The 72,089-nt window shown below is 32.6% G+C and overlaps 5 protein-coding genes and 1 pseudogene across 5 annotated transcripts; all 6 read left to right on the top strand.

Annotated features, from left to right (window-relative positions):
* The first annotated feature begins 5,500 nt into the window (after positions 1 to 5,500).
* LOC145631311 (zinc finger BED domain-containing protein RICESLEEPER 2-like) lies at positions 5,501 to 7,084 on the top strand. The gene has a single exon (XM_081683390.1). It carries the CDS (start codon positions 5,501 to 5,503, stop codon positions 7,082 to 7,084), a length of 1,584 nt encoding a protein of 527 aa, XP_081539516.1.
* A 10,372-nt stretch (positions 7,085 to 17,456) lies between these two features.
* Positions 17,457 to 21,774, top strand: LOC145631512 (oxalate--CoA ligase-like). Its single transcript, XM_081683612.1, has 4 exons — positions 17,457 to 17,744; positions 18,345 to 19,395; positions 20,439 to 20,542; positions 21,265 to 21,774. The coding sequence occupies exons 1-4, from the start codon at positions 17,544 to 17,546 to the stop codon at positions 21,481 to 21,483; spliced, it is 1,575 nt and encodes a 524-aa protein (XP_081539738.1). The 5' UTR covers positions 17,457 to 17,543; the 3' UTR covers positions 21,484 to 21,774.
* Positions 21,775 to 23,440: 1,666 nt separating this feature from the next.
* LOC145630058 (uncharacterized) lies at positions 23,441 to 26,795 on the top strand. Its single transcript, XM_081682293.1, has 5 exons — positions 23,441 to 23,901; positions 24,212 to 24,353; positions 25,600 to 25,691; positions 25,788 to 25,878; positions 26,570 to 26,795. The coding sequence occupies exons 1-5, from the start codon at positions 23,590 to 23,592 to the stop codon at positions 26,770 to 26,772; spliced, it is 840 nt and encodes a 279-aa protein (XP_081538419.1). The 5' UTR covers positions 23,441 to 23,589; the 3' UTR covers positions 26,773 to 26,795.
* Positions 26,796 to 32,522: 5,727 nt separating this feature from the next.
* On the top strand, positions 32,523 to 34,787 carry LOC145630059 (actin-depolymerizing factor 7). The gene is made up of 3 exons (XM_081682294.1): positions 32,523 to 32,716; positions 33,906 to 34,165; positions 34,472 to 34,787. The coding sequence occupies exons 1-3, from the start codon at positions 32,714 to 32,716 to the stop codon at positions 34,620 to 34,622; spliced, it is 414 nt and encodes a 137-aa protein (XP_081538420.1). The 5' UTR covers positions 32,523 to 32,713; the 3' UTR covers positions 34,623 to 34,787.
* A 5,818-nt stretch (positions 34,788 to 40,605) lies between these two features.
* LOC145630057 (O-methyltransferase 13-like) lies at positions 40,606 to 42,583 on the top strand. Its single transcript, XM_081682292.1, has 4 exons — positions 40,606 to 41,073; positions 41,283 to 41,596; positions 41,735 to 41,799; positions 42,278 to 42,583. Exons 1-4 carry the CDS (start codon positions 40,652 to 40,654, stop codon positions 42,581 to 42,583), a joined length of 1,107 nt encoding a protein of 368 aa, XP_081538418.1. The 5' UTR covers positions 40,606 to 40,651.
* A 13,033-nt stretch (positions 42,584 to 55,616) lies between these two features.
* On the top strand, positions 55,617 to 58,718 carry LOC145631310 (O-methyltransferase 13-like; annotated as a pseudogene).
* Positions 58,719 to 72,089: the final 13,371 nt, after the last annotated feature.

The raw sequence follows: 72,089 nt of genomic DNA, 5'->3' as shown, positions 1-72,089 counted from the left end.
TCTTAGCTTTTTATCCCTTAATATTCTTATTATCGTATTATTCGTATAAGTAATTAAAATGTGTGTAGCTATGTTTCTTCTCATATCCAAATGTAACTTTGTACATTTTATGGTTCTAGATATAGCTTGGATTGTACACGGTGCAGTACATAAAATGTATTCTATACAAAGTACAGACTATAAAGTACTTATTATAAAAACATGCATGTGTGTAACATTGTATGATCATCTTCATCTTGAAAATTTTATATTGATCTTTTAAAATTTTGTGTATGCATGAACATCATAAATATCTGTATAGAATTGTATACAAAGTACTATGTGTATCTTTTTAACAAAAAGAAAAATAACCTCGTTCATATGTTTCCATCATATCGATATCCTCAATTAGTTTTCTTCGTTCTGAACCTTATGAACCCAATAATAAATAGTAAATCGTATGTACTGTATATGTAGTATCAAACTCTAACACAAATAAAATTCAAAATCATTGTGTAAAAGAAAAAGAACTTTTTCCCATCATTGTAATTTCTAATTTTTTACCCTTTTTTTTTTTTTTTTTTGAGAAACACGCTAGGAGCACCATTTTTTACCCTTTGTTCTATCAAATTCTTAGGATTATTGTACACTTAAAAGAAAAATTAAAATAGATAACTTGTGATGTAGAGAAATATTTCCTAAAACCACTATTTATACGTACGTATGTAGAATACTACCTTCGGTCCAAATTACTCGCAACTTTGGAATATTTTATATCTCACAAATAATACCCCAAAGTTACGAGTAATTTGGACCGAAGGTATAGTAGTATATAGATATGTAGCCAAGTTTGATAATAGTCTTGATAAATTCAACAATTTAGAGTAGGACAATTTAAACTTCGTCATTGTGAAAATATCAAGGGTACTGACAAATGAGTTACATTCAAAAGACTAGAAATCTTAGCATCCTAGCATGCAAAAAGACGGATTAAGTTACCCAAACGTGATAATTGGTTCATTATTTGACATATTTTATTTAATTGTATCAACTTATTTTTCCACAAACAAGCCAAGCCAAGCCATTGTCAATGGATGCTCCAAGTGAGGCTTCCTTGAATTGTACTTAGCTTTCTTCCTCAATACCTTGAGGTTTCCTGATCAATCGTCAGTATTAGTCGTAAGTAGTTACGTAGTGTGTGTAAACTTATTTGGTAAATAATTGTTCGTTAATATTTTAGCTATTTTATACAATATTAAGATGTTTTGACTGTGCGTAATTTGATCTACTTAAGGATAAATTTAATGTTCATTCTAAATACCTCCACCAATCAAACACTCACCTTTGTAACGCACTTTATCTTTTGTCTTAAAACTAATGTTAAGCTTAATTATCACCATCAAAATTTTTGTCCACTTTGTCCACTTCAATTTTTTTTTTTAATAAAACATTCAAATAAAGGAATTTATTTAATCTTGCAAAATTGCTATTTTAAAGTATTCTATATTCAATGTTGTGTTTAATTAGGTGATTTTTTTTTTTTTGACAAATGTTGTGTTTAGGCGATTAATTATTCAACTTTTGTACAACTCTCTCCAAGCCATCTCTATACAATAGTAAAAAAAATGTGCATTGTCTGAAATTACTAATGGTTGAAAGTGAGAGTGAAGAATAGCTCAAGTGGTTAGAGCTTTCCCCAGCTCCCAATTCCAAGATATTATGGAATCGATTCTCACCCTCACCCTCACCCTTGTGGCTCTATTAAAAAAAAAGTTTGAAAGCAACTCCAATAATTACTAATTTATCGTGGGTTAAATAATAGGGTGATGAATGTTATTGGGGGGAGAAAATCATCTGTCCCATAATTTGTATCCCACTGGTGTTCCACTAAATATGATTGGTTCTTAAAATATTTATTTGCCTTTTAAAATTTGAGAAGTGGGACCTTGTAATTATTACAACCAATAATATTAAGTGGAACACAAATGGAACATGAAAAATGAGACAGAGGATTTAAATGCGTTATTGGGTCGTTCTTTGCTTTGACAAATTGCCATAATATATTTTTAAAAAATTATTTGAAGGGAACGAATAGTTGAATCAACGAATTGTGGAGTTACGCTTTTCATAGTGTGGTAAATATTTTCAATTTTTGGTGAAGTACTCAAGTATAGCCAGACTTTAGAATTTGACTTCATCTCCGTTATTGACGGAGGAGATTAATTTCCAAACAAACGGGAATTTATCATGGATTTGATATTTTCATAACTTTTCCATGGAAAAACAATGGTATCTTTATAAATTAATATTACTTCCTTTAATTTGTTCCTCAAAAAATTTCTAATACCCCCATCTCTATTTTATAAAGGTGATTTTTGATTGGCGTAAGAAAATTATGGGAAATGAAAAATGAAAATAATATTACAATAGACTAATGTGTAATAAAGTGAATAAATTTTTTTTATATACCAAAATAAGAATATGTAATATGGTCATATGGAGCATTTTCAAAGAACCAAAGTGGATATTTTGTAAGTCCGTATTGTTTACGTTACGTACTCCGAATTTTATTTTCTGGAACATCTTCTTTTGTTTTTGTTTTTTTTTTTTTTCGTGAACTCGTGAAGACCACTAATATTTTGTCCCAAATTCAGAAAAAAAAAAAAAAATTATGATGTCAATTAAAGGTGGTTAACTAACTAATCGAGAAATTAAAGCCAATTGCGCTGAAAAGTACACACCACATAACAACAAACTTAAGTTAAGTATGATGGCTTTCCAAAATTAAAGGAAAGTACAAAAGTTGGCAAATTTCCTTTTTATGGTAACAGTATTGACTATTAAGAATTCAAGATTGGTTGTTTAGACCAATAATAAACGAGTATGTTCGTAAATACTCCGTAATTACTGTATAAATTTTCTGATTAATAAACTTAGAAATCTCTAGTACATTATATCAAGAAGGTGAGTTTTCATCATTATTGTAGTTACAAATTAAACTACTGTATTAAATCTAAATGCCTTAGAGCAACAAACTCTGAATAATCTCTCTCTATCTCTTCTCTACCCATTAAAATCTGAGAACTTTGTCAACGAAGCTTAGCAATACTGCAATAGTGATCTGAAATCTGAATCTTAAATCAATAAATTATGCTATTCATAAGCTTTTACATGCAATGCGAATTTCTCTGCTTTCATTTAGCTTCCGTTTGCTTAAGTAATATTCATTAGTTTTTCCATTTTTAGTTTCTTATATACAGTGGCGGAGCCACAATAGAACAAGCCTATTTTATTTTATTTATTTTTTTAAATTTTTAAGATAATTCAATAAAAAGCTATAAATAAATATTCTTACAATAAGTTTTATTATGATGAATATGGTTTGGTGGTAGAGTCTTAGTCAAGTTGAAACCTGTTCTTAGGTTCGATTCCTAACACTACTATTTTTACAGCTATTTCATACTATATTTGTTGATAGTGATTAATGATTATTAATGGGTTACTTCTTTTAAGTGTTCTTAAACTCTAATTTTTTAAAAACATTTTAAATTAATAGATTACTATTAATTAATTGTTTGTTTCTAAGTTTTAAATTTTATTTATACATACAATATACATTAGTCAAAATATGATATTTTTGAGAAAGTTGCATTTATATTTTTTGAATGTAACTTAAACTCGGACCCTTCATATCTTAGCTACCACCAATTTTTTTAAATGCTAATTATTTGACTTTATAGGACTTTATGATAAGGCAATTAATTCATATTCATCAATTATGGGATTACATAACTTGGAATTGGGTTAACAAACATCAATTTATTCATTTTTGTTGCCTTGTTGGATAATTATCTTAATATACCTTAAAAAAAATGTACTCTTTTTCCATATAGAAATAATTGGTGTATGTGATTTCAAATAAATATTGAACAATTTAAGTGACCAATTTTTTTCTTGAGATTTTTGCCAAAACATTAACCTCCAAAATTTGTCCTCCCAGATTATAAATCCTAGCTCCGCCAGTGGCCCAAAGTGTAGTCCTATAACTATTTTCTGTCTTTTTACTATTTGTTTATACATAATTAACATAAAAAAAAGAAAAAAAAAATAAAAATCTCTATTTTTTTTTGGAAGGGTAAAAATCTCTACTTCAACATAGGTGTAATATTATTAGAGACACGTGGCAATTGCTAAGCACCTAAAGATGTTTTCCCGCCAGAATGAATGGACAGGATTAAAAACTAACCCAATCACGACCCCTTGTCTTCCTTTGCTACATTTAAAGACTGTCCATCTTTCCACATTCGTTATTTGTACACCCAAAGCCGTCAAAAACCCTAAGAAATTCGATTGACCCAAGAGATTTTTCTCTTCCCTCTTTGAAAATTCAGGTTAACTTCATACTTCTTAGTTTATACGAAGTACTAATTATTTGCATCAATTTATTATATGATTATGTTTTGATCATTGAAATACTGCTAAAGCTTTTATTTTGTTACATTTCGGTTTATTACAACGTATTTTAAATTTTCTTTTGTCATTTTTAGTTGAATTCTGACAAATGTCCTAAATTTCTTTCTTGATTGCTTGTTTATGGGCTTAATATAGATTACATTTACACGTATTGTTCGATTAGAAGTTAAAATCTTTTTTATGATTTGTACTCCGTACTTCCGTAGTAGTTGTCACTTAGAAACCCTTCTAGAGAAGTGTTAGATCATTTAAATGTTGATTTTTAAGACTAAATTATTGATTACTTTAGTTGATACTCTGTTAACTAGGGTTTAGTAAAAAAAAAAAACAAAAAAAAAACGAAGTAATAAATTATAAGGTGCATTGGTATTTTCTGCTTGTTGAGGATTTAGGGCATTTTGTTTTTTAGGATGGATTTTTGTATATAAGGGCTCTTAACCTCTTAGGTTGTGTATCCTTTACCTGTTTTTTACTAGTCTGATAATTGCACTTGTCAAGTTAACAAAACTCGTTTTAGTCGTGAATTGAAATTTGGTAATCCTTAATTTTTCCCAAACCGGATTTTTTTTTCCCATGATTTTTAACTTATTAGCCTATATTTGAACGTATGTTTACTTTGCGTAATTTTGGTGAATGAAATAAATACTTGTGCATTTTACGTTTTTCAGTACATCCTTTTGCATTTTGTATGGTAGCATGGTATTAGTATAATTCATCACATCGTTACACATTTTGTGTGCTAGCATGGTATTTTAATTTTCATTAGTTTTGTGACTTTGTGTTAAACAATGTCCTAGAAATGCTCTAAGCTACATGATTTGTTCCCTTTGTTAAATTTAGGTTAATGATTTCTATCGTGTTATGGAATATTTAGCTGTCTTAGTCTAGCTTCGACAATTTTGTTCATTATACAAGGGTGGTTGTAGTCAATTGAATACATGATGGACTAAAAATGTTATATTCAGTTGATCATGGATTTGTAACATTGTTTAATAAAGAATAACTTAATGAATTGTGTTAATTTCTTTGTTTCATTTCCTTAGGAAATATGGAAAGACAGAAGGTTAACCAATCTGTTGAACAACGAGAAAAAAATGCTCAACAGTCCCTTGCAAAGCTGGTATGCTGTCATAAAGTAGCACCTCACTCATTCTGTGATGGATCGCTTACACAATTTGTTCAATCCCTCAATCCATTGTTTGAAGGTTTCAAGTTTGAGACTCTTGAGCGCAACTGCTTGAAATTATATGAGGATGATAAACTGAAGGTGAAAGATGTTTTCTCGAAACTTGGTGGACAGATTAGTCTCTCAGTGGATGTACATGTTCATGAGAAACGATGTGATCATTATCTTTGCTTAAGTGCTCATTTCATTGATGATGATTGGAAACTACGGAATTGGGTGATTAGGTACTGTCCTGTTTATGATGGGACGAGTATGGGCTGCCCATCTGAAGTCATTTTAAAGTCTCTTAAAGAGTATGATATTGAAAGCAAAATACTTACTGTAACTGATGGAGGTACTTATGGCTCTGACATGGCTGATATCGTGAAGGAAAGTGTTGAAAAATCGATGAAAGTACCAATGAATGACCAATTGTTTCATGTGAAGTGTAGCTGTGATGTAGTAAGTCGGATGGCTCAGGTTGGATTTGAGGAGATTGATACAATCATCGAAAAGGTTCAATTGTTGAGTTGGTCTAAATCAGAGCCTGTATGGTATCTCACAACTTCTAAGCTTTTAGACGCCTTGGAGTTGGAGGCAATGGGAGAGTTTTCTTCAGTAGAAGAAAATGGTTTCTATGAAGTGCCATCAAAGGAGGAATGGGAAAAAGTGAGAAGCGTGTGCAACATTGCAGAGAGAATTTATGGAATTGTTGAAGGATTGTTTTTAGAATATAAGAGGCCAACACCTAATCTGTTTCTACCACATTTTCAGGAGATTCGGGCTTATCTTACTAATGAGTCAGAAAGTTCAGATGCATTTGTGAGACTTGTGGCGCAGAAAATGCTTGAGATCTTTAATAAGTATTGGGATGATATGTGTTTAGTGCTTTCAATTACTGCTTTTCTGGATCCACGTTACAAAATGAAGTTCATAGAGTTTTGTCCAGCTGACTCGAGGACTGCTACTTATTTAGAGAACATTCGCGCAGTGTATGATGGCTATATGGTGGAATGTGGTCAAAAGGAGTATCCATTAAGTGATTGTTCTGATTCTGAAGATGAGGAAGAGGAATTTGAGGAAGGGTCTGAAACACAGGCCAAGAAAAAACGTCGTGACATTCTGGAAAATCTGAGTTTGCTGAAGGAGTACTGTCAGTCAATGCAATCTGTGCATTGTAAGGCCCAAAAGAGTGATTTTGATTTGTATCTAGAGGAGCCTATCTTGCCATGGGTGGGGAATTTCAGCGTGCTGCACTGGTGGAAAGATAACGGCTGTAAGTATCCTCAGCTATCAAGGATGGCTCGTGACTTCCTGGCTATTCCTATGTCTGTTGCTACTTCTTATGACGCGTACTATACTGAGCAAAGGGGAGTTGAAAGGACATTGTTGTCTTTGAAACCTAAACTGTTGAATGCCTTAAAGTGCACTAGGAGCTGGAAACTCGATGCTAAAAAAGAAAATTAAGAAGGTACTAGTCCTAAATGAACTTCTGCTTCTGTTTTTGTGGTCTGAAATGATAATGTTTTGTTCTTTATTTTACTTTCATTTCTGTCTCAATTAATTATCCTCTCGAATTATTCGTGTTGTTTGCTTGTTGCAGCTGCTGCTAGTACAACCACCACGAATAAATTGTCATGGTCAAACTATGGGAGTATGCATTGGAGTTCTGATTTTGGAAGTATAAGTATAATCTTTTGCTTATTATAAGTGATTAAACTTGATTTAGCTCGTGTTTTGGAGGTGTTCTTTTAACAATATGGCTTGCCATGAATCACTATGATCAACTTCTGGTTTACAACTCTAGTTTTATACATTTGATCACTCCATAGTTCATGGTTATGTTTGCCCGTTTATGCTCAAGTTTACTGTTGGAATTTTGCTCAAATTGCTCGCACTTTTTTAGAGCAGAAATCAGGATGACTTGTTAAAAGGCTTTGGTTATGATAAGCTGCTAATTACAAAACATACATAGTAGTATATTACATACCTGAAGAAGTGAAAGTGAAGAGGAGAAATTATCATATTGAGATTATAGTGGGCTTATTAGTTTAATAAATATGGGCCTGTTTAAATAAAAAAATTCAGCTGTCCAAGTATCCAATTTAGTAGCTATGACTATTATTATATATCGTATAAGTGTATAGCCCATGTCTGATCGCCTTATATGTTACATGTTGAATATTTTCTTGGGCTGACTCTTGATCATAATTTAATAACACCTACATTTAACTATTCAAGATATGTAGTCATGACATTTATTTTAATTAAATTGAAAAGTTTAAGCTTAAATATACTACGTAACTTAATGTGAATGTCAACTAATTTAGTTGGTTTGTGTTTTTCAAGTATAATTTTATTTTTTAATTCTTTTTTGTTTTTGGGCGAAAAATTTGATACACATGATTGTAGATTTAATTTGCTCTAATTTCCTTCGGGTTCTCTTTCTCTAGTCTCTAGCCTATTATGAATTTACCTTTACCAATTTTCATTTTGTTAGATTTTTAGTAAGAGATAAGAGTAATTTAAGAAAATTTAAAATATTTCATAGCTAAATATGTATCTACCAAGTAATCAATTCTTCATGAAACAGTCAAAAATATAAAAATGAAAAATTTAGATGGACGTAGTTAAGCTTTTGTGATTTTGTGAATATTATACTTAGCTTTTATAAAATCTAGTACATACTAAATTGATTACTCCTAATTTCCGGACATCTAGCTAGGTGAAAGTAAACCTATGTTGGAGACTGCAATAAGCAATGATAAGAAATCAAAAGACAAATTGAATACGTTAGATGTTAATTGCTGTAGTCTAAAATGTGAAGAAATAATCAGTAAATTGATGAAAATAGTCAATTGATTAGCCTCTGTTTATGACATGTTTAGTTGATTTGTTGTTACGTCTTTACACCAAATATTTTTCGCAAGAATTAGCAAATTTATTGGAATAGTAGTATTATTACTTCGTAGAATCGTAGTTCCGAAAACTAGGTGTCATTGTACTTTGGTCTAAGGCTCTAAGCAACCAAATAAGGCCGTGTTGTAAGGAAAAATCTAATGTCAATATTTAGGTAATCACATTTTTGTATTTAGGCATTTTGTATTGAATTCTTACAAGATGTGATGTTTAGTTTCATACTTCGTACATTGGTTAGCTACAATTAGAAATTGATAGGCTCAAAGAGTATGTCTTATTAAGCTTAATTCGACAAGGCTTGTCATTTTCGTAAACTAAGGAAAGATATACGTAAGATTGTTTCATGTTTTTTTATGTAAGAAGGTATTAATGTGAAAGCAGTATTACAGTATTTATTATTGTCAAATAACAATATAACTTTCATAATTAAGTTTAAATTTCAAAGTACATCCATTATCATCTTATAACATGAAACCGTCTCAACGGTCTCGTATATCAAATTCAAGGATGGATATATTTAACGTGTCCAACTCTAAGCATGAATTAATGAGGGTTGGGGTAGTGGAGAGTTGAGGCAGTAAAGACTAAAGAGCGGCCAAAATTGACTATGAACTCGTGCGCTTGTAAGGAAACAACTTCCCTTCACAAAATGGTGCCACTTAGAAAGGAACCATGCAAGTTGCCTTACAACTTTACTTTTGTGGACAAGATCATCACATGTTTCACTCATTCTACAAAAGATAACACAAAGTACTTATGCAATATTACTCCTAAGTTCTAAGATTTATTTTATTTTGTTCATTTGATCAATATAATACTCTCTTCATCTTTTATACGGATTCACAATCTTTTTTACAGTAAGTATTACAATGCAAATTAGTTTGTTGATCTAATTCTACTAGCCGATTAAGGTTTGTACATACATATATACGGAGTACTAATTATAAATGTATAGTTGACCTAGCTAGTCGTGTATGCATATACTAAATTAATTTCACCCATATAATACAACAATATACAGTATCCTTTTGGGCTTTTAACCAAACATACTTGGTCAAGGTGGCGGCGAACTCTATGAATGACTTTGAGGTCACAAATTCGAAACCCATGATCTACATGTACTTGGGAGTTGGGGATTAACTTACCCTCCTCCTTCTTCTAGTCTTCTCTCAAGCATTCACATGCGTAGCTTTTATAGTAGTGGAATTGACCGGTTAATGGAGTAATATGTATTTAAATTAGTTTATTATTATGGGGAAAGTGGGATAAGATAGTCAATTCAAAAAGTCAATATACATATACTCCCATAAACATTTTACAAGTTAAGTGAAAATCTAATGGTTTACAATAATATTAATTTTAAAAGAAGAAAAAAGATTTATTGGTCATTTGGTCTCCAATATTTAAGCTAATGAAAAAGCGTGATGTTGATGAATTTCAGCCATTGTACCGGAGTACTAGTTGCTTTCCTCTTTCATTATCATTTATTTCTGTTTAAAATTCAAGGGGTGGGTAGCCGGCAATTTGACTGAGAAACATTTGATCATATTTTCACCGTTACTTTCTGGCAATTGTGCGATACGCTACTATTTTTCTCCCAATTCCGCGTTAAACATTCCTTCATTTTCTCCGTTATTACATTTTCTAATTTTCTTTCATAAATACATGTTGCAATTGTGACAACGACCACATTGGAGTGCATTTTTGGTCTACTTTTCTCTGTTAAATTATTGTATTTTTTACAAAGAATTAAAAGCAATGCAACTTTTTTTAATTTTTATTCCCTATTAATTTGTAGCTTGTACTGAAGTTATCACAAAAATGAAAATCATCACTTATGCAATTCGACTTAATTGTCATAACACCATCAATTATAAATTTAAAACTGTTATATTTCACGGGTTCATAGATTGGTAACTCCATTACTCCATTCTTATAGTATGATAGAGATAAGGTCAAGTCTTGTATGGCATATTGGCATTATTGCACATTTAATTTGCACCATATTAGATGTGACAACGTTTCACTAATTAGATGGATAAGGTACGGTTAACCTATGATGGATCATTGTTAAAAGTTGGACCTTTTAAAAGAAATATACTCCGCATAAGCATATACATATAAAATATAGATGAAGTAACTAAAGTTACCGATTATAGGGATGATAATTTAGTTTAAATCGATGCCAATCAAATCCAACTCGATTCAAAGAAAAAAATAAATCATAGTACATGCATGAGTATGAATATATAAGAACAGCCTCCATTGCTTTCATTAACTTTTTTTTTTTTGGAAGAACATTCCTTTCATTAATTAAGTGAAGGGAAATGCGTGAAAATTTTAAATTTTCTGATTTTTTTTTGGACACTTTTTTTTTACGTAGTAATATATTACTTTCGATTTTTTTTAGTTCGTTGCAACTTTGGGGTATTATTTGAGAGATATAAACAATTTTAAAGTTGCAACTAAAAAATATCAAAGGTAGTATAATCATCGTATACTAAGCTAAGTCTTTATCCGTTGCATTATATGATCCATGAAGAAGAAAAATGCGATGAGGCAATAACTTAGCTAATTAGTAGGTTTTTTTTTTTGTTGGAAACCAATTTAATTAAATTATTATCGTGATTAAGGGCTTGTTCACATTTACTTAATTTCAGTTCAGTTCATGATCAGCTATTCAGTTCCAATCATTTCAGTTCAATTCAGTTCAGCTCCAATCAGTTCAGTTCAGTTCTTAATTTCCCTCTCTCATAAAATATCTAGTTCAGTTCAGCTCCAATCAGTTCAGTTTAGTCCAGTTCAGCTCAGTTCAGTAAATGTGAACAGGCCCTAAGTGTTTAATTATAATTATCGTTTTTAGTTTACACATTTATTTAGCTCTCTAAAACAGTTTAACCTAAGATAACAATTTCCCTTGCCTTCCTCAAACAACAAAGAGAGAGGGAGGGGGAGGGGGAGGAACGACTTGAGTTTAAGTAAGATATTTTCATGGTTAAACACTAAAACCAAACAAACAAATGGAAACAAAGGTAAGAGTTACATGAATTTTTTTCTCCTTCTTGTTTGTTTCTTTTCATTCCTTTTTTTTTTTTTTTTACCAAATGTCTTCTAAGAAGTAGTAATAAGTACAATCTTATAGACATCTACGTACCTAAATGCAATTAAACCCTAGGTGAATACCACTAAGCTCCTTAATATTTATAATCCATTAAACTAGTTGATCATTAATAAAACTTTGTTATATCTACTATTTACATATTTTTTTTGAAACCGTGTCTACTATTTACATCACATACATGCAATGCATGTCATGAATCGATTGCCCTACAAGATTATTGGTAAATAAAAACTCTTAAATACGTATACCTAAACGAAATTAAGCCCTAGATGAATAATTGAATACTACATATTTTTAACTTGTTAAATAAACTAATTGATGATCAGATGCAAAACTTGGTTATACCTGCTAATTTCATCACGTACATGCATGTCATGAATAGAGGCTCTAAAAGTTTAGTGAACGAAACTCAATCTCAAATTTACACTCTTCATCCCTAAATATTTGAGACGTTAGACTTTTTTCACTACTCATGTACTACCTCTGTTTCTTATTATGTGCAACAAAAGGATATTATTTGTGAGACATAAAACATTTCTTTGTTGGAAATAATAAGAAATGGATGTAGTATTAGTTTTTATCATAATTTTTTTACTAATAAAATATGTTTTTAGATACGTATTAATATAAAGTTTTATAATATAAATTTTAAAATAATTTTCATTAATATTTACTTACGGAGTATATAAAAATAAAGTCAAACTAGTGCTTTGACATATGTGTAATGTTATTTGTATTCGATTTTCTGAGATGGATGGAGTAAAACACTGTCTATATAATTGATGAAACTACTTGATAGAAAGGAGTAAAAATGAGAATAGTAAAGTAAAGATATTTTCCAACCAACACTTTATGAAGCTAATCAATATCTAAATAATTAATAATATTGTGATCGACATATCATAGATTTTGGGCCATAAAGCCATTTGCCCTTTTCATTTCAACCATACTCCAAGTGAATAATTATCATTTCGATCTAATCTTAGACATAGAGACCTTAGATTAAATCTAAGCCACGTTTCCATGATTCTCCCAAACACGTACACATCTATCGCATTAAATTAAAATCAGAAAATACCAAAATAAAAAAATTAATATTGGAAATAAGACTATGGTGGAAGATGTTATGTGGTAATGTAATTTTCAAGGCCAACGACACTCGTGAGTTCTCCTACACACACCCAATCTCTTCAAATCAATGGCCTCCACGTGGCATACCTCCCCCAATTCTCCCCTCCCCCTTGCAAAACCTATTAAAATTGTTACTTTGGCTTCATCCCCATTATTTTTGTTTTTGTTTTATGTATAATACGCGCTCAATATAATTATTATAATGTAATTTAGCAAATAATAGACTCAAATAATGAGAAAAAAAATGAAATATGAGTTTATATGCTTTATCCTTTGCCCCTTTTTATTTTTTTCATTATATTTGATTAAAAGTTATATATGAAAACAAATAAAAACGGAGTGAGTGACTGATAAGTGTGATAGGTGAGAATTTGTTTATTTCTATACCAATATGGTGAATAAAGGCCCAACATAAATCATATGCTAATATGAAATTGCTACCTTTTTGATATTGTAGCTTTACTTTTGTTTTTTTTAAAAAAAAAATATTATTGAATTGAGTAATCCTTATCCATATTTAATATTTCAAATTTCCAACGTGCTAATATGCAAGATTACTATGAATATGTTCTTGGCAAATTGGAGAGGTTTTAAACTTTTAATACCCCTCATATGGAACAACTCCTCTTATTTATTTATTTGTTTATTTTTTTTTGATGGGATTATATGGAACAACTTTTTAACTCTTTTATGTAATGAAATTGTCTTTTAAAAATAAAGGATATCACAATTTATTTATTTTTTAACAATAAAAGGTAAACAAGAAGTTATTATTCTCTCAAAACTACTCCGTAATAGATTACAATAATATTATCCCATTAAAAATTGTAAATTCTCCTTTCTCTCTCCTCCTTTCTTTCTCCAAAACCCTAGCATCCATTGTTGAATTTTGAAAGGGCTTCCATCAATTGTAATCGGTGGAAAGCTCCAATCATTGTTTCTTTATTGTTTTTTTAGGTTTATAATAATACTTCCTCCTTTTGGGAGGAACTTTTCTCCCTCGAAAGAAAGGGTTTCCGACCTCCTTCGAAAGACAAGGGTTTTTCGACCTCCTTCGAAAGACAAGGTTCATCTCCTCTTTTCGAGGGAGAAATTTCTTAGTTTTGAATCCATGGTAGCAGATCTAATGGATTGTCGTGAAATTATTTCGTTGGTGAAAAAGTTATCAAGTTTTCGAATACAAACAGATGAATTATCCTCACGGCTACAAAGGATCGTTAGATTGTCTCTCCAACAAGGCTGTAATTTTCAGCGATATAAGCGGGAGATGCTCCGCAGTGCAAGATCTACTCGACGATCGTAGTTTTTATGAAGGAAAATTCTATTTGATTCAATATCTTATGTATTTGTTAAGTCGAATCTTTATTGTAAATGTCGTATGACTTTTAATTAATGAAATAATTTTGCTATTAAAAAAAAAAAAAAAACTACTCCATAATATTTATGATTATTATTTATAAAAGTTTTTTTTTAGGGATTATTATTCTATTCATCCGATTCTTTTAAAAATGTTTAAAATATATGCCTTCTAATCAATATTATTATTAAAGGAAAGTTGGATGAGTGGGAGGGCTCCAATATATAAATACTCTTCTCTTATACTGTCATGTCATACCCACTAAAAAGGAAACCAATAAGGTAATTACATCTTCAATCGCCATCCAATCAAACAAAAATGGGATGGTGAAATCTCACTTGTTAATATGGAGTAGTAAATCACAGTGCCACTTCATACACACTATATCGGATGATTAAATCTCATTAATATGAATATAAATGGAAGAATTAATCTCTTTCTATCTTGATTAATACATATTTAATTTAAGTTATTAAGTTTATCATTATCTTATTTAATTTCTAATATAAGGGTTAATCCCGCATGTCTAAATCATACGCACTTCATCTTATTCCTCAAAATCAAAATTCACTATACATGTATAGTCAAATTACTACTCCATAACAAGATAGAGGAAAAGAGAAAAATCTACTGACACAATAACTAATATGTTTAGCAATTTACTTCACAAGGTAATTACTACATCTTTAATCACAATCCAATCAAGGTACAAAATTGAAAGGGATTATTATCATATTATGTATTGGTATAAATCATAGTCCCACCTCATACACACTAGAAAGGTAACCAAGATAATTATATTTTCAAATTACATAAAGCATAGTTGGATGAATGTGAGTGCTTCAAGCCTAAACACTCTTCTCTCATATTGCCCTGTCACACCCACAAAAAGAAAACCAAGGTAATTACATTTTTAATCACCATCTAACTAAAAAGGGGTAATGGGATCTTATTTACTGATAATAAATCATAGGACCTCGTCATACACACTAGAATGGTAACCAAGATAATTATATATTTGATCGTTATCCAATCAAATTAAACTAAAAAGGGATATCGAGTCCCATTTTTTGACATAAATGGAAAAATTAATCTCCCTTTATCTAGACTAATACACATTTAAGTTATCATTATCTTTTCTCAAAAAAAAAAATAGTTATCATTATCTTAGTTTTATAGAGGCTAATCACCACCTCTAAGTTAATGCCACACCATCCTTCTCCGTCAAAATTCAGTATACATGTATATATATAGTCAGATTTTAAAATGAAGAAAAGTACTTGTATATAATCTATTGACACAACAAATAACATGTTTAATTTACTTCATGCAAGAATGAAAACATCTAGCATTATAAATGTCTAAGAAAAAACATACTATGGAGTACTACATATTGAATATAGCAAATAAGAAAAACTTGAGTATCATCGTTATCAAAGAGAATAAAATTATGTTGTAAAAAAGGTAATAATAAAATTAAAATATTATAATTTAAGACAAAATCACCGAGTTAAACTTAAGAAAATAGATTCTAATTCATTTTATATTTAAAGATATGTATATTTGTGTTTTTTTTTTTGAATAATTTTGACCAAAAGTTCATAATAATAATAATAATAATAATAATAATAATAATAATAATAATAATAATAATAATAATAATAATAATAATAATAATAATAATAATAATAATAATAACAAATAAAAAAAAATAAAAAAAACTAGAATAGCTAAATCTTCTCATTCGCATCAAACTTGTAATTGTATGTGAATCTCAAATCTCTTTCAAGTTTCAACTAAAACACCTTATTAAGACTTTGAGTTTAAGCAACTTATTTCCCTTAATTTTGTCGGGGATTTATTAGTCGTGGGCCCAATTAGTGAAGACTAAATAAAAACTTGTAAACCATATTCCTATATTTCATTTACTTGCGTGCTTCCTCAAATCCAAACTTTTTGCCTTACCAGGGCCCAAAAAAGGAAAGAAGAATCAACCTTTACGTTATTCGTGACCTCACATAAAGCCATTTTTTTAATTTTTATTTTCTTGCTCTTAAATGTGGCTATAACAACATTTCGATTTTGTTACTCTATCCGTCCCTTAACTACATGCTTATTTCTAACCTTAATTACTCACATATTAAGAAGAAATAGACATATATAATTAAGTGACGAAGGGAGTATTAATTAGAGTAATAAATTTTTTTTATTATTAATTTTTTGTGTCTATGAAGTAAATGTTAAAAATAAAATAATTGAAATGAGGTAATAGGTGAGTAAATATAAGAAAAAGTAATACATTATGTGGAGGAGTAGTAAGATAGTAAGAGGAGTTTTCTAGGATTAAAGTAGAAGTAACTCTCTTTCAAAAAAAAAAAAAAAAAAAAGTAGAAGTAACTCAAACTTTTTAAAACCATTTAAAATAAAATTCGAGTCAATTTTTTTTTTAAAACATATGAGTACTTAAAATAAAAATAACTCCATCCTTTCTCTAATATATCTGTTTATGATTATCAATAAACATAGATTATAGACTTTTTTTGAATAACACATAGATTATAGACTTATAATATAATACTTCTATTTTTTATGATTTGCAATAATTTATTTATTTACTTATTTTATGTTTCCCAAATGAGTAATACACTTTATGGCAATTAATAAAACAAAGGTAATAATATTACAAAAAAATAATAATAAATAATGCATTGAAGTGATTCTAGTAAATACTCATATAAATAACATAAATTTAAATAATACATTTACTATTGTCATTTCATAGTATGTGCAACATTTTATTCAAAGTAGATGATACATATTATGTGCAACAAATGTTTTATTTCCTTTTCAAGCTATTAAGAGTTTGTAATCCCTGATCCAACCCGAACCCGACCCGAAGTTACTAAGAGAAACCTGAACTCGACCCAAACCAAACTCGAACGACCTGAATTCGTCCCAATTTGATCCAATTTTCATATCTAGTAGTAATATTAAGTCTTGCACCATTTTTGATAGTTTCTAAGCATTACTTGAAATCTACCTGAATTCTGACTCGTGAACGACAGAGGAGTAGTAGTAAAAAATAAATTTTAAAAAATAAAACTATAGCTTATTAAAAAAAAAATAAAAAAAATACGGAGTATAGTAACTCTTGTTTCTAAAAAAAAAATAGAGTATGAGACAGAATAGTAGTAGTATTTTAGAACGAAGCAAATCGAGGCCTCGAGGAAGTAAGCAATTTGTCTTAACTCTTTTTGTGAAGCTGTGACCCCCACACGCACCATCGACCGCCTATATATTCGCTGCATTCTAACCAACTTTTCTCGTATCTTTCCAATACCATCATCACCCCACCCCAATTCACCATTTTTTTTTCCCTCTGTTATCAAATTCCTAATATGGAAAATCTAACTCTCACCGGACTTCTTAAGGATGTCGCCGGAAAATTTCCTAACCGGAGAGCAATTTCCGTTTCCGGCAAGTTTGATATCACCCATTCTCGCTTACACCAATTGGTCGAACATGCCGCCTCCCGCCTCCTTGCCGCCGGCGTTGTTCCCGGCGACGTTGTCGCCCTCACCTTTCCTAACACCATTGAGGTAACATTTTTATTGACTTATTATTCCTTAATTTTTTTATTGGTTGTCAAAAAAATCAAGGTTCTAGTTTCCTTAATCCTCTGTAAATTCAATGGTTTTGCCTTTTATCTAATTTTGTTAAAATCAAAAGATTTTTATCTTTATTTTTATTAATAAACATACAATATTTGTATTTTAAATTCTTTCGTATTACGGTATTACCAATCCACTTTATGTAACATTAACATGAATTTGTTTAAGTTTTGCTTTTATAATTTCGTAATATTCGCAGTTTAAACGAATTGATTTTCATGAGTAACATTCATTCTGTTCTTTAATATTTGTCCTTAATTAATGCACATTTCCGAAGAATTATACTCCGTATTAATCATATATTAGTACGAAGAACTCCGTATTTTGAAACAACATATTGAGAAAAATAATAAGATTTCACACGCTTATGTTTAATTTTCACCATTTAATACTAAGGAATAAAGCTAGTAGGGAATAAAGTGATTATAAAGCAAATTTTTAAGAAATTAGAGTAACAATTTTCCGTGAAAAATGACATTTAAAAAAAAAAATCTTAACTAATTTATAATTATGTCAATGAATGGACAGTTTGTGATTATGTTCTTGGCGGTGATTCGAGTTCGAGCCACGGCAGCACCATTAAATGCAGCCTACACAACTGACGAGTTCGAGTTCTATCTTTCGGACTCAGAGTCAAAACTCCTCCTTACTTCCCCTGAAGGCAACACCGCAGCCGAAACCGCTGCTGCGAAGCTCAGTATTCCTCATGCTACTGCATCTCTGACCTCATCTGACTCCGAAATTTCTCTGTCATCCACTCACCCTGAATCGAACCCCGATTACTCGGTGTCCTCACTCGTGAACGACCCTTCTGATGTCTCGCTCTTCCTCCACACCTCTGGGACTACCAGCCGTCCCAAGGGGGTGCCACTGAGTCAGCTTAACCTGTTCTCAACTGTTCGGAACATTAAAGCTATCTATAAGATTACTGAGTCTGATTCGACTGTGATTGTTTTGCCGTTGTTTCATGTTCATGGATTGATGGCTGGACTGCTGACCTCACTCGGTTCTGGCGCTGTAGTGACTCTCCCTTCCTCGGGTAGATTCTCTGCGTCGACGTTTTGGGGTGACATGAAGAAATACAACGCTACTTGGTATACCGCTGTTCCAACGATTCACCAGATCATCCTTGATCGCCACACGAGTAAGCCCGAGACGGACTACCCGAAGCTCCGGTTTATTCGGAGCTGCAGCGCTTCGTTGGCCCCGACAATTCTTAACCGGCTTGAGGAGTCGTTCGGTGCGCCTGTTTTGGAAGCATATGCAATGACTGAGGCAACCCATTTAATGTGTTCTAACCCGTTGCCTGAGGATGGGCCTCATAAGGCGAGCTCGGTTGGGCGACCCGTGGGTCAAGAGATGGCGATTTTGGATGAAAACGGTCAGGTTCAAGGGCCTAGGTCTAAAGGAGAGGTTTGTATTCGGGGCCCGAATGTTACAAAAGGGTATAAGAATAACCCGGAAGCGAATAAGGCGGCTTTTCAATTCGGGTGGTTTCATACCGGTGATGTTGGGTTTTTTGATGAAGATGGATATTTGCATTTGGTGGGTCGGATCAAGGAGCTCATTAACCGTGGAGGTATATATCATTTATCTCTTATTTTAGCTTCTACTTGTTTAAAAGCATTAATCTATTAACTGTGTTTTTTAATTATCAAGGGTGAATTTTATAATTATTATTGAAATTTTGTTTTATGGTTTGTTATAAGAACACACTTTTGAGGGAATAGATGACAAAGTTTCTTATCAAATTAGTTCAAAGTGTACCAAAATAAGAATTGTCTAGGGTGTTTGTTTGTGTCAAAATTACTAAGCATGTGTTAAATTACTATGTTTGTCAAGCGTGTTACGCGAGGATACTTAATTGGCGCAATTGTCAAGTCGTTCCAAAGTTAAGTAATGTATAAACCTTGTCAACTAAATAATTATAGGAATATTGATATAAATATATTTTTTTAATGTGCTATGTACATAAGTGGTTACGGCTATAATTAGACTATGACTCCATCGCTTTACATGTCTTAGACCCTTGGCTCGTAAGAAAATCCAAGTGTTTATATTAATGGAATGTGACCAAGCAGGAAAGTTGTTAGGATATGGGTTTCCTAATCCACTACCTACCTGTGACGATTTTATTTAGACGTGTGTCTGATAGCTCTAGTCTCTACATCTGTGTCATTCGCCTTTGTTTCTAAATAAAAGATCACATTTTGAAGGGAGTCGTACATGGATTTAAATAAATCTAGTTAGAGTACTCCATAGCTTGCAACATGGTCTAAAAAGCTTATCAAAAGAGGTCTATTTAGTATGGATGTTGGGAGTGTAAAATCGAATCATCTTATACTTGCCTATTTAAAATAACCGCACTTGGGTAGGTGAAACCGTGATAGAACGTAGCTTTTTATGGTTGGTAAACTAAGTTTTCTTTAAACTAATTTTCTTGGTCAGCCAAGAGATAGTCACTGTCTTTTTGTTATTCAATGGATCTGCTTTTTCTTCACCTTCGTTAGTTTGTAAATATGCACCACTTGGTATTCCACATGTGTGATTGTACACATTCAAGTTGAGTTAAAAGTTAAAATGTCTAATATGTGGAGTTGTTTTCTACCCAATTTTTTTCAGGGGAAAAGATATCACCAATTGAGGTGGATGCAGTGCTGTTGTCCAATCCTAACCTTGCGCAAGCTGTTGCTTTCGGGGTCCCCGATGACAAGTATGGAGAGGAGGTATGAACTAATTTCCATCTTTTCTTGAGTTTTAGATTATAAGCAAGATTAGTTGTTAGTCTCTGTCCTTTCATAATTAATCACGAAATGTTCATTCAAAGAAATGTCTTGCATATCATGCCATACATATGACTTGTGGATGTGGTAAGCTTATTTACTTGGATGTTATGGATATTACTTTTGTACACTTAAAGACGGATACACGTGTAGTTGAGTCATTACATGCCTCATGATGTGGTTGAGAGGTGAAAGGCATGAGGTGCTGTGTTTGATGCTTCTAGGATCATGTGTGGTTCAGTTGGATTTCCAGAATCGAAATTGGTTGATCATTGCCTTCTACTACCATTCATGTACCTGATAATGACGTATGCTTTGAGGGATTTGATACTTTTGTTAGTATGCTCTGTTAATGATGTTTTAAGTGGATAAATAATCACGGTATGCTTTTTTCATGGATAATCAACCACTTGACTAAAAAGGCGCTGCAAAAAGCTATGGAGGAAAGAAATTTAGCTGTCTAATTACTTGTATATTTAGCATTATACTAGTGAAAATCCATGGTTTTATATGAATATCCTTTCTTTGTTATTCGTCGTTGAAGATCATTGAGAATCTGGAGTTTGTTTGCTTGATTTTACCTGATTATGTTTGTGTTGTGCTGGTTCTTGCTGTTTACTTGTGAGGATTGGATGGATGTTGATTTATTTCTGCTACATGGACAGATAAATTGCGCGGTTATTCCAAGAGACGGAGTGGAGATTGATGAGGAAGAGGTTGCAAAATTCTGCAAGAAAAACCTGGCATCATTCAAGGTTCCTAAGAAGGTTTTCATCACTGACTTTTTACCGAAAACTGCAACTGGGAAAATCCAGAGAAGAATTGTGGCTGAGCACTTCCTAGCTCAGATTTCGACTGCTAAAGTTCCCAAATTTGGGGCTTAGTGAACGAATATGCGATGCCTTGTTTTCTAAGTGCCCTGAATTTGACGATGTTCAATGCTGTGGACCGTTTTGAGTTTTAGCTAATCAGTGCTGTCCATTGGAATGAACATTGTAATGTTATCCCTTATCCTTGTATAGGTTATGGCTTATGGATATGGGGTACTAACTATCAAGTGATATATATATGTATCAGAGATAAAACTAAGTCATATTAGGATCGAAGTCGAACCATCATAAGATAATATGTGAAGGCTTGGTTGATTAATAGACTTATTTTGTATTTATATTTCATTTGTTTATGCCAGAAGCAGATCTTTTGTTCTTTAACAAAAAATGTCTTATACTTTGTATAATTTTTGTAATAAATCTATGATTAAAACTTCTATGTTCAAAAATAATTGTCACATCGCGCTGTTTTAGCTTACTAGTTATAACAATTGGGTTGATTTTAAAAGATCGAGGGAATTCAACATGTCCCTGTCAATCACAGGACTCACAGCTACATAAAAACATAGAATAAGAGAATGGACTAGTGAATCGTGTGTAGTATAGAGAGATGAAAAATGAAGGGGACCTTTATAATAGGATTTGGATGGGAGCACAGAAAAAGATATGCAAACATATTAAACTGAGTTTTGGCCACACAATTTTGTGTGCTTTGCAATGCAAACAATCGTTAGCCGTGTAGTTAATTGGGTATTTGGGTGTGGTTCATTGGTTTGAGTTTCATTTTCAGGGGTGATTTGGAATTAGGGACACATATTTTACTTTTCATGGCAAATTGGCAGCTCATAGTTATTGTCCCACAAGAAGTAATGTACAAGAATTTCTGATTTTTTTTTTTTTTAATTTCTATTTTCCGCATAACTTGTTTTTTATGTATTTTGTTCAAATTTGGCATGCATTGTACGGAGGATTGGTGAAGTTGCTGTTTTCTGTGGTGTATAAACTACAAAAACACATTTTAAATATCAACATTGGAAATATATTTTAAAAATTAAAATAATCCTAAAGAATAATAGTGATGAGATTGGGAGCTCCATTTAAAATAGTATTAACATCAGAAACATATTTATTTGAGGCCTTGAGGATAAAAGAATTAAAGAAAAGCCAATGACAATGTCTACATTAGAGGAATGACGTATTATTATCAACTAGTGGAGTAGTGGTGCAACCTAGGCTTTGTTTTTGATTTTATTTTTTTTAATCATTTTAACTGTGAGTATTAGAATACAATGATAACAATAACTTAATTTGGATTTTGTTTGGTTTTTATCCTACTTTATTCTCTACTTACATGTGGATTACAAAACATGATTTATTTCTAGCAAGGATAGTAATCCATATAAAATGATGATGTAGGGTGATGCTGGTGGAAGAAGAGATACACATGACACATAAACAATTTTAAGAACGCTTTTTAATTTTTTACTTTCGATTCCTACAAAAAAGTTTGTTGGGAACTTGGGACGAAACTCCAAATCTCAATGTCAAATCTTCAATTTTTTTCACACAATTTACTGATTTCAATTCAATTAGGGTTTCGTCAAAAAAATAAATTTCAATTAGGACTATTAAATATGGACCAATTTCAATCAGGCCGGTAGGTTGAGAGTTCAATCCACACTGCATCCACATAATGTAGCAATTCAATCCGGGTTTTACACTTATTAAAATCGGTTCAAACTTGATGAACCGAGAGATTGTTATATACCTCCGGGTGTACGGTACACCCATAGTATTTTATTCTCATTTTGATGATTATTTTTTATTTAATTATCAAATAAAGAGTAAAAATTAATTTTGGTTTAATTGGGTGCACGGTACACCCGGGTATATAAAAAACATTCTACGATGAACCAGGTTGACGGGTACGCCAAAGTAATTGGGCTTGGATCTCTTTTCAACCCCCATTATCTCACACCAAATCTCCAATATCATGAACATATTTTCTTATTAGCAGCCCACCCAAAGTGCCTCCTTTAGCAAATCTCCCACTTTCTCTCTCCTCCCATTTTCCAACCCCTGCAAAAACCCCTAAAACTTCACTTTCTTCTCCAATCAACAGCAGCAGCAATCAATTCTGAGTTGAATGATAAGTTAAAAATGGTGAGTAAAAGACAGAAAGAAGCTCGAAAGAAGTTTAAACAAGAAAACCCAGGTTTATTCCCAACACCTGAACCTACTCCCCCTAAAGACCCCAACAAAAAGAAGAAGAAGAACAAGAACAAAAAACCCAAATTTAAGCGCGATAAATCTGACCTCAAAACCCTAGATGATAAACCCCGTAAATCCTCTTTTACTAGAAAACCCTTGAGAGTTCCTGGGTTAAAGCCTGGTGATTGTTGTTTTATTTGCAAGGATTTGCATCATATTGCTAAAAATTGCCCTGAAAAAGCTCAATGGGAACGGAATAAGGTATTTTTCTATCATTTTCTGGGGATTTGTAATTATAATTTTGATGAAATTTGATTTTCTTAGCGACATGGAATGGAATATGCTATTGGGTATTTTGGTAGGTTATAAATTTTTGCATTTGATTGAAATTTGGTTGCAATTAAGATTTTGTATTGGCATAAGGGTAATAGGTGATTTTTAAGTATCATTATGAAGTCATCATTAATACTCGAGGAAAGAATGCAAGTTTAACCTGTTAGAATGTGAAGATTGTTTATTAAATTTCTGTTTTTGATATTGGTTTTTGGTGTATGTTTATACTGTTTTGTAGATATGTTTGTGTTGTCGACAACGCGGTCATAGTCTGAAGAATTGCCCCAACAAGAGTGAAGAAGTTGTTGAACAAAAGTTATGTTACAATTGTGGTGAAACTGGGCATTCCTTGTCAATGTGCCCCCGGCCACTGCAAGATGGTATGCTCATTTGTGCCATTTGATTCTCCCTGTTATGTTTGTCTTAAATTGATTGTTTTATTGGTATGAAATGTTGTTAAAATAACTTTGATTTATGCTAGTTGGATTGAAATCATTTATTGATATGGAAAATTGTTTGAAATTTGATTATAATATAATATATTGGTACCCTGGTAGACTGTGTTTTGGCGAACGGAGAATGTCTCTTAAGCTGTTTGACACTTAAAACTCTTTTCTTTTAATCTATATTCAATATCATAGATGAGACTTGGTCTTTTGTAGTTATATGATCTGAGAGAGCTAGTCATTCCCTGCTAGAAATGCAAAATTAGAGTCAATATTCTGTCTTTTTCTTTCTTACATTTGGAACATCTATTCACATCGTCCTGTGTTTGTAAGTAGACCCATTATCGAAACCATATTCTGCATGGTTGATATTGGGGGTTGATGTGCACCCTATTCAGCAAAGCTCAGCTCCCTATCTAATATAATTAATGATCAGGTATAGTGTGAATTTATCGAGCAGATCAACCTGGTCTAGTGGTCTAGAATGATATCAGGTGTCACTCTTTTCTAAAACGATTTTTACAAACTGCCAATAAATGCTGGGCCCAAGAACCTTCATATTGCTTCAATCCATTGCTTTCCCTGGTTTTTGTTCTTTGTTTCCTCATTCCAAAGTACCAGAGTTTTACTTGCATGATTCTTTCTATGCCTTTACATCATTTCCTTCTTTTGATTCTATCTGGTTTGTGGTTTCTTTCCACACGCCAACTCATTACTAGTTACCAACAAATCACCTAGGCAGAAAATGCTTCATCATGATTGCTGGCTCCTCTCACATAACTCGGTATTTTCTTACTTTTCATGTACACCCTCCACTGCAAATGGTTTGCGTAGATTGGCAAAATGTAGTATTAATGAATATAGATGTACTTTTACCCATATCTTTAATGGTTTATAAATTAAACAAAATATACAGAGTCTTTTAATGGTTTGTAAAATCTTAAGTACTCGTGTTGAATCTTACACCTGATATCAGGTGGAACTTGAGATTTTGGAATTTGGTCAAAAGCTTTCTCTTATTTATGTTATTTAAACGTATTTGCTTGTAATAGTCCACATCACCTTCCATGAACTGAAGGTCATCTAGACTTATTATATAGTGATGTTATTACATACATGTCTTCGGTTTATCTTCAGATTAACTCTGTTAATTTTATTCCCTTTCTTGGGTTATATGTAGGTGGAACAAAGTTTGCCTTATGCTTTATTTGCAATGAACGTGGACATTTGAGTAAGAACTGTCCTAAAAATACACACGGGATATATGTGAAGGTAAAACTAGCTTTTGTACATTATTGCAAACCAACATATTTTGCATTATATATTCCTGGATTTTTCTTACAAGTGTAATGTTTAATTGATGGGCAGGGTGGGTGCTGTAAAATATGTGGTGGTGTAACTCATTTAGCTAGAGATTGCCCAGACAAAGGAAGTGCTCAAGCTGCTGGAAATAAAAGAGGTAATGATCATATTTTTCTACATATAAATTGCTTATGCAGGAGACTCAAGTTATGAACATCCAATTGAACACATATCCTGGATCTCGTAATTGAAAGGGATGATTTGACCTAATAAAGTTTGAGAATATATTTGTATATGTGTGTTTTTCTCTTTTTATACTCCGTAGGTCACTTTTGATTTGGCATCATTTCAAAAGAATTTAGCTTAGATACCATACTCTAATATTTAAAAAATTTCATCACCACCATACAATTCCAAATTTACAAAGAAGGATTTATTTTTTGCATATAGAAGTATTTTGTATTTCTTACAAGGGTATCAATGTATTGTTTGTATAATGAAGGGGTAGTAAATGAAACACAGCTTGTGAAATTCATAGAGGTAATATGAGAATTGAGAAATTCCAAAGTTTGACTTACCAAATCATAAAGGACTATCAATGTAGAATGAATTAAAACAGAAATGTAGCCATTTTCTGATGGAGAGTGTTGTGCTTCTTGATCATCTGTATTACCATGATGGTGATTCTAAATGCATGTCCATTTCAGCTAGTTGAATATTATGAGATATCAGTGTTAGTCATGATTTCATGATGCTATGGAATTAAAAAAAAAAAAAAATTCATTTGTGCTGCTGTTTGCAACATCCCACAGCATCTGATGTTTGCTTATGTTATGTTTCATCATCAGTATCTATACTAGAGCAGTCACAATCACGAGTTACAAAGCTCTATGGTGGGGATGATCTTGAGGATGACTTCATGTTGGAAGAAGACAAAAAAGTCAAGAATGACTTCAAGAACACTGAAGGTGATCTTGCATCTGAGGAAAATCATAATCATGCAAAGGTAAAGAAGAAACAAGAGCCAAAAGTGGTGAATTTTGTAGGTTGACATTGTTGATCAGAAGTTGAGGTAATTTATTATTTTGTAAGCAAAAGGCAGAAACTAGTAAAATTTGATATAAAAGTTTTCTTGTTTTTGTATCATGCTAGATATCCCTTTCTCTTACTCTTTCTTGGAAAATTTTGTTTCGGTGTTGAGCATTTTTGCATATTTGGCCTGTAAGGCTGTATGAGTTTTTTTATTTCTAAGGTTGTTTCTTCACGGTCTGTTCTTGTCTCTCTCTCTTTTTTTTTTCCTCTTCAATTAGGATTACAATTAATGTGGTATCCATAACTTGGTCTAGTGGCTAGAGTTTAACTTGGAAATCTTGATGTCCCAAGTTAGAGTTTTTTCCCTAATGTGTATCGGGACTCAGGAGCCTTGATTATGTTCGTAGTAGTGTGGAAAAGACTGATATTCATAACTAGAGTTGTCAAAAGTTGACCCGACTCGAAATACCGACTCAAACCCGATTATTAACCGACCCATCTGAACCCGAAAAAATGGTGACCCAAACCTGACTTGAAACCAACCCTAGACCCGAGTTGACCCGCGTATGTGAGACCCTAACCCGAACATGAATAGACCTGGAGATGACCCAACCCGAATGTAAACCGTAAATTATTGACCTGAACCGAACCCGACTTGAAACGAAATTGAACCAAACCCGTTTTAACCTGACTTGTTATTAACCTGACCTGAATTTAACCCGACCTGTTCCTAACCCGACCCGAATTTAACTCAACCTGTTACAAACCCGACCCGAAATCAACTCGACATGTTATTGACCTGACCCAAATTCAACCCGATTTGTTATTGACCCGACCTGAATTTTACCAGACCTATTACTAACCTGACCCAAAAATTCAACCCGATCTGTCACTAACCCGACTCGAAATCAACACGACTTGTTATTGACCCGACCTAAATTCAACCCAAATTGTTCCTGACCCGATTTCAAATCACCTTAAATGCAATTTAGATCACCTTATTATTTGTTGATCAAAGCATTTTGTCTAAGGAGACCAAGTCGGTCCAAGCCAACAATAAAAAGGAGCATCATTTTCAAATTTAAGAGTTATATGACCTTGAAATATATCCCCTAAATCTCAATGCTTTTCGACACCTGGCCCCGAAACATTTGAAATTTCTCAAAAAGCGTGGATATTAGCCTTTAATTTTGGAATTTTTTTCGCCCGGAAATAAAAATTGCCGAAATGTTTACCATGGTCCCTTATAGGCTAATACCCTCCGGGATTTCATATGGGTGGGTAGAACCAATTTACCTTTAAACGACCAATTTACCAATTTACAACTTGCATCGATATCATTAATTCAAGCCTACCACAGACATTTATTACAACAAATAATGATCATATATGGTTCCAAACAACATTATATGACCCCGAGATGTATTCCCAAGAATTTCAAGACTTTTCGACATTGGACCCCGAAACCTCCAAAATTTCTCAAAAAGCGTGGATTTTTACCCTTCAATTTTGGAATTTTTTTGACATTTATTTGGCCAGGAAATAAAAATTGTCGAAATATTTACCATGGTCTCTAATACCCCGCGGGAGTCCAATTGGGTGGGTGGAACCATCCAATTTGCCTTTAAACGACCAATATACTGGTTTACAACTTTATCGATTATATTAACTCAAGCATACCACAAACATTTATGACAACATATAATTATCATATATGGTTCCAAATGACATTATATGATCCCGAGATGTATCCCCTAAAATCTAAAGGCTTTCCGACACCGAGCCTCGAAACCTTCAAAATTTCTAAAAAAGCGTGGATAATAGCCTTCAATTTTGGAATTTTTTTTTTCGCCCGAAAATAAAAATTTCCGAAATGTTTACCATGGTCCCTAATACCCTCCAGGAGTCCAATTAGGTGGTTGGAAGCATCCAATTTTCCTTTAAACAACCAATTTACCGGTTTAAAACTTGTATCGATTTCATTAACTCTAGCCTACCACGAACAATTATGACAACAAATAATGATCATATATGGGTTCAAACGACATTATATGACCACAAGATATATATTCCCTAGAATTTCTAGACTTTTAGGCTCCGGCCCTAAAGACTCCAAAATTTCTTAAAAAGCGTGTATATTAGCCTTCAATTTTTGAATTTTTTGACTTTTTTTTTTTCCGCACGGAAATAAAAATTGTCGAAATGTTTACCATGTACCCTAATAACCTCCGGGAGTCCAATTGGGTAGGTGGAACCAACCAATTTGCCTTTAAACGACAAATTTACCGATTTACAACTTGCACCGATTTCATTAATTCAAGCCTACCACGAACGTTTTTGACAACATATAAGGATTATATATGGTTTCAAATGACATTATATGACCCCGAGATGTGTCCCCTAAAATCTCGAGTCTTTTCGTCAACGGGCCCCGAGACCTCTACATTTTCTCAAAAGGCGTGGATATTTGACTTTAATTTTGGAATTTTTTGATTTTTTTTTCGCACGGAAATAAAAATTAACGAAACGTTTACCATGGTCCCTAATACCTTACGAGAGTCCAATTGAGTGGGTGGAACCATCTAATTTGCCTTTAAACGACCAATTTACCGGTTTACAACTTGCACCGATTTCATTAACTCAAGCCTACCACCAACATTTATGACAACAAATAATGATCATATATTGTTCCAAACGGAATTATATGACCCCAAGATATATCCCCAAGAATTTCAAGACTTTTCGACACCGGGCTTCGAAACCTCCATAATTTCTCAAAAAGTGTGGATATTAGCCTTCAATTTTGGAATTTTTTTGACTTTTTTTCTCCTGGAAATAAAAATTGCCGAATTTTTTAGAATGGTCCCTAATAACCTCCGGGAATCCAATTGGGTGGATGGAACCATCCCACTTGCCTTTAAACGACCAATTTACCAGTATACAACTTGCACCGATTTCATTAAATGTTGTCTACCACGAACATTTAGGACAACATATAATGATTATATATGATTCTGAACGGCATTATATGACCCCGAGATGTATCCCTTAAATTTTTGAGATTGTTCGACACCGGGCCTCGAAATCTCTAAAATTTCTCAAAAAGCGTGGATATTAGCCTTCAATTTTGGAATTTTTCGACTTTTTTTCGCCCGGGAAAAAAAATTTCCGAAATGTTTACCATGGTCACTAATACCCTCCGGGAGTCCAATTGGGTGGGCAGAACCATTCAATTTGTCTTTAAACGACCAATTTACTGATTTAAGACTTGCTCCGATATCATTAACTCAAGCCTACCACGAACATTTATGACTACATATAATGATCATGTATGGTTCCAAACGTCATTATATGACCCCGAGATGTATTCCCTAAAATATTAAGGCTTTTCGACACCGGGCACCGAAACCTTTAAAATTTCTCAAAAAGCGTGGATATTAGCCTTCAATTTTGGAATTTTTTTGACTTTGTTTTGCCCGAAAATAAAATTTGTTAAAATGTTTACCATGGTCCTTAATACCCTACGGGGGTCCAAATGGGTATGTGGAACCATCTAATTTGCTGTTAAACGACCAAATTATTGGTTTACAATTTGCACCGATCTACCGGTTTACAACGACTAATTTATAACTTGCACTGAATTCGACTTGAACCGAAATTGACCCTAACCCGACTTTACCCGTCAAAACCCGAATTTAACCCGACTTGTTACTAACCTGACCTGAATTCAGCCCAACCCGTTCCTAACCCGACCTGAATTTAACCCAACCTGTTACAAACCCGACCTGAAATCAACCTGACTTGTTATTGACTTGACCCAAATTCAACCTGACTTGTTATTGACCCGAACCAAATTTTACTAGACCTATTACTTACCTGACCCAAAAATTCAACCCGATCTGTTACTAACCCGACTCGAAATTAACACGACTTGTTATTGACCCGACCTAAATTCTACCCAAATTGTTCCTAACCTGATTTCAAATCACCTTAAATGCAATTTAGAGCACCTTATTATTGTTGATCAAAGCATTTTGTCTAGGAGACCAAGTCGGTCTAGGGCAGCAAAAGAAAGGAGCATGATTCTCAAATTTAAGAGTTAAATATAGTATATATTTGTTCTATGGTTAAAGGAGATAATTTTCTTCCCAAATTATAAACTATAGTTCCCTAGTATATTGCCCTATATATTATAGTCAAAGGAAATAATTAGCTTGATAAAAATGATAATTATCTATTTGTAGTTAGTTGAACCTGAATATGACCTGACTTGGAAATGACCCGACCTAATTGTAACCTGCAAATTATTGGCTTGAACATAACCCGACTTGACTTCGAGAATGACCCGACTTGAAAATGACCTAATCTGATTATAACCGGTAAATTATTGACTTGAACCCGAGAATGACCCGACTTGAAAATGACCTGACCTGATTATAATCTGCAAATTATTGACTTGAACCGAACCCGACTCAAACCCGAGAATGACCCAACCTGATTCTAACCCGCAAATTATTAACTTAAACCGAACCCGACTCGAACCTGAGAATTACCCTAACCCGTTTTAACCTGTGAAAACCCGAATTAAACCCGACTTATTGTTCACCCAACGTGTTATTAACCCAACCTGCATGATAAGAAGTATGACCCGACGTGACCCGACTCCAGCATGACCCAACCAAAACCCGACCCGCATAGGGCATGGAATTAATCTGAATTGACCCGACCCAAACCCGACCCTCTATTCATAACAAAGCATTAGACCACAATTGAGTTATCCACATTTGGAAGAAATTTTGTCTATTGAAAACGTGGTTGAAACTTTTAATTTTCGAATTAGAATCGTACGTATATGTATCATACTATCATGTATGTCAACTTAATTAACAAATCAAGTATGTTCTTCTGGATTTAGTCCAGCCCATATCAAGTATTGCTAACCATTTTTGATATTATTGTCAGCTTTAACATTAAGGAAGAAAGTGGAGACCAATACATTTGGGTTTATACAATAAGAGTACTCTGTTGATATATTAACTTATTTGGGAATCATTAGAATCTTTCTAATTTTTCAAGCATTTTTTAAGAGAATGCTTTGTGTTTGATTAATTATCTGGAGCTAAATCCCTGTTTCTCTTGTTAAAGTAAAGGAATTATATTTATTGTAATAATTTATACATTTTTGTACTTAATTTTCTTCTTAGCATTATAATCAATTAATCATCAAATCCAATCTAATATAAAATTGTTTTAGCTAAAATACATTTTTTTTTTCTTTTTGAGTTACAAAAGGAATACAAGTTTCAAATGGGGTAAAGTGATTTGAACTTAAGACTTATGGTATAAAAATAATATCAATGTAAAAAACAATTAAAGTTTAAAGTTGCAAATTATATCAATGCAAGTTATAGTTAAAGTTGCAAAAAACAATTAAATTTTAAATTAGTGAACGAGTACAAAATAAATCATCTTTTATTTTAAAACTCCATAATTGTAAAAAACAAAAAAAAAAAAGTGGATTAGTAGGACAAAAATGTCAAAAATATTAAAATAAAAATAGTCAAAAGATGGTAGGACGTGACTTGTTAGCTAGCTTAGACGTGGCAACAAGAACAGTTCGTCGTAGACATGATCAGCCCTTCATTTGCTTATTTTTGGGTTGCACTTTGGTTTTCATTAGCTGGTTATTTTTGTACGTGATTTATTTCATTAATTTATTTCTTTCAATTTAATTTTATTAATATATATTTATTAATTTCTCTTCATTGTCCGCACTTTTCTGCTTCCCTCAAAAACTCACCCATTCATGGTTGCCCTTTAATCAAGGATCTCTCTTCTCTTTCTCTATCTAAATTCCTCATTCTCTCTACCTTTCTCTCTCTTCCCTTTTCATCTTCATTTCTCTTAACTCTACCTTTGTTTCTTCCTCTCCGATTGTGTGCCAATCAAACTGCAAAAAAATGGTACGTTTCTTGATTACTTTTCTTGTTTTAATTACATTCGTGCATATATAATGATATTTATTTGATCATCCATAACGAGAGTTATTGTTATTATAAATCAAGATTCGCCAAAATATGGATACTTAGGGGACATGTTTAAATGAACATACTAATAAGACTTAACCATCCATTTGCATGTTTATGTATGTCCACAAGTTGTAGAATATTCTCTACATATCTAAGTTTGATTCTTTATGATCATTGCCATGCATGATACAACATGATCATATATTTGTTTGAATTAAAAAAAAAAAAAAATCACACACACTCACAATCTTAAGATATTATTGTATGTTGTTGGAAGCTGGAACTTAGCGTTGATCAAATGTTGCCTACAAACTTTTTTTTTTTTCCTTCAACTATTTTCTAGGATAGAATTTTGATCAATGTAGAAGAATCATATGCTTTATCTATTGACAAATGTCATGTAGCACCATAATCTTGAATTGTTCTTTCCTACGGCTGACAGGGAAATTTGTTTCTGTAATTGACTAGATCAATTCCGATTTATATTCATCTAAAGTCAAATCATGATGATAAAATGAAAAAAAAAAATATTGTTACTAGTCAACTAAAACATTACCTTTTGATTCAATGAAATCACTTAATCTTTGTAAGTTACCTTACAACCAAAATAATCACGAGTTAACGACCATTAGTCATTACTATAATTTACTCCCTCTGTCCAAAACAATATATAGTCCGCATTAGCCTTTGTTAGTCACATAAATCATAAATGATTTCATTAAATGGACGTACAATTAGGATTGGAATAAGAGATAAAAATAATAATTAGAAGTTGGCATTCTTTTGGTCAATCAACATTATAGATTTATAGTCCATAATGAACAACATTGCTCTAGGTTAAATTTTTCATAGGTTTGGTAATAGACGTCTATCGATATTGCATAGGTAACTCTCAATGTTGCTATAGGTTGTGTGAATCACGTCACAAAAAGCGTTACTATACATTATTTGTTACATATTCTACATTTGTAACGTGAATATATGATGAGGATATTTGAGCTACATGATAATCAACAATAGCACTTGTTACATGTAACGTTATTATTCTATGTTGTTGTACTATATGTTAACCATATATATGGTGTTGTGGTGAAATGGGAAATTTTCGGGGTCGAAAATATAGGCGAACGCTGCGTCTGGTATGGCTGTGGATGATGAATGTAAGCTCAAGTTTCATGAGCTAAAAGCAAAGAGAACATACCGCTTTATTACCTTTAAGATTGAAGGCCAACAAGTGGTGGTGGATAAGTTTGGGAGCCCTGAGGAGAGCTATGACGATTTTACTAACTCTTTACCTGCTGATGAATGTCGTTATGCCGTTTTCGACTTCGATTTCACTACTGATGAGAACTGCCAGAAGAGCAAGATTTTCTTCATTGCCTGGTACGTATGCCCTTCATTTTCATGTTCTTGCATGAACAACTATAGATAAAAGTGCTAATTATAATATAATTTACATATAATTTCAAGTAAAGTGAAAATCAAATGAAGCGAACATACAAGACTATAGTATGCAATATATCATATATGTACAATACAATACTAAAATGTTGTACATATTGTTGTCATATATAGATTGACATCATCAGTTGATCATACAAGAGTATAAAGTTTATGATATCAATAGATGCATCATTTTGACTTTTTACATAAATAATATCGAGTAAAATGCATGTAATATAAATGTAGGTCTCCAGACACATCAAGGGTGAGAATGAAGATGGTGTATGCAAGCTCAAAGGACAGGTTCAAGAGAGAGCTTGACGGAATTCAAGTTGAACTACAGGCTACAGATCCAAGTGAGATGAGCTTCGACATCATTAAATCACGAGCATTATGAACAACGTAACAACTTTTAATGTGTTTCGATGAAAATTACTCACTTAATCGTCGGTTTTATACAGCAATTCTACTTTGTTGCTGTTTATTTGTGATCAACATTTGTTGCTTCAAAAGTCCTTTATTCTTAGGGAAAAAGAAAGGGATCCAAAATGGTTTTTGATTATTTTTCAGAATCGAAATTCTAAGTGTAGTGCAGAGATGATGCAACATTGTGCACTCTTTAATCATTTTCAGTACTATGGTCGGTTGTTTTTTGTGTGCTACTATTATTTGTTATTATTGCCAACCAATTACTTTGTTCTTGTTCACGAACATATTTTTTTAAACACTTCATGATATAATTGATAATACGTACTTGTAATATCTAGATATCAACTAGCTTAATTACATAAATTAAACTTTAATTTATATAGGTGACCAATTATGTGTTGCATCATTAATCCTTATTGATTCTCTCTCAAAAATGGCATTCATAATGGGTTGGCAACTTGACCATATCATAAGAAGTGGGCCGCCACTAATATATTGGGCTAAACAATTGGGTAGGTTAAAGTCTTTATGGAGGAAAATCCTTCGATAGTTTTTATTTGAGGACAAATCCTTCAATAGTTAGATGTGTAACGTAATTAACTAAGTTGAGAGAATATTTCAGAGATAGAATATGTCTATATATAAGGAAAACATAGTAGCATTAATGTTGTATCTAGACCTGGTTATTGGGCGGGTCGGGTCAGGGTCGGTGCGGGTCGGGTCAAAGAGGGTCACATTTTATAGGGTCAATATGGGGTCGGGTTAATGCGGGTCGCAGGTCATTAACGGGTCAATAATGGGCGGGCCTACAAAATATCAATTAAAATAAATATTGGACAAAGCCATTATTATATACATATGAATACAAATTTATCTATATAATTATTTTTGCATTATGTATTTTCTTTATCAATTAAATTGGAAAAACATGTTGGCCCTATATTGACCCTGCCCAATAAGGGTTCTGTCCATTAAAAGCCCTATAAGCTTGGCCCTGACCCTATTATCATTGGGTTACCCTACCCAATATATAATCACCTCTAGTTGTATCTTGTGTAGTTGTGTATGCAAGACACTACTATTACTTTCACTAATTTGAAGTTCTCTCAAATAAACAATTGAGTTAAGAAAAGACTTTAGTTGTATTATAATGTATAAGGTACAACCTGTTATATACGAGTAGTGAAAAGGTTAGGAGTATAATTTATCAGCAAAGGTTTTTTTTTTAATTGTTATAGTTTGATTGACATGCTTGATGATACACAACTTTAATCATTAATACTGTTAATTTTGTATTAGTATGAACTTAAAAACATTAGTGTAATGAAAATTTACTTTTTGACTAATTCACAACACACGACAAATTTTGTTTATTATAAGTACAAATCAAGTTGAAAAAGTCAAATACTCAAATTGTTGCAATTAGAGGAAAAAAAAAAAGGGAGTTTATAATGTATACGTAGTGTAGTGATCAAAATCTTGATTTTTTTCTATAAGTTAGTAAGATTTCTGATCTTAATGGTTATCTATCTTACTTATTAAAAAATATATATATATATGGATCGTAGTTCAAATAATCCATTTAAATATTTAATTACTAATCAAAACTTCTTTCCGTGGACTGAATGAAGGTGGTAGCCGTGGTACTCGTGCACAATTTGCAAATTGCAATCCTGCAAGTTGTCTGAGAATCCCAAACACAAGATTTGAAGCATTAAAATTGTGTATCAGATCATCAGCTCGCCTCACACATTTTAAGGAGACATTAAAGTTCACCTTATAAGCGATCGTACTGCAACAACATCTTACATATTGATTTTTCTAAATACTACCTCTGTTAAATGTTATGTGCAACTTTGGCGTATTATTTGTGAGATATAAAATATTTTTAAGTTGCACATAACATTTAACGGAGGTAGTATAATAATATCATAAATAAAAAAATCAAGATAATTGCACAAAAGCTAGTCTTCTTGAGTGACAATTTTTATCATACAGCTGGTTATACTTTGAAATTTTTTCTGTGGAGGCGGATGCACCATGCTTGGTGCATCCAGTGTTCTTTAAAAAAGGCGGAATGAACATTTAGCTATTCAGTAAAGAACATATAGTTGTTTTGTAAAGAACATATAGCTATTTTATAAAGAACATCAAGTTTTATATGTTTTTTTGTAAATCTAAAGAACATTTGTAATATTAGTAAAGAACATGATAATATTAAAGAACACTATTCATATAGTAAATGTACATTTAGTATAAATGATCATGTATGTATATGAAAATGTACATTTTACTGTATTATAATGTACATTGTATTATATTCTAATGAACATATATGTTATAATGTTGGTTATATGTTTTATGTACATTGTATTATTTGCATCATATAAGTATATGATAAAAGAACATTTAACTGTATTTTAATGTACATTGTATTATTTGGATCTACAACTTTTTCTAAATTTGTCTATTTGCTTGCTTTCTTCTTCCAAAATATATTAATCGGTTGATCTTCTTCAAGAATTTCATTTTATTTCTCATTGCAACAACAAAATTATATCAAAATCGCAATTAATTTTCAATAAAATCAAATATTACAATTTTCAATCGAATTTATAAAAAACAAACACTTAAACTCAAAATAAACAAGTATGAATGTCAAATAAACAAGTATAAATGTCGAATTTGGTCTTACCTTTCGTTTTTATTTGTCATCTTGAACAATTTTGGGCTCAAAATTTCGAATTTCTTAAAATTTATTTGGGGTTTGAGGAATTTAAATAGGGTTGAAGTTTTGTTTGGAGAGAGAAAGTGAATTTTTGGTAAAAAAAAAATTGAAATGATTTGTAATTAATGTATGGTAAAAAAAATTAATTATAGTACTATTTATCTATTTCATTATACAAAATTTCTTTTAAAAAAAATATATATACAAAATTGTTGCATAAAAAACCGATGTACATTACAAATGAACACTATGTTCTTTTATGTATATGTCCATGTACATTATAAATGACTACTATGTTCTTTTATATGACCATGTTCATTAGTATATATCTGAATGTTCATTCCGCCTTTTTGTATGTTGGAGCGGATGCACCATGTGGATCGTGCATCCGCCTCCACGAACCAACTATTAGTTATACTTTGTTATGCGTACCATTTATCATATGATCAATCATTTTGGCCTTTAATTTTGGCACGCAGCATATGGTGCAGTTTATGTGTAATAATAATCGATCTTTTTTTTTTTAAAAAAAAATAAAATAAAAAATAATCGATCTATTACTACAGACTAGGACATAATATATTGTTAATAATGTAATAATCAATTGATTTAACATATGATGAACAACGACACTTAATCTAAGATTCACGTTTTGGTGGAATTGAGCTTTTAATAATATAGGACACAATAAGTCTTACTCCATAGTAACTCTATTAACATATAAATTGCACGATTTGCGGCCAGCCGGCCAAAACAAATATACGAAATAGTACAATAAGATATTTACATTAATCCCATTAAAATAAGAAATTAGTCATGAGATTAGAAACTTATTATGTAATCCACCATATTAAGATTATTTTAAATATAAATGTTAAATTAGTGAGAGTAAGACGAACATCATTGATCAAGAGTCAAGACATTCTAGATTACTCCTAGCGGAAAGCATGATTTATTTGTTTTTTTAAAAAAGTTTTAGTGGGAAACATTGAAATAAAAACAAATAATAAACAAATGATGCTAAATAACAAATCGACAGTTAATATTTTGATATATAGAGTTGATACGGAGTAAGATAAATGACTATTTTTTCAAAAAAAAAATAAAAGATAAATGACTAAACATTCCAATAGATCTAAAAAGAGTTGGTAAACTACCCAATATATAGTTGAATCTCAATTATTTAATTAATAATGATGATAATTTAGAAATTGTCTGATTAGGCAGATATAAAAACTGTAAACAAAGTACGGGCCTGTTCTCATAAGTTGAAATTCAGTTCAGTTCATTTTAGTTCAGTTCAGTTCAGCTCAGTTCAGTTCAGTTCAGCTCCTAATTTCCTCCTCTTATAAAATATTCAGTTCAGTTCAGTTCAACTGAGTTTAGTCAATGAGAACAGGCCCTACGTGAATACGATAGAGGAAAGAGTTGTTTGCAAGCAATGCAGGTATTATTCTTACTATTACTAGTAGAGCTTAAATTTCTAAAGTAGTCTTTATTCCTAAAGTGTGATTATAAGTTACAACTCTTATAAGACAAATATTTTTCGGTGTTATATTATGCTTAAATTACTACGTTTAGTAACTAGTACTGTCACGATACTTAACACGATAGTAATAAAAAGTTTAAATTACTACGTTTAGTAACTAGTATTACAATCAATAAAACTATGGAAAATATAAAAGTAGAAAACGAAGGAAAAGATGGTAAATTGTACTTGTAAGATAGTAAAAATGCTTATAGTGTTTACAATATGAAATGACAAATGAGAGTTCAATTCTAGCAAATGATTAACAAATAAAAAATTGTACATAAAAGATACAAGTAATATCCAGTATAATCAAAGACAATATCCTATAAAGTAATTGTATCAAAGATACTAAAGCGACACAATCTTTTTTGAAGAACAATTTATTCTCAAGATTGTTTAATTTTTTATGAATCTAATTGACTTTTTTTTTTGTTAGTTTTAAGCTCATGTCAAAAAAAAAAAAAAAAAAAAAAAACATCTTTTGGCCAAACTTATGTTGCACATGTAAATTAAAGGAGCATGCGATTGCTAACTAAGTAACTATGCTCGGTGTCATTCTTTACTCCCAGGGCATCGCCTCTTTACTGTACCTGGTTTGTCATTTGGCTAGCATTCTTATAAAACTTTACTTCGTAATTCGTATAACTAAGGGTTGATTCTGATTGACTGAACTGAATTGTATATTTTATGAGAGAAGAAAATTAAGAAAACTGAATTGAAGTGAAAATAATCTGAAAAGAACAAGCCTTAAGTTAGATTTTACCTTTAAAAAAGATTTAGCATTTGCTCAACCTTGGTGGGTTTAATTTCTTTAATAATTACCACATTAAAAATAGAATTAGAATAAATTTTTTTAGAGTACAGAGTGTACTAATGTACTCCCTCCGTTTTTAAATACTTGCTCCATTTCTCTTGGACATGCATATCGATGCTAATCTTTGATCACTAATATCTTTAATTACCAATAAGTACAAATTCTAACAATTAAAAATTAATAATCTATTCATTGTGATGATTTCAACAAGCTAAGTACCCACAAGAATATATTTTTTTTCTTATGTATAAATCATAAACATTAGTCAAAGTAGAACAAATAAATAGTGCAAAAAATAGAAATGGAGCAAGAATTAAAAAACGGAGGGAGTATCATTATAGGTAAGCTAAAAAGGCATTAATATATAGATGCTAGTTTGTCAAAAATAAACTTAAATAGTTTTACCATTAATTATCACTTAGTACTCCGTATGAACTTGTAATCATTAATCTTGAAGGACAGTTTAGACTCCTATATTTTATTAGAGGTGATGAATAAAAATTGATATAATATATGCATTATTAGAAACTATCAAACTACGTAGTACTTTACCAATATATATGATGTATATGTTATACGTAGTATTATATAATTAAGTACCTTGATATATATATATATATATATATATATATATATATATATATATATATCGTTTAATTAAAAAAAACTACTAATAACGTGACCATGTGAATCACGAGTTTTTGGACCACCAACACTGACGATAAGGTGGCATTTTATGGTGTCATATTTAATACGATTACTTGTGTAGAGTAGGTACTATATAGCTACTATAAATATTCTCATTACCTTGTTTCATTTCTTCTCATCCTAGGTGTTTGAAGCCATAAAATAAAATATATTACAAAGTATTTTTTTAAAAAAACACTAGCTTCTTTAAACACATTTTCTATTTGTTCAAACAAAATGAGTTCAATCATTGGTAGCAATGAAGCACAAATCCATCCAACAACCGAGGAGGAGGCCTCTTGTATGGCTATGTGCTTGGCTACGTGGTCCGTTCCGTCTATGGTGTTCAAAACCGTGCTAGAGATGCACGTCCTCGACATCATTTACAACACCGGCCCTAAGGCTCAGCTCTCCGCGGAGGAGATTGTGGCTCAATTACCCACCACTAACCCTAATGCCGCGGTAGCCCTAGACCGTATGCTACGCCTTTTGGCTAGCTTTACTATACTCACTTGCACTCAAAAGGTTGGTCCTAATGGACAACCTAAGAGGCTATATGGGCTTGGCCCAGTTTGTCAATTTTTGGCTAAGAATGATGATGAAGTTTCTTATGCTGCTTTTGCTAATCTTATGCATGATAAGATTATCATGGACACTTGGTAAGTTTGACTCGTGTTTCCTTTTATTTCCTTGTCTTTCTATTCATTAAAAAATACTCATACGATATCTATTCGATATAAGAGGGAGTTCACATCAGAAGCCATATATAATACATAACCTAGTTTATTATATTTTTAGTACTATTATTTTCGTGGTTGATAATCAAATTTTGCAACAATACCTTCTAACTTACCTCAAAATATTGCAGGAAACATTTAAAAGACGCGGTATTGATTGGTGGAAACCCTTTTGAGAAGCAATATGGTATGGGCATATTCGATTATCTAGGAACAGATTCGCGATTTTACAAGGTTTTTTATGATGGAATGGACCATCATTCTACCATTGTTATGAAGAAATTTCTTGATATTTACAAAGGATTTGAGGGTATATCATCAATTGTAGATGTTGGTGGTGCAACTGGTCTTACTCTTAAAATGATCCTTTCTAAACATCCTTCAATAATTAAGGCTATTAATTTTGACCTACCTCATATTATTAGAGATGCGCCATCAGTTCATGGTATGAAATATTCTTATTATTCTATTATATTAATAGTTTTAATTATTTATTTGATTTGTTGTACTATATAGATCTTTATTGTAGTTCGTACGTTTATTATTGATTATTATTGGATGATTTTTATATATGTACTTGCAGGTGTTGAACATGTTGGAGGGGACATGTATGACAGTGTTCCTAAGGCTGATGCTATATTTATGAAGGTACATTTAATAAATAATTTTTTTTTTTTTTTTTTTTTGGGGTGAAGATTATTTAATTTATTGAACTTTGTTCATACGGAGTAGCCAAATGAAAAATTAGAGTCTGTTCATATTTACTGAACTAAGCTGAACTGAAGTGAAATGAACTGAACTGATTGGAGCTGAATTGAACTGAACTGAGTTGAAATGAATATTTTATGAGAGAGGGAAATTAAAAGCTGAACTGAATTGATTGAAGCTGAACTGAAATGAAATTAAGTAAATGTGAATAGGCCCTTAATTTATTTATTTGTTTTTGTTTTTGTTATTCTAGTTGCAACATTTTTTATAAACAACTTGACTATATATGATGACTTATACTCCCACTAACAAATAAATATAATTATGTGAGCTCTTATTAGAGTTGGTTATTCACTTGCTCTTCAATCATATTTAATTTGTTGGGATTGTAATAAATTTTCATGTACATTATTTTCAGTGGACTTTTCAATCAGGAACCGATGAACAATGTGTGAAACTATTGAAAAATTGCCATGAAGCATTACCAGAAGAAGGCAAAGTAATAATTTGCGAGTACGTTGTACCCGAAACACCGAAAACTAGCTACCAAGCTCATACAGCCTTCATTTGGGACGCAATCATGTTAACATTTCCAGATGGTAAAGCAAGAACCAAACAAGAGTACGAGGCCTTAGGCAAAGAGGCTGGATTTGAAGCCTTTCAATTGGTGTGTTTCGCTTGTGATACTTGGGTCATGGAATATCAAAAGAAAACTGCAAATTAGAGGTGGCCAGTGGGCCGGGTTGGACCCAGCCCACCCTGACCCGCACGACTTGTGGGTCAAATGGGCCCAACCCGGATCCGACCCGGCACAACCCGGCACACCCCGTCTGCAAAGGGGGTTGTGTCGTGGGTCTAAAAATTGTAGCCCAACCCACTTTGACCCAGCCCATTTCGACCCACGTGATTCGGCCCAACTCGTTCAACCCACTTCGACCCACATGATTCGACCCACCCAACCCACGAACCCACCCAATTCGACCCATCAAACACGACCCACCCAACCCACCAACCCGCACAACCCACAAGCCCACCCAACCCACCAACCCGCATAACCCACCAGCCCACCCGACCCACCAACCCGCATAACCCGCCCAACCTGCCAACCCAACCCACCTAATTTGTTTCTAACGGCTAATTTGTTTTTTTGTGTAAGAATTCAAATATGGCAAGTTGGCAACTTTTATAAATCTAACGGTAACTTATATATATGTACTGGCTAGTTTTTTGGTTTTTTTGTTTTTGTTTTTTTTTTTTTTTAAAAAAAAGGCTAGTATTTTTTCCTATAAATACCAATTCCTTTTCACTCAATTTTCCACACAACTCAAGCTTTCTTTCTCTCTTACTTAAAATTAATTGTTTTCAAAATCTCAAGTGTTATATAGTGTTTATTTTTGTTAAAAAAAAATCTCCTTAATATTATTATTATATTCTTAAAAAAAATTTCTTAAAAAAAAAAAAAAAAAAAAAAAAAATCTTCTCCATATTATAGTTAGTAATCATATAAAAAAAAAAAATGGGTTCAAGAGGAGGAATGGGAAGGAATCAAAGTGGTGGTAGAAGTGGTGGCCAAAGGAGTGGTGGTGCAAATTTTTCGTATGAAATTAATACGGAAAATTTAAACCAATTTGTCAATGAATATGGAGATTATGGTTTAGGAGATGGGCAAAATATTCAAACATCTCCACCACAACATTTCTCCCACCAATCATCAAGTTCAACTATGCCACCTCCATCGCAACCAACATCTCAACCTTCATCCCAAGGTAATTTCTAATTTAATTTTTATTGTTATGATTATAAACTACTATTAATTTTTATTAGTCTAATTTAGTTTAATTTAATAGTAGTTTAATTATAGTTTAGTGTCCTAAAAAAAAAATTTATTTTAGTTTCCAATTTTCTATAATTTACAATCACCATGAAAAATGCATTTAAATTACTATAATTAAAATATTTTAAATTTAAAAGTGTATTTTCATAAATAGCGTTAAAAATTAATTTCAATAATTTGATTTATGAAAGGTGGTGGCGGTGAAAGTAAAGGTCGAGGACAAACTTCTTGGGTGTGGAAACATTTTGAACGAGTGGAAGTTACACCCTCGGGATGGCAACCCGGTCAACCAAAGAGGTTCACGTGTACATGCCTAGTTTGCAAGGCGCTAGGTGCAAATGTCAAGTCATATAATTGGAAAACGGGAGATGGAACCGGAACCTTGACTCGGCATTTGCAAAATAAACACGAGTTGTTCGAAAATGGCCCCCGTACTTCGGGGGGTGGAATGCCCGTCCAAACACAATTGGGTGGATACATGAGCCATCTACCAGGCGGAGGTACACCTTTCCATTATAATAAAGATAGAATGATTGATGAAATGAGTACTTTAGTTATTGCTAATGAATACCCTTTTAGTTATGGTGAAAATGCAAATGTTGAGCATTTTAATAAAGTTGCATTACAACCTGCATTTACTCGTGTCCCCCGAAACACCCTAAGACGTTATACACAAACTTCTTATTATAAATATAGGAGTGGTTTGATTGAATTATTTCGTACTTTTGATGGTCGTGTTAGTTTTACAAGTGATACATGGACTTCTAGTATGGGCGAACCTTTTCTTTGCATTACTGCTCATTGGGTGGATGATGATTGGTTTATTCAAAAACGTATACTATGTTTTCAAGCTATGGAAGAAAGGCATACCGGTTTTAACATCAAAGTTCGTATTTTGGATTGTTTAGAAGAATTTCACTTGAATAATAAAGTTTTTTCTTTGTCTCTTGATAATGCAACTGCAAACACAAAGTGTATTGACTATTTGAAAAATGACTCCGAGTTGCATTTGTTGTTGGGTGGTAGTCTCTTGCATGTTAGATGTTGTGCTCATATTTTGAATTTGTCTGTTCAAGAGGGTCTCGCTGAGTTGCAACCATTGCTAAACCCAATTAGAACAGTTATAAAATGGATTAGGATAACTCAGTCAGTTAGACGAAAGTACATAGCTATGTGTAAAGAAAGAGGTCTTAAGAAAAGACAATGGTCTATTGATACCCCTACCCGTTGGAATTCTACTTTCAATTTGTTGAATGATGCTATAAAGTATCGTGATATTTTGACCCAACTTTACAACGAGACTCGTGTTGATCCTACTGAGTTATTAACCGAAAGTCAATGGACTAATGCTTCTTTTGTTCGTGATGTTTTAAATGCTTTTGATAGTGCAACTCATATTTTCTCTTATATCTATGAGCATAACATTCATTTAGTCGTAATTGAGTGTGTTAAAGTTGTTCACACCATCGAAGAGCATATGAAGATTGATGAACTTCGTCCCGTTCTTGATAGCATGAAACGTAAGTGGCATACTTATTTTAGTGAATTTCCAATTATTTATGGAATTGCTGCTATTCTTGACCCCGGTGTCAAAGCTGAAGGTTTGGAAAATCTTTTAGAATTTTATTATACAAGTTTAGGAATCGATTATGATGTTAGTGAATATATTAACAAATGCAAATCTGTTTTGGGAGACCTTTATGATCATTATGCATCTATTTATGGTTTTGATTTAGCTACACCAACTAATACTAGTACTTCCGATTCTAGATTTGGTTTTCTTGATAAAGTTATGAAAAAAAAAACACAAAGCATCTACATCATTCTCATCATCATCTTCTTCAACACTTGCTATTAATGATTATTTGTCATATCAACATGAGATCAACAACAGCTTTCAAATTATAAAATGGTGGCAAGAACATCAAAAAAGTTTTCCTATATTAGCGAGAATTGCAAAAGATATACTTGCAGTTCCCGCTTCATCAGTTGCTTCCGAGTCTGCTTTTAGTGCAGGTAGAAGAGTGTTAGATGAAAAAAGATCTCGCTTAACTCCGGAAAGCATTCAAATTTGTGTTTGTAAGAAAGATTGGGATCAAGCTGAAAGAAGAACTCAAGGTTTAAAGCAAGACGAAGACGATGAAGATGATCCTGTGATGATATTGGAGTCGTCAACGGATGATGCAGCTTCCGGGGATGATGATGCAACAAACATGGGTGGCTAGAAAAGTCTTAATCAGGTACGCTAAGAACTACGTGGGCTTTGATTCTTTCGGGATACGTAGGCAACTTATTTTTCGAAAATTAGAATTTAATTGCAAAATTAAATTTTAATTTTCTAAAGATAGGTCCAAGCCCCCCCCTCCTCCCCCAAATTCCAAAATAAGTACAATATAAGAACTACGTTGGCTTTGATTCCTTATTTTGTGATATAAGGATACGTAGGCATCTTAATTAAGAGCAAGCCATCAAATTGTTAATTTTGTAAAAATTAAAACATCACACACCCCATTTAGCCGTTTCACCCACCCGACCCTAACACACGAACCCACCCGACCCTAACACACTAACCCAACTCAACCCAAACCCACCCTTTGACCCACCCTAACCCATGAACCCACCTCGACCCACCCTAACCCACCTCGACCCACCCTTTGACCCACCCTAACCCACGAACCCACCTCGACCCACCCACGACCCGTCTAACCCACGAACCCAGCTCGACCCACCCACGACCCATCTAACCCACGAACCTAACCCTGGTGTGTCCAACTTCTCCGACCCAACCCACGACCCGGCCCACCCTACCTAACGTGTGTCGTGTCGTGTGTCATGAAACCCCAACCCGCGACCCACCTAACCCTAACCCAGCTCGCACGACTCGCACGGTGGACACCTCTGCTGCAAATTAATCGAGTTATTAAATTAATGATATGATGATGAATGAACTTGAAGAGATTTCGTTTGTAATAATCTAGCTATTGTGTAGCTAGAGGATGTTCGTTGGTCCATCTTTTATCATTTGAATGTTTTTACACTTTGAGAATTTTATTTTATTGTTGTTCAGCCCTTTTATTTGACACTACCCCGTATGTATATGTCTTGCAAATTTCACTATGAGTTGTAATAATACATTTGGTTGTTTTGTGTGCAATTATAGATAATACTGGGTTTTGAGCTCTTATTCGATCATGATCATGATTTATGAACGTTATCATTATTATAAGTACTACCTCCATTACATAACGACATAACGTGGACTTTTGAATTTTTTATAATACATATCTTACAAATAATTCTCAAAAGTAACACATGATATGTAATGCCGAGGTCATTCAGGTGAAATGGGATTAGTTGTGAATAAAAAAAATGATATAATGATGTTAGCATATTGTGAAACTTTGAAGTACGTGAGGGTTGCCTTTTGTTTTATTGATGTTTTATTTATTATGGGAAAAGGGTCATTGTCCCGCATTGATGAGAAAAATAAGCTTTTACTTGTTATATATGTGATTATGTGAAGTTGTGAACTCCCACTAATGGTTAGTGATAGTAGGCATCTCTAATATGTTCTTCATGATTGATTATTTGAAGGGGTTCCTTGTTTAGAGAGCCATGACCTCCTAGAATCGGGAGGAAAGCTCTATCTACTTGAGCTATTTTCTTACCCTCTCTTTGGAAGATGGAATGTGTTCTATTCGCACCTGATTTTATCTAAATTTATTAGAACAAAATAAGGTGAACAGATGTGGTATATCGATTAGAATCTTTATTTTTCTCCTCGCGAGTAAAATTTCTTAATGATCATTTATCTTACTTTTTTTAAAAAAAAAAGAAAAAGGAAAAAAAAAATAATTCAACTAATCCAATTAATCACTAATCAAGTCCTCAAAAAACAAACAAAAAAAATCACTAATCAAAACTAAAATTTCTTTCGCTGGACTGAAGGTGGTAGCCGTGGTACTCGAGGACGAGTGATAAATATCTGCGCGCAAATTGGAATCCTGCAACACTTAACTGAAAATCCCAAACACAAGATTTATTTGAAGCATAAAAAATGTGTATCATCATCAGCTCGCCAGCTTCGCTTCATACATTTTAATTAAGGAGACATTAAGTTCCACCAATCACCACATGTCCATATCAGTTGTACTGCAGTCATAACCTACATTTTGATTTTTCTAAATACTATCTCCGTTACAGGTTATTATGTGCTACAATTTGACATAAAGTAGAGAGGAAAAATGTCTAATTGTTGCACATAACCTGTAACGGAGGTAGCATATTTTTTTAAAAATTATAAAACAGATTAACATTGAATTTCACAAATTATTTCAAGATAATTGCGTAAAAGCTAGTCTTGAGTGACAACTTTTATCATAGCATAAGTAGGTATTATATATTACCTTCGATTTTTTTTAGTTGCAAGTATTATTTGTGAGATATAAAATATTCCAAAGTTGCAACTAAAAAAAATCGAAGGTAGTATATTATTGATCATGGACGACTTAGACTCTTATTTCATTATAGGTGATGAAATGAACATTGACATACATCCATTAGGAAACTACTCCGCAAATATAATACTTCCTTTGTTTTTTTTAGTTAACATCTTTCTATTATCACGCTTGCCAACGCATGTTTTAAACGATTAATATTTCTAATTATTAACATTGTAAAATTATAAAAAGTGGATATTAATAAAATATACATTGAAATGATTCAAACAAGATCCCACATAAATATGTTTTATTGTATCAATAAACCACAAAAGCGAATCAAAGCGTGTTGTATGAATAGTGTAAAAGTCAAACGGAATCAACTAAAAAAAACAAAGGAAGTATATATTTTTAATTATAAGTATAATTAAGTACCTTGATATATATCGTTTAATGAATTAACTAGCTTAGTCAATTAACTACTAATAGTAAAGCAAGAACCAAACAAGAGTGCGAGGCCTTAGGCAAACAAGAGTACGAGGCCTTAGGCATAGAGGCTGGATTTGAAGTCTTTCGTTTGGTTTGTTTCGCTTGTGATACTTGGGTCATGGAAAATCAAAAGAAGAGTGCAAATTAATCGAGTTAAATTATTGATATGATGAATTGACTTGAAGTAATTTCGTTTGTAATAATCTAGCTATTGTGTAGCTAGAGGATGTCGATCGATCTTTGATAGAGTATAAATCATAGTTTTGCGCCTCAACTATTAGCTTAACCTTTTGGTTGAGATGGTACTCTAACATTGTATGAATGTTTTCACTTTGAGAATTTTATATTATTGTTGTTCCGTTATTGTAGACTTGATGTTTTCCCATATCCGTTTTATACTCATACTCGTTCTTCTGGAATTGGCCAATCACACGTCCACATTCGTTAGATCAGACAAACAATTTTATGAAGGAAAAATTAAAAAGAATAATCTCAACTTTCGCCTATCTACTCAAAATAATCCCACCTTTTTGAATTCCAGAAATAATCCTACCTTGTAATTCCATTTTCCCAAAATGAACCTTTTTACCTTCAACATGTTTTACAGGTTAAATTTTTTTAATCTTTTTTTTCCACCTCACCCCCTTCATTTAACCACCTTGACCACCCACCACCATTGAGCTGACCACCTTCCCACTATCACCACCAAACTGACCGCCTGAGATGCAACCCCAGCCCCACCCCGCCACCTGAGCCACGCCGACCCAAATCCCACAAGTCTCCTCAACAACAAGCTCCAAGGTTTGAATCGGAAACCTCGTTCCCACCCATCACCATTGATTTCGTTTCGATCAAGCTCCAAGGTCAAGCTATGAGGTTTCGTCTTTGTTGTTCTGGCGGTCAAGCTCCAAGGTCAACCTCGTTCCTACCCCTCACCCCACCTCTGAACTAAAATAGCCCACTCAAATTGTTATTACTCATGTGAATAAAGAAGATAATGGAGATAGTGGTTGGAGTAGACTCGGGCGAGTAAAGAAACTCGCTGGGAGTAGAGCTGTCAATTCGGGTAAACGGGTCGGGTTTGGGTCGAGTAAGAGTAGGTCGGGTCAACTTGGGTCGGGTTAATTCAGATTAATTCCATAACCTATGCAGGTCGGGTTTGGGTTGGGTCATAATTGAGTCGGGTCACGTCGAGTCATACTTCTTATCGGGTTTAGGTCGGGTTAATAACAGGCCAGGTTACATTCGGGTGAACAATAGTTCGCGTTTATTTCGGATTTTCGTCACGGGTTAAAGCGGGTTAGGGTAATTCTCGGGTTCGAGTCGAGTTCGGTTCAAGTCAATAATTTGCTGGTTAAAATCAGGTCGGGTCATTCTCGGGTTTGAGTCGGGTTCGGTTTAAGTCAATAATTTGAGGATTATAATCAGGTCGGTTCATTTTCAAGTCGAGTCATTCTCGGGTTCAAGTCAGGTTCGATTCAAGTCAATAATTTGCGGGTTATAATCAGGTTGGGTCATTTTCAAGTTGGGTCATTCTCGGATTCAAGTCGGGTTATGTTCAAGTCAATAATTTGCAGGTTACAATTAGGTCGGGTCATTTCCAAGTCAGGTCATATTCGGGTTCAACTTACTATAAATAGGTAATTATCATTTTTATCAATCTAATTATTTCCTTTGACTATAATATATATGGCAATATACTAGGGAACTATAGTCTATAATTTAGGAAGATATTTATCTCCTTTGACCATACAACAAATATATATTATATTTAACTCTTAAATTTGAGGATGATGATCCTTTCTTTTGCTGGCCTGGACGGACTTGGACTCCCAAGACAAAATGCTTTGATCAATAATAATAAGGTGGTCTAAATTTCATTTAAGGTGATTTTAAATCGGGTCAGAAACAATTTGGGTTGAATTTAAGTCGGGTCAATAATAAGTCGTGTTAATTTCGAGTCAGGTTAGTAACAAGTCGGATTGACTTTTTGGGTTGAGTAAGTAATAAGTATGGTAAAAATTCGGGTCGGGTCAATAACAAGTCGGGTTGAATTTGGGTGTGGTCAATAACAAGTCGGGTTGATTTCGAGTCAGATTTGTAACAGGTTGGGTTAAATTCTGGTCGAGTTAGAAACGGGTCAGGTTAAATTCAAGTCAGGTTCGTAATAAGTCAGGTTAAATTGGGATTTTACAGGTTAAAATGGGTATGCGTCAATTTCGGTTCAAGTCGGGTTCGGTGCAAGTTAATTAAATTGGCCGATGTAAACAGGTAAATCGATGCAAGTTGTAAACTGGTAAATTGGTTGTTTTAAAGCAAATTGAATGGTTCAACACAACCAATTGGACTCACGAAGGGTATTAGGAACCATGGTAAACATTTCGGCAATTTGTATTTTCGGGCAAAAAAAAGTCAAAAAATTCCAAAATTGAAGGCTAATATTCACGCTTTTTGAGAAATTTTGGAGGTTTTAGGGACCAGTGTCGAAAAGTCTTGAAATTCTATGGGATACATATCGGGGTCATATAATGCCATTTGGAACCATATATGATCATTATTTGTTGTCATAAATGTTCGTGGTAGGCTTGAATTAATGAAATCGATGCAAGTTGTAAGCCGGTAATTTGGTCGTTTAAAGGCAAATTGGATGGTTCCACCCACCCAATTGAACTCCCGGAGGGTTATAGGGACCATGGTAAACATTTCGGCAATTTTTATTTCTGGGCGAAAAAAATAAAAAAAAAATTCAAAATTGAAGGTTATCCACTCTTTTGAGAAATTTTGGAAGTTTCGGGGCCCAGTGTAGAAAAGTATTAATATTTTGGGGGATACATATCGGGGTCATATAATTCCGTTTGGAATCATATATGATCATTATATGTTATCATAAATGTTTGTAGTAGGATTGAGTTAATGAAATCTGTGCAAGTTGTAAACCGATAATTAAATTTGCCATTTAAAGGAAAATTGGATGGTTCCACCAACCCAATATGACTCCCGGAGGGTATTAGGGACCATGAAAAACATTTCAGTAATTTTTATTTCCGGGAGAAAAAAAGTCAAAAAATTCCAAAATTGAAGACTAATATCCACGTTTTTTGAGAAATTTTGGAGGTTTCGAGGCCTGGTGTCGAAAAGTCTTAAAATTTTAGGAGATACATTTTGGGTTCATATAATGCTGTTTGGAATCATATATGATCATTATTTGTTGTCATAAATGTTAGTGGCAGGTTTGATTTAATTAATTAAATCAGTGCAAGTTGTAAACCGGTAAATTGGTCGTTTAAAGGCAAATTGGATGGTTCCACCCACCCAATGGGACTCCCGGACGATATTAGGGACCATGGTAAACATTTCGGTAATTTTTATTTCCGGACAAAAAAAAAAAGTCAAAACTTTAAAAATTGAAGGCTAATATATATCCACGTTTTTTAGAAATTCTGGAGGATTCGGAGCCCGGTGTCGAAAAGTATTGAAATTCTAGAGGATACATCTCGAGGTCATAAAATGCCGTATGAAACCATATATGATCATTATTTGTTGTCATAAATGTTCATGGTAGGCTTGAATTAATGAAATCGGTGCAAGTTATAAACTGGTAAATAGGCCGTTTAAAGGCAAATTGGATGGTTCCACACACCCAATTGGACTTCCGATGGGTATTGGGGACCATGGTAAACATTTTGGAAATTATTATTTTCGGGCAAAAAAAAGTTTGACAATCCCAATATTAAAGGCATCCACGTTTTTTGAGAAATTTCGAAGGTTTCGGGGTCGGGTGTCGAATAGAAATGAAATTTTTGTAGATCCATCTCGGGGTCATATAATGGCGTTTGAAACCATAAATGACCATTGTATGTTGTCATACATGTTTGTGGTAGGCTTGAATTAATGAATTCGGTGCAAGTTGTAATTCGATAAATTGGTCATTTAAAGGCAAATTGGATGGTTCACCCACCTATTTGGACACCCAGAGGGTATTAGGGACCATGGTAAACATTTCGGTAATTTTTATTTTCAGGCGAAAAAAGTCAAAAAAATCCAAAATTGAAGGCTAATATCCACGCTTTTTGAGAAATTTTGGAGGTTTCGGGGCCCGGTGTCAAAAAGGCTTGAGATTTTACGGGATACATCTCGAAGTTATATAATGGCGTTTGAAACCATAAATGACCATTGTATGTTGTCATAAATGTTTGTGGTAGGCTTGAATTAATGAAATCGGTGCAAGTTGTAATTTGATAAATTGGTCGTTTAAAGGCAAATTGGATGGTTCACCCACCTATTTGGACACCCAGAGGGTATTAGGGACTATGGTAAACATTTCGGTAATTTTTATTTTCAGGCGAAAAAAAGTCCAAAAATTCCAAAATTGAAGGCTAATATCCACGCTTTTTGAGAAATTTTGGAGGTTTCGGGGCCAGATGTCGAAAAGGCTTGAGATTTTACGGGATACATCTCGAAGCTATATAATGTCGTTTGGTACCATATATGATCATTTTAAGTTGTCATAAATGTTCGTGGTAGGCTTGAATTAATGAAATTGGTGCAAGTTGTAAATCGGTAAATTGGTCGTTTAAAGTCAAATTGGATGGTTCCAACCAAGCAATTGGACTCCAAGAGAGTATTAGGGACCATGGTAAACATTTCGGCAATTTTTATTTCCGAACAAAAAAAAGTCAAAAAATTCCAAAATTAAAGGCTAATATCCACACTTTTTGAGAAGTTTTGGAGGTTTCGGGGCCTGGTGTCGAAAAGTCCTTAAATTCTAGGGGATGTATCTTGAGGTCATATAATGTCGTTTGGAACCATATATAATCATTATTTGTTGTCATAAATGTTCGTGGTAGGCTTGAGTTAATGAAATCGGTGCAAGTTGTAAACTGGTAAATTGGTTGTTTAAAGGCAAATTGGATGTTCCACCCACCCAATTGGACTCCCGGAGGGTATTTGGGACCATGGTAAAAATTTCGGCAATTTTTATATCCGGGCGAAAAAAGTCAAAAAATTCCAAAATTGAAGGCTAATATCCATGCTTTTTGAGAAATTTTGGAGGTTTTAGGGACCAGTGTCGAAAAGTCTTGAAATTCTATGTGATACATCTCGGGGTCATATAATGCTGCTTGGAACCATATATGATCATTTTAAGTTGTCATAAATGTTCGTGGTAGGCTTGAATTAATGAAATCGGTGCAAGTTGTAATTTGGTAAATTGGTCGTTTAAAGTCAAATTGGATGGTTCGTCCAACCAATCATTTGGACTCTAAGAGGGTATTAGGGACCATGGTAAACATTTTGGCAATTTTTATTTCCGAACTAAAAAAAGTCAAAAAATTCCAAAATTAAAGACTAATATCCACACTTTTTGAGAAGTTTTGGAGGTTTCGGGGCCTGTGTCGAAAAGTCCTGAAATTCTAGGGGATGTATCTCGAGGTCATATAATGTCGTTTGGAACCATATATGATCATTATTTGTTGTCATAAATGTTTGTGGTAGGCTTGAGTTAATGAAATCGGTGCAAGTTGTAAACCGGTAAATTGGTTGTTTAAAGGCAAATTGGATGTTCCACCCACCCAATTGGACTCCCGGAGGATATTTGGGACCATGGTAAATATTTTGGCAATTTTTATATCTGGGAGAAAAAAAGTCATAAAATTCCAAAATTAAAGGCTAATATCCACGCTTTTTGAGAAATTTTGGAGGTTTTAGAGACCAGTGTCAAAAAGTCTTGAAATTCTATGGGATACATATCGGGGTCATATAATGCTGTTTGGAACCATATATGTCATTATTTGTTGTCATAAATGTTCGTGGTAGGCTTGAATTAGTGAAATCGGTGCAAGTTGTAAGTCGGTAAATTGGTCGTTTAAAGGCAAATTGGATGGTTCCACCCAGCCAATCGGACTCCCGGAGGGTATTAGGGACCATGGTAAACATTTCGGCAATTTTTTATTTCCGAATGAAAAAAGTCAACAAAATTCTAAAATTGAAGGCTAATAACCACGCTTTTTGAGAAAATTTTGATGTTTCGGTTTGGGAGTTGAGGGAACTGAGTCGACTCAACTCTGGGATCTCGCCAATGAGTTGATTGGTCAATTGGGTGGGTGAGTCGGGTATAGGACTAGAGAAACAATTTTGTGGTGATTGGTGAATTGGGTGGGAGGGAATCAAGGAGGGCGGATGGCCAACTTGGTTTGATCGACCTGGCGGACAGCTGGTTATTGACTGGTCAGCGACGGCTCGTCCAGTGAGGGAGAGGGGGCTTTTGCAGGGGAAAGAAGAAGAGGGTATTTTTAAAAAAAATGTTAAATTCTTTAATTTTTTTAAAACCCAATTAAAAGGTGACACGTGTCAAATTACCTTTTAAAACTGGTTACCAGTTCAAACAACCAGTCATTAAATGAAAAGGTTCATTTTGGGAAGATGGGGTTACAAGGTGGGATTATTTCTAGAATTCGAATAGGTGAGATTATTTTGAGCAGATGGGCGAAAGGTGAGATTATTATATTTAATTTTTTCCTTTTATGAAAGAGGAGGTCCTAGTAAAACCAAAAGAATAGAATTATTTTCTATATTTGAGAAAAAAAAAATTATAGAGTACTAAATAATACGTTATACACTTATACATAGTACAATTCATAAGTCTATAATAATATGAGTGTCACAATCTTCTTCCTAAGCAAGCAGATAAAGTACTAACGATTGCTATTTCATCATTAAAAAATCATTTGTAATAGACTGCCTTAAATTAAGTGCAAAGTCTATTACAAATGTTTTTATATTGATGAAGTACAAATTATTAGCCAAAAGCATCTTTCATTTACTTAAATATTCTGTACTTAGCATCAAAACTAATTTTTATAATATTTAGATGTTGATTGTCACTTGATTATTTGAATTTATTGGAAAAAAAATTACAAAGGGTGGACCCTTGCACCAAATTGACATGGAAAATATAACATATTTGTTTTAGTTTGCGAGGACAAAACAAGTGAGTGACTGAGTACCTTATAAATCATGAGATTGTAAATTCAGAAATCAAATTAATCTCACTTGTCCTTTAAAATCCAACTAATCCCTTAATTATTTCATTCTAGTAAGTTCAAAAGAAAAAGAAAAAACAAAAGCTGAATTATGGGCAATAATGTTACACAAAAAGGCCCAACTACTGAAGAGGAGGCCCTTTCTATGGCAATGTGCTTGGCTACTAGCCATGTACCATCTATGGTGTTCAAAGCAGTCCTTGAGCTAAACATTATTGACATAATCAATAATGCAGGCCCTGATGCCCAACTTTCGTCGTTAGAGATCGCCTCCCAATTAACCACCACTAATCAAGATGCCGCGGTGGTCTTAGACCGCTTGCTACGCATCTTGGCTAACTTTACTATTGTCACCTTCTCTAACCGTGTTGGGCCTAATGGTCAGGTTGAAAGGGTCTATGGACTTGGGCCTGTTTGCCAATTCTTGGTTAAGAATGGTGGTGGGGGTTCATATACTGCCTTTGCCACTCTCATGTATGATAATGTTATAATGGATTCTTGGTAAGTGAAACTTTCATATGTTTTGAGTTACACACATGTTTTTTTACTACTTTGTACAATTTATTTCTGTTAAGTAGTGGACTAGTGGACATAGTGGCTACAATAGTAATTTTATATGGTGGTGATTTTTAATTATGTTTAAAATAATGTTTAATTTTGAATCATACTAGTTTGACCTTAATGATTCAGACCAGATACACCTCAAATTCTTCATATTTGTATACATAAATTCAATTCAAATTTGTGAGTTGTGACTTTTGTAACGGTCTTATTGGATCCATGTATACTTTATTGGCAAGTCACAAATAATGCTTAATCTATCACATGTACAGTTAATTTTTATGTGCAACTTTGGGGTATTATTTGTGAGATATAAAATATTCCAAAGTTGCAAATAAAAATTAACGGAGGTAGTATATATATAAGGTTTCTCTTGATAGATTCATACTATAGTTGATTATTGCAGGAAACATTTGAAAGATGCGGTACTTGACGGTTGAGTTCCTTTCAATTTGGCTCATGGTATGGGCGTATTTGATTATCTTGGTACAAATTCAAGATTTTACAATGTTTTTTATGATGGAATGGACCATCACTCTATCATGGTATCCAAGAAAATCTTAGATAATTATAAAGGATTTGAAGGTATTTCATCACTCGTTGATGTTGGTGGTGCAACTGGAGTTACACTCAATATGATTATCTCTAAATACCCCTCAATTAAGGGTATTAATTTTGATCTGCCTCATATCATTAAAGATGCACTGCCTTTTCCTGGTAAGAATAGGTCAATTATTTAAATAATCTTTTCATTTCATTGATTTAAAGATCTTCATTATGAAGTACTAATTTTTTAACAAAAGTTTTTCTTTTATTTTTTTATTTTTTATTTTGTATAAATTACTCATAATTTTATGTAATTAGTCATATATATGAACAATACAAAAGTCAATATTTTACAATTAATAAAGAGCCCTTACCCTTCCCTAAACTCCTAAAGTCTTGTTCGTCCACTCCACTTGATTTATCACTAATTGATCAGGATTACGTCATCATTATTGGTTAAAAGTTGATCGAGTTAACATAACATTATAAAATGGATTATAATATAACGAACATGAATGCTTGTGAAATCGTTGATGAATTAATATTTACAAAGATAGTTAATACTGTTTAATACGTAGTAATATAGGGGAGACTTGTATTAAAATTCACTTGAAAAAAATTAGCTAAAATGACTTACAGAGTTAATGTTATAGTGAAGTGAAGGGAGTACGAGTCTTGAAAATTTTTTCCTCAAAATAAAACAAACACTCCTATTTATATCAAAAGGAGTATTCAACAACTAATAAATAGTTCAATAGTATAATACTTCGTAAATGATTATACTCCGTAATATGTTATTATCTCTATATTAATGCAGGTATTGAGCATGTTGGAGGAGACATGTACATCAATGTACCAAAGGGTGACGCTATATTCATGAAGGTGCCCTTTAATTACTTTGAGAGGTCTTTTTAATTCTTTTGTCTTTCTTCAACAACACTAAGGTTGACCATATAAAGAATAAAGATAACAAATTAATCATAAAAATATATAGACTAATATAAAAAAATTAGTCATTAGTCAAAGTTAGTCAATGGTATATGATACTACTCCCTGGCCTGAGTGTTTAGATAACTAGATTTGCATCAATAACTTTAAACTATTAACGTGTTATAGATGAGTTCAAGAGAGCATGTCATGTGGCGATTTCCACTATTTAATACGAAGTATATCAATAAGGTTTATACTGTACAAGATTCGTACATAAAATTTCAAGTTTAATATCAAAGACCTTAGCATTTTACTATGTCATATTTTTATGTTATTTTATAAATAAAATAATCAAAATGAAGTGAACAATAAATAAAATACAATTAATAAAATGTCAAGTCGTGTTTTTTGCATAACTGTTGATTCTAGGTAATAAATCGGGCCTTACCGCCTTAGCCTGGGTCAAGGTAGTAGCTAGTACTTTTGGGTCCAAAAAAAAAAAAAAAGGTAGTAGCTAGTACTTATTTAGTAACTCAAATCGTATAGTTTTACAATATACTTTGTATTTGGTATATTTAAATACTACCTCCGTTACATATTATTTGCAACGATTTGACATAAATAATATGTAACGGAGGTAGTATTTAATTTAATGCCTTAATGTGGTAATAATATAATAAAGTTTTTATTTTTATTTTCCTCCAGTGGACTTTTCATACAGCAGGAAATAATGAACAATGTATTAAATTGTTGAAGAATTGCCATGAAGCTTTGCCAGAAGATGGAAAAGTAATCATATGTGAGCATGTTGTATCAGACGAACCTGGTGAAACCAGTTATCAAGCTCATACAAGCTTTATTTTCGACGCGATATTGTTAACCATTCCAGGGGGTAGAGCAAGAACCAAACATGAGTACGAGTCCTTGGGTAAAGAAGCTGGATTTGAAGCTTTTCGTTTTGTTTGTTTCGCTTGTGATACTTGGGTCATGGAATTTCTGAAAAAAAAACCATTAAATTAATAATGACTTTATATAAATTAAGTTGGCAATTAAATGAACTACGAAATTGCAGACATGCTTTTCTTTTATTCATAAAAAAGAAACATTGTATGATAATAAAATTTTAATTTATTACTTTCTCGGTGTCTCAATATTTACAACTTCAGAAGGTTTTGTGTGGGTCCGTTTCACGTGAGTCCAGTTTATAACACACCCATTCATCACAAACTGCAACCCCTCCAACCACGCACAACCCCGGCGCCGGCGACCTTCCCCATCCCTCGGCACCGGTGACCCTCCCTCTCACCACATCACCGCCGTCGCCTCCATCTCCGCCGTAGCTCAGATACAATTCGACTACAACGACGACAACTTCAACCCAAATCCTCCGTCTCCCGCACCTGCGCTCGATTCTTTTGGTTTTAAACCATTCAGAGGTATACAATGGGTCTTCATTGTTTGCCGATTTTTATGCTTCTTCATGTTCCTCGTATTTTGGGATAATTTGTTTTGTAGATTTGTATAAAATTTCTTTGTTTTGTAATTTGTGAAAATATGGTCTAATATCTGATACTTTTAACCCAATATCTGATTATAATAATCTAATTTCTGAAACTTTTAATCTAATATCTGATAATTATAATCTAACTTCTGACAATTGCAATCTAATATGTGATAACTATAATCTAATATCTGACTATTATAATCTAATTTCTGACAATTAAAACCTAATATCTGACACTTATAATCTAATATCTGATCTAATTTTTTATACTTTTAATCTAATATCTGATATTTATAGCTTAATATCTGATCATTATTATCTAAATTCTGACAATTACAAATTTTATTTTTTTCTGTATGTATGACCGGACTCACGTGAGTCCGTTCTATACAATACTTTTCCTTACACCTTTAATCACGTACGATTGTTTTTCACAAACTGGTCACACTCTAGACTATACTATAGAAGTTTCATATTTAGGGACTAATATTATCAAGAGCAAATGCATTTATTGTGCACTATCTTATTTGATTTGTTCAAATAAGTATGAGCAATTGAGCATCATGAGTTTTTTTGTTTCTAGTTCAAATATAGGCAAAATTGATTTAGCCGTATATAGCTGCATTGTACGCGCGTGAAAAACCAATGCCATACAACTACTGCCAACACTATGGATCAACCATCAATTGTGAAAATATTTTTGCAAGCGTTTGCATGTTCAATTGTTCATGCAACGGAAAAAAATTAAATTAAAATAAATCCACAAAAGAGCAGCAAATGTATAGCTGTATAAGGTTATTTACAAGAGTAACGGAAGGTTAACCCCAGAGCTGAGCATACCTTTGCCCAATAGCTAGCAAAATACAACAAAGAATAAAGAAGTTACAAGTGTACAACAAGGTTCGAACAATTGTCACGAAAAAAAAAAAAAAAAAGACTGCGTTTGCAAGTTTAACCAGTTGATCTACGGCATCTACCAATTATTAGTGAGAATAGTAACAATAATACAGAGTTTGTAACAATATATTGGCTAAATTTGTCGAGCTTTAGAATTTATCTCTCCTTAATTATTTGGGTGAAAAAATCTTTGAGCTTATGGCTAAATTATTTGAGGCATCAGATCATTGTAAATTAATTAAAGTAAAATTGAAAATATAAACAACACAAGGTCAAACTTTTGCTACAATAAAAAAATAATCTAATCTAATATATATAAATAAAGTAGGCATTTTTGGAGAGCATTGGGAGCGCCACATCAGAAAAGGTATATTTTCGACCAATTAAAAATTAGATTTCTATTTTATTTTAGAATTAAAAAAATCACTCACCACCTAAACAAAAGTGACGAATGAAATTTTAAATTTTTGCCACGTAGGTAAAAACGACGAATAGTAATTTATTAGGATTTTAATTATTTAAGTACACTAAATTTTATCATTTTTATTTGTTACAAAACTAACATTATCTTTAGATATTAAGATTTATAATATTTAAAAAACTAAAAATTATATTTTGATATTTAAAAAATATAAATTATCATTTGATGTTAATGGTTTTATGTAAATATCTGATGATATGATACTTTCATACAAAATTTTAAAACTTATAATGCAAGAAAAAAATTAAGAGATCACCAAAAAAACATTTAAATACAAAATGTATATAAAAATTCGTGCATCGCACGCCACATAAGCAAAAGTAATATTTCGACCAATGAAAAATTAAATTTATATATTAATTTAGAATTTTAATTTTCAGTCGCCATTTAAAAAAAATTAACAAATGAAATTTGAAATTTGAAAACAAAAAATAGTAATTTAAGATTTAAATTATGAAAAAAAAACTATCTTTTATATTATCTTTTACATTAGGATTTATATTATTTTAACAAATAATTAGAAATTAAAAAATATATTTTGATTTAATGATTTTATCTAACTATCCGATTAATGAGATAATATTTATTTCAATTTATAAATTCAAGTTCTATATACGTAAAATTTGAATAAGAATAATTTAAAACTTAACAAAATATTATACCTTTTTTTTTTTTTTTGAAACAAACAAAATATTATACCTTAAATTAATGTTAAAATAATAGAATAGAAAATAAAAACAATAAATATTAAGAAATTACAAAAAAATATACAAAATGAAATATTTAAAAACCGTGCATCGCACGGGCTTAAATTTTAAATTTTTTCCACGTAGGTAAAAACGAAGAATAGTAATTTATTAGGATTTTATTTATTTAAGAACACTAAATTTTATCATTTTTATTTGTAACAAAACTAAAAATTATCTTTAGATATTAGGATTTATATTATTTAAAAAACTAAAAATTATATTTTGATATTTAATTAAAAAATATAAATTATCACTTGATGTTAATGGTTTTATGTAAATATCTGATGATATGATACTTTCATACAAAATTTTAAAACTTATAATGCAAGAAAAAAAAACCAAGAGATCACCAAAAAAATATTTATATACAAAATGTATATAAAAATTTGTGCATCACACGCCACATAAGCAAAAGTAATATTTCGACCAATGAAAAATTAGATATATATATCAATTTAGAATTTTAATTTTCAGTGGTCATTTAAGAAAAAATTAACAAATGAAATTTGAGAATTGAAAACAAAAAATAGTAATTTAAGATTTAAATTATGAAAAAAAAACAAAAATTATCTTTTATATTATCTTTTACATTAGGATTTATATTATTTTAACAAATAATTAGAAATTAAAAATATATTTTGATTTAATGATTTTATCTAACTATCCGATGAATGAGATAATATTTATTTCAATTTATAAATTCAAATCCTATATACGTAAAACTTAACAAAATATTTTACCTTAAATTAATGTTAAAATAATAGAATAGAAAATAAAAACAAAAAATATTAAGAAATTACAAAAAAATATACAAAATGATATATTTAAAAACCGTGCATCGCACGGGCTTACATCTAGTATATAAATAAAGTAGGCATTTTTGGAGAGCATTGGGAGCGCCACATAAGAAAAGGTATATTTTAACCAATTAAAAATTAGATTTTTATTTTATTTTAGAATTAAAAAAATCACTCGCCACCTAAACAAAAGTGACGAATGAAATTTAAAATTTTTGCCACGTAGGTAAAAACGACGAATAGTAATTTATTAGGATTTTTATTTTTTAAGAACACTAAATTTTATCCTTTTTATTTGTTACAAAACTAAAACTAATCTTTAGATATTAGGATTTATATTATTTAAAAAACTTAAAATTATATTTTGATATTTAAAAAATATAAATTATCATTCGATGTTAATGGTTTTATGTAAATATCTGATGATATAATCCACCAAAAAAATATTTATATACAAAATGTATGTAGAAATTCGTGCATCGCACGCCACATAAGCAAAAGTAATATTTTGACCAATGAAAAATTAGATTTATATATTAATTTAGAATTTTAATTTTCAGTCTCCATTTAAGATATTAACAAATGAAATTTGAGAATTGAAAACAAAAAATAATAATTTAAGATTTAAATTATGAAAAAAAAAACAAAAATTATCTTTTACATTAGGATTTATATTATTTTAACGAATAATTAGAAATTAAAAAATATATTTTGATTTAATGATTTTATCTAACTATCCGATGAATGAGATAATATTTATTTCAATTTATAAATTCAAGTTCTATAATTTAGAACTTAACCAAATATTTTACCTTAAATTAATGTTAAAATAATAGAATAGAAAATAAAAACAAAAAATATTAAGAAATTACAAAAAAAATATACAAAATGAAATATTTAAAAACTGTGCATCGCACGGGCTTACATCTAGTAATATTAAAGGGAGTACTACCTAAATTATTGTTTTCTGTGTCTCTTTCTACGACACCAAAAACAAATTAATAAATTGGCTGCTATTAAAAAAAATTAAATTAGCTAACCTATACTAAAATATATAACATGTAAAACATGATTAAAGTTGATAATATTAATATTATCAAAAGATAATTAATGTAGGGCAAATTTGTTTAAATTTAAATGGAATTTACTAAAATGACTTGTGATTTACGAAGTTTTTGTTATACTTTGTAGCCAACGGTTATAGTATTGAAATTATGATGATAGTGCTAACACCAAAAAGAGGATAAGGGAAGCAATTGATCACTACCCTCACTCTTATGATGGTGATTCGATCCGGTTTAGTGAGTCGGATTATGAATGAGTTGAGCGGAAAAGGCTCAAAAGATTGCAAAGTTGGTCGGAAAAAGGGGGATTTGCTATTTGGATACAAGATGATAACGGAGTTAGTCGGTTTGCTTCCAAGGCTAATTCAGACCCGGACATGGCTCGTGAGTTCGGGGTTGAGATAGATGATGATATTGGAAAGAAGGGGAAAAACAAAAGGTATCAAAGCATGTCATCTTCGTCATCGGCATCTTCCTTCAAAAGGCAAAAGAGTGAAGAAGTAACTTCGGCTTATCGTGAAATTAGAGATGATATGGATGTTGATTTGCAAATGATGTTGCTTGATTCGGTAAGAATCTCTTCTGGGGGTGGAGTGGCTTTTCCAAGCCAACCCCCTAAAGAGATATGAAGATTGTGGCGTGGAATTGTAGGGGTCTCAATGATCCACACTCCCTTACAATTCCCTACATAGTGTGGCTCTTTAGGTCTAAACTACCTATGTTTATGTTTTTCTCAGAAACAAAAATGGATTATGTTAGTGCGGCTAGTAAGTTAGATCTTTTGCACCTTACTTCAAATTTTGGTTAGAACTCGGAAGGAAGTAGTGGGGGACTTCTAGTTTTATGTTGGTCTAGTAATGTAGTTGAATGTTTGTACTCTTCAAAAAATTTCATCCTTTGTAAGATCAATGAATCTAATGGAAATTCTAAGTATGTACTGTTTCTTTATGGTGAGCCTCAAGTAGAAAATAGAAGAATCATCTGGGAACAACTTCAATGGTTTTTGGAAGAGTTCAAAGATGTGTTGATAATAGGGGACTTCAATCAAGTGGAAAGTGGGAATGATAAATTGGGAGGGTCTTCTACAATTAAGGGAATTGATGCTTTCCTTGATTGGAGATTTAGTAGCAATGCGACGGAGGTTCCGTTCTCCGGTCCAAGGTTTACTTGGAGCAACAAAAGGGAAGGGAATGAGCTTATCCTTGAAAGGCTTGATAGAGCCTATATTACGGAAGATTGGTTCCATCACTCCCCGGATGGGAAAATTGTGCATGAACCAATTATCTACTCCGATCATGCGGCCATCACCTATTACTCTTTTATGGATGCTACTACTTCAAATAGGCCTTACCAAATTGAAAGTTGGTGTCTCAATTTTCCGGAAATTAGAGGATTGGTTGAAACAACTTGGAAGATCGATTTTCAGGGCTCGTATATGTTCCAACTGTCAAGGAAATTAAATATGGTAAGAACGAAACTTCAATATTGGTGCTTAGAAAACAAAAAGAGTTGGGGTATAAATTGGAGGAAAACGACAAAAGAATTGAGAAGCAAGGGTTTGAATGTTGGCTCGGTTCAAGAAGGGGATGGTTATATTCACTTGATAAACCATCGTATTTTGGAGGACCGTTTAAGCTTTGATTTTTGGAAGCAAAGAATGAAATCAAATTGGGTCAGGTATGGGGATTGTCCAACCACTCTAATGTATAGAAGAGTGAAACAACGACAATTGAGCAATGAGATTCTAACCTTAAAGGATGATAATAGTAATTGGGTGGAAGGGCAACAAGAGGTGGAGGATGTGGTTCTATCTTCCATCAAAAATACCTACAACCCGGTTATCCCAGATAGGCATGGGGAAGATATTGATCTTTTACTAAGACAAATGGATATCCCCTCTATATCTTTGGAAGATAGGCAGTGGTTGGACAAACCCTTTACTGACCAAGAAATCAAGAATGCTATGTTCAATATGCATAAATCAAAATCTCCGGGGCCGGATGGGTTCATGGATGACTTCTTTCACATTTACTGGAAGGAGGTAGGACAATTGGTAATGGATAGTGTGCACCAATTTTTGAAATCTGGTAACATGTTGAAAGAATGAAATCAATCTCTCCTGGTTCTTTTCCCAAAGGTCAAAGTTCCAGAAGTGGCTAATTAATTCAGACCGATTAGTTTATGCAACACAGTCTACAAGTGTATCTCAAAATGCCTTGTCAATAGGATCAAGGTAATCCTTCCAAAACTGATTTCTGAAAACCAGCATGCGTTTATTCCAGGTAGGTACATGGAGGACAGTGTCCTTTTCAGTCATGAGCTTATGCACTTAATAAACTCGAGGAAAGGTTCGAACTACACTGCAGTTAAGATTGATATGTCAAAGGCATACGATAGAGTAGACTGCACTTTCCTCCTTAAGGTTTTACAGGCTTATGGTTTCTCTAGCCACTGGAGAAGAATGGTTTCACAATGTATCTCGACAGTAAGCTTCAAGGCAGTCATCAATAGGAAAACTTCAGGTCACTTCTCTCCTAATTGTGGGCTGAGGCAAGGGGACCCTTTATCACCATATCTGTTTATCTTCTGTATGGATATCCTCTCGAGAATGCTATCTTTAGCAGAGGACATAAATCAAATTAAGGGCTTAAAGGTTTCAAGAAGGTCCCCTTCGATTTCGCATTTGTTTTTTGCGGATGATGCCATGATTTTCTTTAAAGCAACAGAGGACTCTTGTAACTGCATCAGGGACATCCTTCATAGATTTGGTAAGGCTTCGGGGCAACAGTTGAATCTGCAAAAATCATTTGTCAAATTTTCACCAGACTTCGATTTTAATTCCCGGGTGTCGTTAAAAAGGATTCTGGCCATGGATGAGAATGATAATATGGGGATTCACCTAGGAACCCCAATTGACATTCAAGGGAAGAAAAGCTCATCTTTTCAATTTCTGGTAGACAAGGTCTCGGAGAAGGTGGCTTCTTGGGCAACCTTGAAGATATCTCAAGCAGCTAAGCTAATTTTAATCAATACTGTCTTGGTAAGTATTTCCGCTCATGTCATGAAATGCCTAAAATTGCCGCAAGGAATTGCAAATAAAATTGATTCCCTTATCACAAGGTTTTGGTGGTTGAATAAGGGGAATAAGGGTATGCATTGGGTGAATAGAGCAACAATTCAGCTTCCTAAGAGTATGGAAGGCCTGGGCATTAGAGGTACGTCGAACCTAAATGATGCCCTCTTGTTTAAGCAAGCTACTCGAATGCACCCTAATCCACAGGTTTTGCTCTCAAGAGTACATAAAGGGTTTCAACCTTGTGGGGTTTGTAATTTATCGAAGCCATATAAAAGGGTAGGTTGCCCTTCAATGGGAAGGGCAAGTCTGCAAAAAGCAACTAACACCTTCAAGCTAAGAAAGGGTTTGCTTGGAAAGTGGGAAATGGAGAAAGCATCAAGGCCATTGGGATGCCTTGGGTCAGTGGAGAAGTTCCTATTGCTAATTCAAATCAAACTTTGGGAGTGTCTTCTAGTTGGAAGGTGAAAGGTTTTATTGACAAGGATTTGGCTGCTTGGAAGGTGGGGAAAGTCAGGGAATGTTTTGACTGGAAGAGTGCAAGATCAATTCTAGCGATGGAGCTTCCATGTTCTATGGATGATGATTTCATGTATTGGAAATACCACCCGTCAGGTAATTTCACTGTCAAAACAGGCTACTATTTCCTTGCAAAAGAACAAGGAATCGAGCACCTTACTCTTTCTCTAGATGAGCAGAAATTCATTAAGTTTATTTGGAGGATGAATATCCAGCCCAAGTGGAAGGTGTTCATATGGAAGCTTTTTCATGATAGTATTGCAGTAAAAGGGAATCTAGCTAGAAGAGGGATACAAGTTGAGGAGACTTGTGAGTTTTGTGGGGTGGAAGGGGAGGATAACCAACATCTTTTTAGACTATGTTCTCTAGCAAAGGAAGTATGGGAGAATGGCTCCCTGGCAATTTGCTCTGACTCTACTGGGTTTGACTCCTGAGAAGGTGGATCCAGCACTATATCCTGCTGTTTTATAGCGAGGATGGTAAGTATGGTACCCGTAGCATTAATTTTATTGCTACTTTATGGGGATTATGGAAGACTAGGAATGCTCGAAACTTCAATGGGGCCAATGGGGGAGAAAGTCTTGTCTCGGAATTTATCAACTTGGCAATGCATGATCATGAAAGCTTTTGCCAAAGTGAAGAGACTGGTAACGACAATAGGGACCCCACTGGAAAGGATCCTTTCATTCCCCCGGGATTCAATGCTTTGCAATTAGGAAGGAAAGGAATGGGTATGACAAGTTCATCGTGGGGGTGGATGGCTCGTGGGACAAAAAAACTACAAGAGCAAGGATCGGTTGGGCAGTCATGGGGAGTATCCAGGGGAATGAGGTTAGTGAGGGGGGCAAACATGGAGTAGCAACTTCAGCTTTACATTGTGAGGCTTGGGCTTGCTTAGAAGCAATGAAATGGGCTAAAATGAAAGGTAAGGATGGAATCCTCATCCTCTCGGACTCAATTGTGCTCATTAACAATCTTAAAGAGGAATCAAGTAAAGACGTTTCAATAAATTGGATGATAAAAGAAATTAGGGAAGTAGGGGCCAAGTTTCAAAGGTGCACAATCATAAAAGTTCAAAGGGACCAAGTGCAAAGGGCATATGACATCGCTAGGAAATGTCGTCTTACCCTTCCAAACTATGTATAATTTTATTTGCTCTCTAATTTGCTATTGTCAAAAAAAAAAAAAAAAAAAAATCTTCCCAAACCACGAAAACTTGTCGGTGCTCGTAAATTCGTAATGTATACGAAGTATATTAATGTAACAGTACTAATTAGTCAAATAAGGAATTTGCAATAATAATTATAAAAAATGGCATGATGTTAATTAACAATTTGTATACAATGATTTTTACTTTTAGGTAACTCTGTTGGTTTTGATCTAATTGCTACAATAAAAAACTGCTGTAACACATGTCTCAACAATTCAACATGTATACTCAAAAGGCAAAAATACTACATACTCAACAATATTGGTAACTCTGTGGTTCTGATTTATTTTGAGTACTATTAATGGCTTAGTGATCTTCATTTAGCTTTATGGCATGTTATTTTACTCATCATAAATTGATTTATTTGTAACTCGTGAAGATTCTTTCTTTTTATTTAATATGTCTAAAAAAGAGGTGTATAATGCAAACATTTACTTTGCATGTAAGCTATAAGTAGAGTTTTCACATATAAAAGTTTTGTAAACATTGACTTGATTGTGGCATTAAATAATTTTTAAACATATGAGGAATAATAAATGCAAGTGGTAGCATAAATTTAATCATAATCCCTTTATTATTTAGACTATATATATGTACCAAATCGCGTAGCTAGGTATTATGTTATAGTAAATTGTCCATGGTTTAGTCAAATACTCAATATTATTTGGGGATTTTATCTTAGTGCATGCATATCTATTTGAATGAGAGGGGAAACTTATATTAAACGTTTTTTTTTCAATCACAATACTTGAATAATTTTATTTGACTGAATTTGTTATCTAGGTAATTAATAAGGTTATCTCTATAAGTAATGTTAAATTAACTCATCTAATAATAATATATGTAATATAAGAAAATTTTCATCAAAGCTGAAGACATTGGATTGACAATATATAAAGAGTATCAATTACATAAACAACATAAATGACAACTCCAAATTTTTTGTAGTCCCTTAACATTTATATGTATATGCTATACTTGCATGCATATTAACACTGCACGTTATTGCATGCTATATTTGCATGCATATTAACATTTATTTCAAGCAAATATGTAAATAAGAAAGTTGAGGGTTAAGTTTCCGAGCTTATATAAGCAATGAAATTGCATTCAAGCTCATTTTTTTTTCTTTCACTATAAGTTGTTCTCATGCATGCACCTTCATTCTACCTTTCTCCTTTTTTCTTATCACCTATATCTTCTTCCCCACTGTTTAGCGCTCTACTTTATGTAACAATTATATAAATTAAAGTATATCATTTTCCAACATTGCACCTTTTAGTATGAATCAAATAATCAAATCACTAATATAATCTTAAGTGTTTTCTTCATTCAAGTTGGCTTTGTAGGACATAATAATATAAGTTTAAATATCATTTCACATTTACATTAAGAATATATCAACCATCTCGGTCATATTTATTACTACTATATTATTTTTAATTTTTTATTTGTTTTTATTCTTAAATAGATAAAATACATCAATGTTACGATAGCTTAAGATGGATCGGGCACTGTAAGGACAATCTCAGAGGCGCCCAAAATTTTTTTTAACTCCTTATGTTCTACATATCAAGAGTGAAGAGTAAGTACTAGTGATTCACTCAATTATTTTCAAGTTATATTAATATTGTTAGCCAACTATTATTTCATGACCCGTTAAGATATCATATAATCAAATTTAAACCCTTCTTTTCTTGTAAAATTAAAGCTAATTATAATAGTAATAATTGAGAAAACTTGAGCTTAGAAATTAATTAATATTGATAAAGCATGCATTAAATAATTAAGTGTGTTTACTCTTTCTAACTTTATTTTTTATCTCTGTTTGCAGAGAAAAATTTGACGGTTAAATTGACCAAGACAAATATATGGTTCGTCGCAGAAGAAAAAACCGAACTGTGTCATCGACAACTCACTTGGTTCTACATAGGTCAATAAATAAATATATACAAGCAACATATATATATATATATATGAACAATATATGTGCAATATATGTACAAATATAATATAAAATACACGATAATGAAGTATTATTTTGGATCGAAGTTCTAAATTTGTAACTAATAATATACAATTTAATTTCTCTCTCATGAGGCAAATTTTCTGGTGAATCGTTGTTTTACAGGTGAACATAAGATTACTTGTACTTTGAAGTTTGGACTCTAGATTATTTCATTCACTCCAATTCTGGGATAGCTTGTAGTTGACATTCATTGACTGATATACCCGTAATTTATCCATGTGACGACTACGTTCTTGAGTTGTAATTGCATTACTCTTTCAGTGACTTTCAAGCCCAAAAAGTACAATTTTGAAAGACACTAATTGCATCTCCAAATATGTAGTCAACTGTAGTCCCATATATGTGACATGTAGAATTGACGACCGACCTTGTTGTACCTCTAGGGTATCTTGATACCTCTTTATTTCACAATGATAGATGATTGTTTGATCAACACCCACAAGAAGGGTTATACCTTGGTAGCTGACTAGACCGACATCAGCTTCACATGTATGTTAGGATACATAAAAGTTATAATTAAGGTTATTAATAAAATTACAAGGGCTAAGGCCTAAGGTATAAGATTAAAGTTACAAGTTAAGTGAAATTCATTTAAATAACAAGGTTTTTATTTTTATTTTTTTTTTATTTTTTATTTATTTGATAACCATTTAAATTACAAGTTATGGTAGGTAACAATATTACAAGGGCTAAGGGTTAAGGTGCAACTTTGAAGTACACTTAGTTAAGTAAAATTCATTTCAATTTGTAACTAACTATGAAACATGTCAAAATTAATGGCCTAATTAATAAGTGTAAAATTTTTTTTTTTTTTTTTTTTTTTTTTTTTTTTTTTTTACTTTTTAAAAAAAAAAAAAATACACTAAATTCTTTTTCTCTTTCTTTTTTTAAAAGTACATTTAATTCTTGTTCTTTATTGCCTTAATTAAGAAAAAAAATAACTTAAGCCATTAACAGTCCTTCAATATTTTAGTTAAGCATACAACATAGTAGTACATAGTAGTACATCACTACAGCATACTAGAGTACCTAATGACCTAAATGTATTGTTCTTTAACTATTTCATATTCTTTTGGTTAAATAGATAGTAACGTACAACATACTAATCAATGACCTCAATGACCTAAATGTATAACGCTTCATTATCTTGGTTGTATGCAAATTTTGTAGTACAAAATACTATCAAACTTCCATACATTGCGCACACACACAAATATATATGCTAAAGTTATTGGATGAAATAGTATGAAAGTGAATACATTGTAACATTTCATCTAAAATGAAATGTTTAAAAGTACAATGTTGAAACTCATAATTGCCATTTTTAATCTCCTCGTACGCATAGTTTAAATGTTACATATAGAAATTAAAGAAACACAATTTAATGACATTAATATTCTCTTTTTCTTAAAAAACAAAAAAAATTCTTCATTTTGTACGTGTGATACTCCGTGTTCACATAATTTTTTACTTGGAAAGGTTTGAAAAAGTTGTGTTGTTATAAAAGCTGTCAAAAACTGATCCGATCCGAGAACTCAACCTGGATCGGTAATGATCTGAACCCAACCTGTACTCGGACAATGGAGTGATCCAATACTTTTTGACCTGAACCCGAACCTGCTCCCAACCTGAGAGTAACCGCGCGTCAACCGAATTAATCCAACCCAACAACAATCTGAACCCGAACTAGTACCCCACCAAATTAGAACCTGTATGTACCCGAGTCATGGAAGGTTTAATAAAATTTATATGCCTTTTGTTCAACTTATATACTGGTACAAATCTGTAAACCCACAATCCGATTCAGCTTGTATACCTTTTGTTCTCTATTACTCATATATAGATTTAATAAAATCTTGATAAAGCTGATCAAATTATGGAAGGCGTAATTATATAGGTTCAACTTGAGCACATCGATATTTATTGGAATTGAACTTGAACTAAAACTCAACTCAACACTAACTCGAACCCGAATGTCCCATCTATTAGCCCACTCAAACCTGACTCACACACAACCCGAACTTGAAATTGAATCCGATCTGAATTTTGATCGAATTGAACCCGACAT

The sequence above is a fragment of the Chenopodium album genome, chromosome 5, assembly GCF_948465745.1.
Source record: "Chenopodium album chromosome 5, dcCheAlbu1.1, whole genome shotgun sequence".
NCBI classification, from domain to species: Eukaryota; Viridiplantae; Streptophyta; class Magnoliopsida; order Caryophyllales; family Amaranthaceae; genus Chenopodium; species Chenopodium album.
Note: the sequence above shows the minus strand (reverse complement) of the source record. Positions and strands in the feature narration are given on the sequence as shown.

Bases quoted from the DNA above. Each gene is read 5' to 3' on its own strand.
- LOC145631311 (XM_081683390.1), top strand. From the start codon at position 5,501: ATGGAAAGACAGAAGGTTAACCAATCTGTTGAACAACGAGAAAAAAAT.
- LOC145631512 (XM_081683612.1), top strand. From the start codon at position 17,544: ATGGAAAATCTAACTCTCACCGGACTTCTTAAGGATGTCGCCGGAAAA. The intron at 17,745-18,344 runs GTAACATTTTTA...ATGAATGGACAG, and splicing joins CCTTTCCTAACACCATTGAG to TTTGTGATTATGTTCTTGGC. The intron at 20,543-21,264 runs GTATGAACTAAT...CTACATGGACAG, and splicing joins ATGACAAGTATGGAGAGGAG to ATAAATTGCGCGGTTATTCC.
- LOC145630058 (XM_081682293.1), top strand. From the start codon at position 23,590: ATGGTGAGTAAAAGACAGAAAGAAGCTCGAAAGAAGTTTAAACAAGAA. The intron at 24,354-25,599 runs GTATGCTCATTT...GGTTATATGTAG, and splicing joins CCCCCGGCCACTGCAAGATG to GTGGAACAAAGTTTGCCTTA. The intron at 25,692-25,787 runs GTAAAACTAGCT...ATTGATGGGCAG, and splicing joins CACACGGGATATATGTGAAG to GGTGGGTGCTGTAAAATATG.
- LOC145630059 (XM_081682294.1), top strand. The intron at 34,166-34,471 runs GTACGTATGCCC...ATATAAATGTAG, and splicing joins AAGATTTTCTTCATTGCCTG to GTCTCCAGACACATCAAGGG.
- LOC145630057 (XM_081682292.1), top strand. From the start codon at position 40,652: ATGAGTTCAATCATTGGTAGCAATGAAGCACAAATCCATCCAACAACC. The intron at 41,597-41,734 runs GTATGAAATATT...ATGTACTTGCAG, and splicing joins AGATGCGCCATCAGTTCATG to GTGTTGAACATGTTGGAGGG. The intron at 41,800-42,277 runs GTACATTTAATA...CATTATTTTCAG, and splicing joins CTGATGCTATATTTATGAAG to TGGACTTTTCAATCAGGAAC.